Genomic DNA, 71,543 nt, shown 5'->3' on the forward strand with positions numbered 1-71,543 from the left:
CATCTCCCAGCAGCGCTGTGTGCGCGCCGTGCTTGGGTTCCGGTGATGGAGGAGCGTCTGTGGTAACCGGGAAATAAAGGAGCCAGATCAAGTCCTGGGTCATGAGGTTATTTACACCTCAGTAAACTGAGCAACAGCGGAGATCTGTGCCCAAAGTGGGCAGTGTTCTACTATCATGTTTTGAAAAAGAGGTTCCCTTGTCCTCCCGCTGTGGTTTACAATACACACCCAACACAGGTGCTTACATAATTCTGTTACACACATATATAATACTAAAACCTCCCTGCTGCCGCTTCCCTCACGGACCAGTTCTCACAGAAGGCTGGCTGTCCAGGGCCTGGGATGGCAGCAGTGCCGAGCTGTCATGCAGGAGGCGCACGTAAGGAGAGGAGGACCCTTCTGTGGGACAGCACCCCAGACGCTCCCGCAGAGCCCTCGGCAGGTGCCGCTCGGGCCCCGCCGCTCTGCCCCGCGGCCCGGCGCCGCCGGCAGCTCGGCCGTGCGGTCCCGGCGGCGCTCGGGGGGCAGGGCGGGCCGGCAGAGGTGGCCGCAGTCCCCGCCTCTCCCGCGGCTTGCTCGGCGAAGGCCGGGCCGGGAGGAGCCGCTCACCGGCGCCGCGGCCCGCCGGAGCCATGGGCTCCCACCGCAGCGAGAGCGACTGGCAGGGGCTGCTGAGCGAGGTGAGGCGGCGGGGGGGCCGCGGGCCGGGGCGCCGGGCAGCGAGGAGGAGCGGCGGGCGGGCCCGGCTGCTCCCCGCGCCTCGAGGAAGTGCCGGGGCCAGGGGCACAGCCGCCGGCAGGGGACCCGGCCCTTGGGCGGCTGCGGCAGCGGGCGGGGGACGCCGAGCTGTGCCGGGCACGGCTGCGCCCTGTGGCCACGTCTGGCGCCGGCCCTGCCCTGCTCGGGCTGCCGCCGCGGCCCGGCGCTGCTGCGGAGCGCTGCAGGAAGGGCCTGTGAGCCGCTCCGTGTGTTAACGTGCTGGGGCTGCGGAGAGCGGCTTCAGGGCGCTGCTGCTGCGGCTGTGGCTGGTTTGGAAGCGCCGAGGATTCCCTGAGCTGCGGGGGCGGCCGAGGCCTCGGGCCCGGAGGAGCGGCGCAGCCCAGCCCAGCTGCGGCACCGGCCTCGGTGACCGGGCTGCCCCTGTGCCTTGTGTGCTTACTTCACTTCAATCACATATGAAGGGGTTGTGAGACCCATGGTGACATTTATACTCTGGGAGAAAAGAATGTAATAGCACCTGTCCAATAGCCTCAACAGGTGGAGGATTTTCCAGTTACATGAATAGAAACTTTATTGTCCACCGCATCCCCAGCATCCCCATTAAAACATCCAGAGCTTTTTTAGGTACATATTTTCACATAGGGTAAGTTAGCAAACTCAAAGCAACTTGAGGTCAGTATAACTTAAAGGAGTATTATTGAAGACAAATCTGTTTATTTGCCAAACTCATGAAGCAGGCTGGCATGCTGATTTTTACATTGCATTACTGCAAAACCAGTAATTTTGTACTTACAGCTAGCAGATTAAACTTCTGTGCAAATGGCATTGGCCTGAGTAAACCTGACTGAGTCTACCGTCCTACAGTATGATGCACACAGGTGAATTCCCTTGTTTTCAGGAGGGCTTTGCCTCCATTATGCTAACTGAGTGTAAGGCCTAAAGCCCTGACCTGTCAAAAAGATAAATATTTGAGTTTAGGGTGTTGAACCTGTCACTGCTCTTGGTGCTTTTCAGTGGGAGTTTGTATGGACCCAGATCTGTGCTAGCACAGTACATCCAGAAATGGAGACTGTCTGTGAATACAGGACTTCTAAGAACACAAAATGATCCAGGAGAAAGTGAAAAGTGCACTTTTAGTAGTATTCTGGTTGTGCAGTGTTGAATCTGACATCTCACTTATCCAATGGAGTTTTATTTGGGATGGGGGTGATTTCAGATGGGAGGCAAATCATGAGGTGTGTTCAGAGAAAATGTTGCTGTTTCCTGCTTTAAAATGTCATTTAGAATTACTTTGGAACTTTTTTACTTTTTATGTAGTTAAACCTAAAAACTCTATCGTAAAATTGAACACCTACTTCAATTTAGGGGCTTCTTGATTTTAGTAAAGTTTAATGACTGTGCTAAGCTGCATTCTTGTAGATACTTAAACATACATATAATTTCTTTTTTTCAGGAAAATTTAGAGGCATTGTGACTTATATTCCACCTTTCCTTACTTTCTCTCTGTTTCCACAGCAGGCTTACAGCCTGTTGTTCTGGGTGATGTCAAGATTTTCTTCTTTTGCCTTCCTTTTTCTTTGGTTGTTGTAATTCACTCCATGTGTTTTACCCATTAACTCCAAATCCTAATAGGTCTGTGAGAAAGTGGCTCTGACTTCTGAAGTAACTTGTGATAAGTTTTTGAATTTACCATATCCCTCAGTGGTACAGATTTTCTCAAGGCTTCCTAGCTTCAGTGTCTGCTGGGTAATTTTTTTCCCCTGTGTATTTCATAAAAATCTTGAAATGCTTACAAAGTACAAGGTAACACAGGCAAGAAAAGACATAATAGCTCTAAACAAACACTCTCCCATTGCAGGTGGTATACAGTTAAAACATAAGATGGGGTTAAAAATCTTGGTGTAAAAGACCAGAAGCTGATGGATTCAGACCTGTGGTCACATACAAATGTTTTCATTTGCATAAGCTAAATCTTCCAGGTTTGAAAGGTAGGAATAATTGGAATACTTGTCAAAGTAACTGTAACTTTTAAAACTATGGTGCTACAGGTGTTAAGAAAAGTGGTAAGGATGCGTGTTTGGTCCTCATGCACAAACACTTGTACACACAGCATTTATTTTTGTAGGCTGCCTTTTCATTTTTCATTAGAAAAGAAAATAAGAAAAGTTTTTGTCTGTTTTAGTCTTTTTCTGTATTTACCCTTCTTTTTCCTTTTGACTGTAGTTCCATTTCAGTGCCTTTTGCTCTCTACCTTTTCACATATATTTTTCTAGTTTTATTATGCTCACCACTTACTTCTTGCTTGTTCTTTTGCCTCCATATTTATGTATTTTTCCACTTAATTTACAGCCACATGTATTTCAGGCCTAGTGTGCACCTGGTACCCTGAACAATCTTTGCACCACGTGTACCTTGAGCATTCTTTAATGAATAGGATGACGTGGGTAGGAATACTGGGACAAAGCCAACTTAGCAAACACTGAAGGAGCATAAAAGAGTCATTCTTTCCATTGGTAATCTCACAAACTGGATGCAGAAGAACTCACTTGAGGAGCCAGAATCCACATTTTACCTGTTCTCTAGCTTATTTCATGTATTGGTGATGGATGTATGGAGATATATATCTATATACATATATGAAAGATTAATTACTCTGTTGAGTTACCGTATGATTTTTCTGCTTGGGCTCTTGGTTTTTATCTAACATTTTTGTCACTCAGTGACCCACGTTTAGAGTATTTAAAAGCTGGTGTAAAGTTGTAGGGTGAAGACTTGATCAGTAACTGCTGGTTTGATGCAAGAGACTGAGCTGTAGCAGGAACTTTCCTGCTGGTGGCCCAAGTCCTCCATAAACCAGATCTTCATAAATATCAAATTACTATCCCAAGAGTACATTCCATTCCTCATCCCCATCCCTGGAGTTGTTCAAGGCCAGTTTGGATGGGATTCTGAGCAACCTGGACTAGTTGGAGGTGTCCCTGCCCATGGCAGCAGACAGCACTAGAATTAAATCCAATGTCAAAATGCTTCTCTTTCATTGTCACCTCCCACACATTAGAATGTTTAGTGTATGCTGTTTACAGCTACTCATGTGTGACTGTGCCTCCTACAGCTAGTTTGCAGAGATGTACTTTCTGTTTAATTTTTCATTCACAAGAGGCTGTTGCTTGGTTATTGACTGTGCATGGTCTTCAGCAGCACAGGAGGTGATATGCTTCTCTCTTGAGCTCCCTTGCCTAGTAATTTTGGATTTACCAAACTGTTGAGCAGATACCTAGCCTGCTTGTAATTGGCAGAGCACACCTTTCCCATTGGTTCCACAATTTTTTATGTGGGCAAGAGAGAAGAGGAAGGAAAACTCATGAGATTTTCATGTTTGTATTCTCTCAGTAACATTCTGTGATGTTTCCTTCTCAAACAAAGCATGAAATGTAATTTGCCAAATCTCTATGAGGTTTTGGTGCCACTAGTTTAACAGCTTTACTTAATGTGCACAAACACAGGGGCTGTAGGGAAGAACAAAGTGGAGCAGATACTCTAGGGTCTCTGCTTGGTTGGGTTGGCATTGTAATGCCTTTGACATTTGGAAAATGAAATGAAAATACTAAAAGAGCTTGCATTGTGATTTACTGTGCTCCAAAATTCTCTAGAGCTGTGGGAGGTGCTGTGAAGACCTACATGCTGGACTTTTGGGCAACAAAACAAGTGTTTGCTTTTCATGTGTCCATGTTTCAGGTTGGTCTAAGAGACCTGCAGGGATGTTGTGAAACTAACAGAGAGATTAATAATGTTTGATGCACAGCATACAAAACTTCTGAGGGCTGGGCCACATCACACAGTAGTGTTAACTGCTAAATTGTGGTATTCCTGAATGGCTGGTGAAGATGGTGTGGGGTAGCATTGCCATCAAGACAGAGATGGTGTTCTGAGGAGCTGCTTGTATCACTTGTGTCATCAGGAAATGATACCAGTCTGCATTGTGTTTCAGCAGCTGGGAGGCAGCCAGGCAAGCTAGAGCTGGGCAGCAGGAAAAGCAGAGTTGATACGATGGGATAAAACCAAGGTCACTGCATTATTTCAGGTTTTATCAGAGATAAATCGCATCAGGAAGTGAATGGCAATCAAATGGCCAGTAATTTCTCTAGGTCTGAGTGCTTGACTCTTTCAGATAAGCTAACAGTTTAATCTGAAGTCAAGGGGAACAACGTACAGAAACACAGTTAACAAACATCCCAAACAGTGAGATTGCAGTGCATTTTGGGACCCTTCGGTTTCTACAACAGAATTGTCTCCAAGACTACAGTCAGGAGAAATTTGATAAAACTTAGGGCAGTTTGGTAGCAGTTGGATCTCTTGTTAAAGGTGGTGAGTAGACTTTCTCAGAGAGCATGGTAGATTGTAGGCTTCAAGGCCCAATGTAATGTAGTAGCCTTGAGGACCCAAGGCCCTCAAGTGTCAAGAGAAGACAGAATATGATCCACAGTGATTCCAAAGCATAGGCTGGAGATAGTATCTCTGCTTCTACTCTCAGAAAATTAGATGTTTTCCATGACATTAATTGTCATTAAATACCAAAATATAGGCCAGTAATTTGTACAAATTTTTTTAAAAAGTCTGATAGAAATTCAATGTGTTTGTTGGTTTAAAAAAAGAAAGTCTAAAACCTTGACCGTGTCCCAGCTTCATCAGATTATTAGACCATGTCTACAGCGTCATTAATGAGATCTACCCAGATTTGTGACTAAAAATAGCCATGGACAAATAGTAAGTGTTCGATGTAGAGGGTCACCTTGCAGCAGTTACACTCTGCTGTAATGTCAGTCTCTTTTTACTCAATTTCACTAAAGTAGTCATCTGGCTGTAAAGCAGTTCAGGCAGTAATGTAGGATGTCATATATATCCCTTTAATTATTATGTTCTCCCTTGTAGCAATTATAATTTACTTTATTGCAGATAACAGCACATTGGTAGATAAAAGCCACTAGACAGATATGAAAAGTTGTACATTGTAACTTTTAGATTGAATGTATAGCAGCTGGTTCTCATTTAACTTGTTTTTTTAAATTCATAGATTATTTTCTACCAATAATTAAAAAGAAACAAAATACAGTAAGAATATTTCATAGTAAGTATGGTGCATAACAGAATTCACTTGTTTGTCTCACTGATAACACCTGAGATGTGGGCTTTCCTTCAGTTGCAGGGGAAGAAGTCTCTGCATGAGTAAATGCCAAAAGCCTCTACTGAATACTTTTTTTCAGACTTTTTGAGAAAATTTGCCTTATTGCTTTCATTGCTCCAAAACAACTTGTCACTCTCCTGTGTTCTTTTTGACAGCATATCAATTTTGTGGCATTTATTTGTCTATATAAGGGAAACTGCTGATGGGACTCAGTTATTTCCCTGACTAGAACCATTTCTGGTATACAGCTGTTAGGTCATTTTATGGCCATTATTGCTACACTGTTTTTTAACATTCAGAAAGAAATATATTGAATAACCTCTTTGACGTCCGTCTTTGTGAAATTTGGTTTTCCTTCAGTAATGGTAATGGCAACTGCAAACATAGCCCTGTTGAATAATCAGATTCTACAGAAATGCTCTGGCTTTATTGTTTCTTGTACCGTAAGCCCATGGAAGCAAATTATTATGTTATAACTGATTTTATTCTATTTATTTGAGAAAGTCCATATGTGTAAAAGGCAAAAATTACTTCAAAAAATATTTTATGTGGTCATTTTTGTTGTAAATTCCAAACAGTACATTGAGGAGAGATGCCAACATCATCAGTATGTAGTTCATCTAGTTAAAACAGATTTTAAACAAGGAGGCCATCTTTATTCCTTTTCATTCAGACCCTGAACATTACTGTCCCCACAATCTGTTTATGATTCATTATCCTCAGGCTAACAGGTAATGGGGAATTCCCCAGCCCCTGCCAGTGCTGCTGTAAAAGGTGAAGCCTTCTCGTATGCTCAGAGTGTGTCTTTTGTAGAGGGCTGTGACTCATGGCACAAGCAAGATGTGTTTGCTGCTAGGTCTGTATTTCCTGCTGGGTGAGCACTGGGTTTTACAGTGTAATCCACATGCTCTGGTTCACTCCTGACTCTCAGACATGGTTTCATCCAGCAGCACTTGAGGCAAGGCTTGCAGGCACCTGCAGGACTGGAGGTGTGTAAGGCAGTTTGGCTTCTTTCCGCTCACACTGCGTGCGTGGTATAGGGTGCTCCACTCCACACAGGTGTTGGCTGGATGGGCCAGTTTCATTCTTCATGGGATTCTTCCTGGTAAAGGAACAGGACAGGCTAGTTGGTTCAGGGATTTGGCTGTTGGGTTGGGGTTTTTTTAAGTGATTGTGAGGTTTGCTTTTACTCATTTTTGTTTGCAACTACTCTATCAGATTGTTAATATTTAAAAACAATTTAGCAAAGGCTTGCTTTAGAACTACTTAGACGGGATGAAAAGGGAAATAAAGAAGAGAGATTGACAAATATTTCACTGTAAGGGAAGGCATTACTTTATCAAGTTTGAAGCAGTTTACTATAATCACTTACTGACAATATTAAAGCTTAGCTTCTCATACCTTTCAGTCCTTTATCAGGGGATTTGACATTTGTGTAAGGTATCAGTAAGGACATAAGTACATAGGTACACTTGCCTTTGTTGATGCCAAGGCGTCATAATCCAGAAAATTTATGGCAGGATTTCAACTTCAGTATTGCCAGAAATAAAATTAATCCAAGGTGGAAGTGTCCTTTTTGAGAGTTCAAATCCTTCTTGGAATTGCTTTTCTCATTTCCTTCCCACTTTTTTGCAACTAAGCATTTACCATTTTTGGAAAAGGTTGTCTTTACTAGTATACCAAACTCACTTTTTCCTTTCTCATTGATGTGAAATTGAGGTTAACAAAGTTAATTCCAAGCAAGGAATACATACAATACCTACAAAGAATGATTTTTGTCCCGAAGAGCAGCACTGACTTGAACAGTATGGAAGTGCTGATGTTGTTGCTTTGTGCAAGAGCCCATAATGACAAAGTATTCTTGTCAGAGGATATAATGAATCTGTAAATTGTTTTCATGACTGCTATGGTATTTGGTCTCTTGCAGACCACATTCAGAAAGTAGAGCCAGGTCATATGTCAGTATCATCAGAAATGGAAATAGACACTTTGGCATGGGCAGTGACAAGTCATGGGTAATAAGAATCTGTTGATCAAACATCATGTTAAGTGAAAAAAGCTACCTGAAAGTTCTGACAGGTAACATTGAGGATGACATACATGTTACTCTTCCTTTCAATGTGGAAAGGCAATGAGGCAGATCAGACTAATGCAGAACAGCTAAGATTTGTGTATTCTGCTTTGCTTAGTACATGACCCCTTCACATGAGAAGTGATGGCTGCAGGGGAAGACTCATCTCTGCCTTCCCTCCCCTTTTAGGTGTTCTTGCATTCCTGCATTATTTCCCATTTTTTTGCCTCAAATGAACATGTGCCTGTAGTATCACAACATAATTAAGTTTCTTTACGTGTAGTGTTAGGGCACCTCACTGTAATTGTTTCATAGTCAAGGCAAATTTTGGTTCTCATTCCTGCAGCCCCTTCTGCTATAACATAGCTCCATTTCAGTGTCCAGCTGGGAGGCTGAGTACACTGCTGGTAGTGGGGAGAAGGATGGCAGTGGAAAGTGAAGCAGGAATGAGTGGTTGCTGCCTGGGGGCTGGATATTGTGAACACATGTAGAAAAGGGATTTTGCAAATGCTTCTTCCTTCTAGCAGCCTTGTTAGGGCTGCTGGGCAAATTGCAAGGTTCCTCATACTATTGCATATAAGAAAAAGAATGAGAAACTCAAATTGATAAATATTTCTAGTGGTCAGGTGAACATATAGCCTTACAGATGGATTTCAAGCTTTCTATCTGGGATATCTTCCCCATGATTGTCATTTATAAGTCAAGACAACTTGTGGCAGACTTTGATCTTGTGCAATCTTCCAGCTTTTCACAGAAGAACTTGAGCCTCTTGTATTCAGTACTGGCTTGGGTAGAAATGGCTTGTTACATGTATGGGTTTTTTCTCTTCTGCAGTACCTGGTGTGCAAAAGGAAACTTGAAAGTAAGAAGGAGGCATTGCTCATCCTTTCCAAAGAGCTGGACACCTGTCAGCAAGAAAGAGACCAGTACAAACTGATGGCCAACCAGCTGCGGGAGCGACACCAGTCTCTGAAAAAGAAGTATCGGGAGCTGATTGTAGGTTGTTCTTTATGAGGACTGTATAACTGGGGGACAAAGGTGAACCTCAAAAAAAAATTGGAAAGAAGTCCATAATGGCTGCTGTAAAAATGCTTAGGTACTTGTTTGCAGTAGTCCTGCAGTTGCACAGCCCCGATGGTATTATTACTCATTTGTTCTGCAGAGATGGGGCAGTGCTTGTTATATAGGACAGAGAAACGCAGTGCATGCTCTGAGGAAATTCGTTTCAGTGATAATTCCATTTAAAAATTGACTGTGGTATTATTATTCCACAGCAACTTAATGTACCAGTATGAAAATTAATGCGACACAAATTTGTAATGAACTGCTGTTCTAGAAATGTAAACAAATCTTCAACTTTAGAAATGTTTTTATGTTAAAGTTAGTATTGCTAGTATTAATCAGCAGTATTTTAAAAAAATTGATAACATTTTAGTTAAAATACATGTTCTACAATTAGATTTGCAGAATTAATATAGTTTCTGATTTCAGGAATAACCTGGCAAAAAAATATATCTGTTTATTTGTAGGATGGGGATCCATCGCTTCCACCTGAAAAGAGGAAACAGGTAGGAATTTATTTTCAACTGATGTTATTTATCTGCTACAAAAATATATTTGTAAAAAAATAGATATTAATTCAGAGATCTGGTTAAAAAGCAAGCATTTCTGAATATTGAAAAGCTCAGTCTTTAAATTATGGAATTCTGCTTTTGTCTACACATTTCACTGTGAAATACCTGAACTATAGAATGTATGGCTATTGCTTTTGTGTTCACCTGAGACTGAAATTGGTCAGTGTACAGAGACTTGAGGTTGTTCTCCTTTCTGTTTATTCCTCCATATTGAGTCCTAAAATGGATTTGTGACTGGACTTCTCATACTTAAAAGTAAGCTGGAAATGCATTGTCTGCTTTCCATAATTGTTAATTTATTGTTGTGAGGGCTGTTTTCCATTAAGTATTCTCCCAGGCCACTTGGCTCTATGAGTTAAAGTGGTAAAACAATGATAATTGCATTTTATTATTCCCCTGAAAAACTTTTTGCTTGCTTGCATGCATTTTTGTTCCTGGATATCTACATAGTGTGTCCCTGTTGCAGAATGTTGGTTGTCACATCTTAAAATTATCTTAATTTTTAGAGAAAAATGGCACCCAAAACTCAGTGCCTGGAGCAGGGAGATGAGGACAACCTAAAAGAACAAAATTGTTGCTGTAATTGCTAGTTTTGGAAGTCTTTTAACTATGTTTAAAACATGGTTATTGCATTCTTTTAATGGATCAGAAGTTTTACTCATAACCCTTTCCCTGAGAGTTTGCATGTAGTTCTTGCTATTTGCTTAAAATTTTACGGCTTAGGGTTTTGGTTGCTTTAAACTAAACTTCCAGAGGCAATATAATTACTCCTTCAGGCACTTAAACAAATAGCTGCCAAGAAGTCAGTGCCTCAGTGTAGAATCATTTAACTTCCTCATTATTTAGCATAATTTATTTGCAATTCTGTTATTTCAACAGAATTCTAATAAAACTTTATGACCAGATACAAGTTTGTGCATTCTGAGTGTTGCTGAGAAATATCCAGTTGAAAGAAAAAAACCAAAGCAGTGTATGGATCATTACAGAAGGATAAGTAGGAAGGGAGATTTGCCGTCCCATAGCTCTTCTAATTCATCTTTCATCTTTCAAAACAAATAAAACTGACACTTGTTTCTAAAATACTAGCCAAATTCAGTCTAAATTCAGAAGCTGTGATTGTATTAAGTTTTGGCAATTTGTCTTAAGTGCCTTGAAAACCTTTAATAGTCTACCTAGGAGTCATTTGATAGCAAAGAAAGAAAGAAAGAAAGAAAGAAAGAAAGAAAGAAAGAAAGAAAGAAAGAAAGAAAGAAAGAAAGAAAGAAAGTGTCGGAAGGAAGGAAGGAGGGAAGGAAGGAAAGGAAGGAAGGAAGGAAGGAAGGAAGGAAGGAAGGAAGGAAGGAAGGAAGGAAGGAAGGAAGGAAGGAAGGAAGGAAGGAAGGAAGGAAGGAAGGAAGGAAGGAAGGAAGGAAGGAAGGAAGGAAGGAAGGAAGGAAGTGTCGGAAGGAAGGAAGGAAGTGTCGGAAGGAAGTGTCGGAAGGAAGTGTCGGAAGGAAGGAAGTGTCGGAAGGAAGTGTCGGAAGGAAGTGTCGGAAGGAAGGAAGGAAGTGTCGGAAGGAAGGAAGTGTCGGAAGGAAGGAAGTGTCGGAAGGAAGGAAGTGTCGGAAGGAAGGAAGGAAGGAAGGAAGGAAGGAAGGAAGGAAGGAAGGAAGGAAGGAAGGAAGGAAGGAAGGAAGGAAGGAAGGAAGGAAGGAAGGAAGGAAGGAAGGAAGGAAGGAAGGAAGGAAGGAAGGAAGGAAGGAAGGAAGTGTCGGAAGGAAGGAAGGAAGTGTCGGAAGGAAGGAAGGAAGGAAGTGTCGGAAGGAAGTGTCGGAAGGAAGGAAGGAAGGAAGGAAGGAAGGAAGTGTCGGAAGGAAGTGTCGGAAGGAAGTGTCGGAAGGAAGGAAGGAAGGAAGGAAGGAAGGAAGGAAGGAAGGAAGGAAGGAAGGAAGGAAGGAAGGAAGGAAGGAAGGAAGGAAGGAAGGAAGGAAGGAAGGAAGGAAGGAAGGAAGGAAGGAAGGAAGGAAGGAAGGAAGGAAGGAAGGAAGGAAGGAAGGAAGGAAGGAAGGAAAGAAATGGGGTCATTGATAGGTTCCCCCCAGCACAATATACATTTTGGGTTGTGCAGTAGTAGACTGTTAGTGTATTTCTTGAGTTTTTATTTTCCTGAGAAATGTGTCTGTGGTATACAAGGTGGATAACCTAGAGTAGTTAGTGTAACCTTTCTGAAGAAGAGTATAGTTTTGCTTTGAGAAATGCATTAGAGAATAATAAAAGAAAGTTATGAATATTTTTCCATTATCACCATACAAACATTTCTTAGCATTTTTTTGTCTAAGAAGGAGGGAAGTTCTCTCTTGCTTTTGTACTTCTTCCATTCCCTTTTTTCCTGGAACCCTAGAAGCCTGCTGGGAGAAGTTTGTGACCTCAGTCACTTTATGAAAGGAGACCCTGATCCTCAAATGAATTCCACACAACACAAAAGTGCATACTGTTTTCATGGTCAGAAATAAGATGAAAACACTATATACTTAACAGTTTGCTATCTGTTGCATTGGTTTGCCACAACTGAGAAATTACTGTTTATTATTGAAATTCCAGTCTAGAACCTTAAATGTAATAGGTGGGTTGGAATTGCTACTGTCTTCTCCTTATCTTCATTTTTCCCCTTTATTATTGATTATGTTTGGTGACTGTTTAAAATGTTTTGTTTTCCACCATGCCTTCTCATCCTGTTTTCCAGCACAGAATTTTCATGGTTTTTATGGAAATATCATGTAACCAGGCATTTTCTGTCAGCAAGCAGCTAACTCAAAATCTGGTTTTGTAAAATTGTTATTTAAAGGTATCTTAACATGCAGTGTTCTGTAGTGTTTTCCTGCTCAAAGCTGTGTTTGCATCTCGGATCTATTCCAAATGAAACAATTCTATGATACTATGATGATTCTATCCAAAGATTGCTCTGTGTGTGTCACATTCTGCCAACCAGCAGAAGCAGAAAATGAGAAACAGTGCTAGGGAAATCTCTATTTCTACTGTAGATGTTTCACCATTAGTTGTTCACAGCTTGAGAGCTGTCAGTATTTTCCTGGCCCCTCATGCCTATGTGGTTGAAGGTAGTTTTATAATGTCTTATGGTGTCAGGTGTAGAGTAATTTTTGGATAAGTAACAGAGGGGTGAAATGTTTCAGGACAGTACTAATTAGGAAGAGTGTGTTTTATGTTAAAATTAGTTTAGACATGTTTGTAATGGTTTAATCCCAGCCAGCAGCCAAGGCCCATGCAGCCTCACCAGGGTGATCAAAAAGAGACTCAGAAGGGTAAAAGCTACAGAACTTGTGGGTCAAGATAAAGACAGTTTTATAGGAAAAGCTAAAAGCTGCTAACACAAGCAAAGCAAAACAAAACAAAGAATTCTTTCATGACTTCCATGGGCAGGCATGGTGTTCACCCAACCCTGGGAGAGCAGGGCCCTTTCAAGCATAATGAATACTTGGGAAGACAAATGCCATCACGCCAAACACCCCCCTCCATCCCCTTTCCTCTTTCTTCCCCCCACTTTATGCGCTGAGCGTGATGTCACATGGTGTGGCCATGGTCCCTTTGGTTGGTTTGGGTCACCTGTCCTGGCTGTGTCTCCTCCCAACCTCCCATGTACCCCCAGCTTCCTTGCCAGCACAGCAGTACAAAAAGCAGAAAAGGCCTTGGCTCTGTGTAAATCCTGCTCACCAAGAACAAAAGCATCTCCATAGTATCGGCCCTATGTTCAGCTCAAATCTAAAGCATAGCCCCATATCAGCCACTGTGAAGAAAATTAACTCTACTCCAGCTGAAGCCAGCACAATGGTGAACACTTCCCGTTTTGAAAGACATGTTAAAATATTTCTCTGTATACATAGCATCTGCTGAGCATCCTATATAAACAGAAATTCTACCATTCTGCAGTTCTGCAGTGATATGTATTTATATGCATTATCTGTGATACAGGACATTTTAATGGAAATTTACTAGGTATCTGTTGGCCAGTCTTGCTGCACTCTTTTTACAACTTAAAGAAAAAAATGTAGTTTGGATTTATAGCTTAGTATATACTGCTTGTTATTTTCAACTACATTGCTTAAATTTTCAGTATAGCTTCAGTTTGGGAGAAGCTTTGCCATTAAAATAACAAATCAGTGAATCCTTCAACCTTCTATATGAAATGGAAGTTCTTTTAATACAAATGAGATCCTTTGAATAAACAAAGATAAAGTAAAATGCATGGTTAGGAAAACAACTGTGTGGGGTCACAGTCCTAAATATGCTTTCCTTAATTTGGTCTCAGTGAGATCACTCAGTTGGATATAGTGGGTTTGCGCTGGGGCTGTGTGTCAAGAGTAAAGTTGCAATGCATATGTCACTGGGGAGGTCTTAGTGTATATTTTAAGTGTATAAGGAATCAAATTTTTTAAGTATATAAGGAATCAAATTCAATGGAACTGAACGCCGCGAGACCACAGAAGAGTTAAAGTGGGAAGACAGCTCTTGAGGTCAACCAGTCCAATCTTCTTGCTCAAACACGACCACCTAGAGCAGGTTGCCCATTTTCAGTATGGTTTCGATTCTCTGTGACTCCACAGCCTCTCCGGGCAATCTGTTCCAGTGTTTGAGCACTCTCACAGAAAAAAGGGTGAGGGGGCAAGACCCTTCCTCACCTTCTTGCTGTCCTTTCTAAGGAGCCTGTATCCCTTCATTACAGCACTCCAGTTGTGTGAGCTATGCCACTGATTCTCCATGATCCCAGAGTCTGTAACCTTGTAACTGCACACAGTGTTCAAACTCCTCTTCTTTATTCCCCCTGCTGCATGTGTTAGAGACCTTGGAGGGGCATCAGAGTGTGCTGGTTCTGTGGTACAGTCTTAGAGCTTTCCTACAGGTTTGTTCTATGGTAGTCTCCTTCTGTACATGCCTGTGGTCAAAGGAATTGCACTTCAGCTCAGTTGCTTTGTGAGTTGCTAAGTCCTTTCTCTTCCCATTATCCCAGTCTCTTGCCTTGCCCACCCTATCCTAAGCTTCCTTATTCCCTCCCACATAATTTCGAGAGTAAAGCTCTCCAGCCTACTGGCAAAGGTACTTTTGTCTCATGTAGTCAAATGGATCCTGCGTCTCCCAAGCAGCTGCTGAGCCTTAGAGAGGATCCCATGGTCATAGATAACCATATTTGAGGCTCCTAATACCGAGTCCCATAATGTAAGGGTGATGTATTCCTGGTACAGAACACAGCTTGATGGTTAATCTTCCTACCAGCCAAAAAGGCCCACCAGAGAACCTGAAGGTCACAGCTCTTAATGCTGTTACAGTTATCCATGGATATCCCAAGGTGATTCATTCAAACCAACATTCTGACTGCTTCAAGGGCCCTTGGTATCACAGCAGCATGGTACCCACTCACTGAGATGTTGGCCAGACAGCTTGTCTCCTGCTAATGAATGTGTCCGTGGGCATGACATTTTTGGGCAGGCATAACATCAGAAAGAGCAGAGGTTCCAGACAGGATTATGCTGTGACATACCACAAATGGACCCATTTTGATCCATTTCACTTCTGGCTTCTAGCTCAATGTACTCAGCTCTCACAATTCACTTCTGAAACAAACTTCAGGGATTACCTTATGACTGTTCATGACATGATCATAAATAATGGCTAATGTGGCTATTTCTTGTAAATTAATGAATTCACTAAGTTTTGGTAGCCTTGTGTTAAGGTGCAAACGCTGCGTTCAGAGTCCTATGAGATAAAATCTGGGGATAAAATACACTACAGGGTAAGGAATAATTTTGTATTTATCTCACAGTGGTGCTGTGAAGATTAATGTGATTTCTTCCTCTCTACAAGGTGCTTGAAGATGAAAAACATTATGCATGTGCCAAATGTGGACCGGTGCACTTTGCTTTGGTTTGTAGGTGCATGTGTTTGACTCCCCTAGCATGAGGTAGCAGTTGGAAAACAGTGACATTGTTTGTCCTTGCAACACACAGAAAACAATATTCCCATGGATTTCAAAATGTGCCAGCTCCAAGAGCATAGCCAGTTGATAGATTTTTGTTTCTGGACTCTGAGATCTTCTATTCCATTGGTCGGGGCAGGTGGTAGTATGTAAAACCTAGAACTTGTCAGCCACACTAGGAGTCATGCTTTGTGAAGTGACACCTTTGTTTCTTCAACAAATAGGTTTTGCACTAACACAGAATTATAGAATCATTTAGATTGCAAGAGATCTCTAAGATGATCGAGTCCAACCATTAACCCAATGCTGCCAAGGCCACCAGTGAAGTCTAGGAGAGAAGAAATGCTAATTCTAATAGATGTGGTAGTCCCTCAGGCCAGCAACTTCTCTGGTTGCTGTGTCTTACCTTAATGGAATAGAGAGACACTTCTGCACACCTCTGAACCTGAGTACTCTCAACAAATATTCTGTCAATTAATTACAACACCCAAATGTTTAAGGGATTTTGATTATTTTTATGCATTATCTCAAAGTTTAGGATATCTTCAGAAGTTCAAAATATTTAGGAGAGGATTTTCTTCTCATCTTCTATGTTAAGTGACTGCTTGACAAAGCTTTGATTTTTTATGTTGTTTTTCAGCATGAAAATATGACCCATATTAAGTGTATTCTGGTTTGTATACCCAGGATCTGTAATTTTAAAAGTCTTCTCTAGTTTTTCATCTTAAAGAGAAAAATACAATAATTTTGGGATTTTATTGCAAGGAAGCTAGTCCTAAGGGCAATCATCAGTTCCCATATCTTGGAGTGAACAGTGGTAGTTGGTAAGTAAAACAGGTTTTTCTGTATTAATTCAGCTATTGCAATCAGATTAATTCATTGGAGGAGAAACTGCACTTAAATTTGTGATCACACTCATCAAGTGTGCTGAATGTTTCATCAAACCTTTTTCTGTCAGACCTATAATTCAGTGTTCTTCTTTGTTTGTGGGTGTGGCAGGAACAAACGTAAAAGACTGTAAATTGCAGAATAGGAATGTTTGTATTTAAATACTTCTAAACTGTAAAGGTATGTTGGAAATTTCCCCTTCTTCCCCCTTCCCATATTACTTTTTCAGGGAGTACCCTAAAGGCAAAAAGTTAAATTTTTTTATTCCCTTTTTTAAGTGTTGGATAAGATTTATGTGCAAAAGAATTGAGAGCTGTATTAAAGAGTGTTACTATCCATCATTTTTAAAGTGCAGTGAAGAAAACTAACTCTGTGTGTATGTGTAGCTAGATTTGCCAAATGATTAAAGGAGCCAAACTCCAGTGCAGTGCATAATGTCAGGGATGACTATTTGGAGTTACGTGTTTTCTCATCAGGCCATTGGTCACTAATGAGCAGAGGTCAGTTGCTGCCGGACAGGTATTTACTGGCTTATGTTAATAAGTGTTTCTAGACATTTTTGTCAGTATTTTTTGACCCTCATCTGTAGCTAAAGTTCTTTTCCACCTTGTGTCCCCAAAAATGTTCTTGCAAATTTTAACAAAGCCTAAGTCGAAAATGAGGAGGTCTGTAGTCCCATCCCACCGAAGCATTGACTTTCTGGTCTGTTCTGATCTATCATGCTTTTTTTTTTTTTCTTTATGTAATAAAGGTACATGCTTCCCACTTGGCACTCTCAGAGCCATCTTATTCTCCTTTTTTCTTAGCTTCTGATGGGATTGTTGGCTGTGGTTGCATATGCATTTGGTCAGAGGAAAAGGAATATGGGGACAATGTATTATTAGCACTGCAGTGGGAATTTAGACAGTGCTCACATCATGCTCCACTGAGAAGGTGGTTGGGCACTTGAACAGGTTTCTCTGGGAAGTGGCCACAGCACCAGCCTGCCAGAGTTCAGGCAGCATCTGGCCAACACTCAAAGGATGTGCCTTCCTTCTGGGGCAGTCCTGTGAGGTACAGGCAGTTGGACTTGCTGATCTTTATCAATATGAATCCCTTCCAGCTATTCTTTGAGTCTGTGATACATGCAAGCTTCCCATAACAGATGCATATAAAACCAATAGCTTGTTGTGCTGCAGAGGCTCCAGAGAACCTGCCAGAAATGGAATGTGGCTGGAGCTCTGGAAGCTTGTCTGATACTGGCCAGCTACAGAGAGGGGGCTGAAGCAATACTTGTTATTTTGTATTAGAAACAGCTGCATTGAGAAGAGGGTAGGAGAAACAGTTTCCACTCCTGCAGAGGGAAGACAAAATGAGGCAGCAGAAAGATACCTCTGCATCTTTCCCTTCTTTATTCATGCCTCAGAAACCTCTCTTCATCAGTACTTTAGAGTTAGTTTTATGTAGTGTGAGTGAAAGAAGTACAGTCTTTCACAGTTTCAGGAGTCTTTTAAAGATTTCACCTGAAATCAAAAGAAACTCTTGAAGAAATTGACTTTAGAGAAGTTGAATTTGGCTAATTTACAGGGAGTTGTTCTCTGTTACATGGGTAAATGATATGAATTTTATTGTCTGTTGAAGTAACTAATCTTGGATTTCTGAGTGAATTCTGTGTTTGTTCTATGAATATTGAAAAGAAATTGCCAAATGGAAAAATGAATTGCCATCGCCTTTGCATAAATTTCTCCACTTTCCTCAAAAAATATGTGCTTGCAGGTACACTAAGGCAGTCCTCCATTGTTAGTTTTATCATCTTTCAAGCATATGGTATGTTTTTCTATTTATGCCAAAGAAATGGTACCAAGTCCAGGTTATCTATCAATATATCCTCTTGGCTGGCTGTTCTTAAGCCTAATAGAGCACTTTGAAAAATCAAATGTTTCTCCATCTATCCATATTTAACCAAGAGCTTTAATAAGGTCTTGCCAAAACCTTTGAAACTCGTAACAGTCTAAATTATACATTGTATGGAACCCCTTAGCCAGGGAAATGAGTAATTGCTGGAGACTACTTCTGTGACATAGCTTGGTTGTTTCAGTTTAATAGAAGTACAATACAAGGCTTGCAGGAGGGAGCAAATCTGTACTTAGCTCATTGTAATGCTCTTGGCATGGTCAAAAAAAGCTGGTTTATTTTGGTGTCTAAAAGTCTTTGTTTCAAGTTTCTTCCAAAACCTCTGTCGTGAGTATAAAGGTTTTTGTCACGTTAAGTCGTTTGTATGGCTGACAAATAAAATTCAGCATAGAATTGCAACCCCAGAGAAATGGTTTTAAAGGAAATAAATCTGAGCAGGAAGATTTAGTATAGGCATGGTAATGCCTTTCCTGCCGTTACTGTGAGCCAGGTTTTAACTACAGACTGCTGAAATCCTGGTGTTACAGTTGTAAACACTGATTAGTGAGATTGAGTTCTTTCCAGGTGTTGAAATTACATGTGCTATTGCAGTGTTAAGAGTTGTGCCAATTCATCATAAAAAGGAGCTTTATAAATAGAGGTATTTCAGAGAGGTTTGTGCAAATCATATTCCTTTTTACTAATGCAGGCTTTATTGAAAGTCAACTTTCTTTAAAAAAATAAAAAATTGCATCTAAGCAGTAGCCATAGATACTTCAGTTTAAATACAATTTCCTGCAAACATGGGTTCTTTGTTTTCTTTCTTTTAAACGGCCATTAAGAAGTACTTTTCAAAACCATTGATTGAATGTGTTCTGAAGCTCCTTGATTCATTCATCCTGTGAATGACTATTATCCAGTTTGTTTAAGAGGTAGGAAAAAGATCTGTCCACCAAAGCATACATGAGGAATCTTTTGTATTGCTTGAATGGTTGTTGTCTTGAAAATAAAATTAGAAGGAGCTTAATTTTAGTCCTGTATTGGCTATAAATTGGCTATTTATAGGGGTTCTTTTGCTATTACACTCTTTCCCAAAATTATTTATTGCAGTCCCAAGGTTTGTTAGTAGTTAAAAAATGCTTTAATTTCTTCCAAAATGGTGTGAAATTTTACTTTCTTCTGAACTTTTGGTCTCAAAGCATCAGAAGTACAGAAGCTAAAAGTAGCAGTGACTTTAGGCTTCTTGTTCATCAGGTAGGATGTTGTCAGTTTCTTGAGTTATTTTTTCTGTTTAAAAGTTTGAAGCTATTACTAATTTAGACCAATTGGAATTTGGAGTTATCTTCTTCAGTAGTAATATACAAAAGTTCTACTTGATGGTACCTTAATAGTCTAATCCTGCAAATGGTTGTATGAATGCACAGCTATGTTCCTTACTATTCACATTCATACATTCTTCTTAATAGTTCTCTTAAATGTAAAGCAGGATATGTAGAAATAGCAGTTGTTAGTGAACAAGGAGCAGGATTGCAGTAATGGCTATCAGATACCTTATTGATTTGACAGTGTATGAATTGTAAAGATAAAATTCATGAAAACATCCTATGAGACTCAAGTGGTAGTAGAATCACTGGGTAAAAGAGTCAGATTGAAAAAGAGAGATGTCAGAATAAAAAAATGGGGGAGTTGAAAGAAAAGCACAGCAGGTAGGGAATCTGGAACTAAACCTAAAATACCAAAAGAGAGCTAGGAACAGTCACTTGATGAATTACAGTCAGTTAATGCATTGGCCTCAAATGCAGGGAGTATGTGTAAGGGTGGCTCAGAGATACTGACTGATACATGAGGCTTTACTAAGTCATACTTAGAAGATCCAAAATTCTTTTTAAATTTCTTTTCATATTCTTGAGCTGTTTGGCAATGGATGACACACTGAGCTGTCCATAGGCAATGTCTTGAAATGTTGCACCTTAGCCACTATGATTCTAACTCTCTTAGAAAAGCTGTCACTGGTAGGCTTTTCCTGTGTTGAGTCAATGTTTGTGTATTTATGAGACATTTTTAGGGTAAAAATTGAATAAATTTACCTGTACTATTTGCTCATTTTCAGGGAGCATATATAGGAAAAGAGCAGATTGCATTTATTTTTTGGTTAGTGATCAAACTGCTGTAATTAAATTGTAAGATCATAAACCAGACAGCTTGCCCTGCTAACTTAGTAGGTTAATGTGAATGACTGCTTTTAACTTGGATTATTGGGTGGGGAGCAGTGGCTGGGTTTTAAACTCCAGCTTTCACCTCTCTTTTTCCAGAATCTAGGTGGTACCTAACAACAAAAATCAGGTCATATTTGAAGTTTTGCAGTAGTAGGTATCCATGGTATAGCTCCATACAGGGTCAGGGACTTTGGCTGACAGCCTCTTTACTGGCTGGAAATCTGCTCTAGATGCTATTAAGGACTTTCATTGTATCATAATTCTTTCTCAGCTGTGCCTTTTGTCTAATTATATGCAAGTTTAAAACTATTATTTTGGCAGCTTTGTATAAATATTGTCACAGTATTCTGAATTGAATTCTTCCCACCAGCCACGATACTGGAACCAGCATAGAGGTTTTCACTTCGTCTCATTTGGGGTTTGTGTGCTGTTCTGGGAGTCTGTATGCACTCATGCTGTATGTATTTTCTGCTATATAGAAAGATAAAGGAACCCAGGTGACTTTTCTTGTTATCTCTGTAATGAAGCATGAAGTCTGGGTACCACCAACAATAAAAGTAAAGATTGTTGGCGGATAAGGAGTAATTCAAGGGTTTCTTTTCAAGCACTACTTACACTTCTCTCCACAGACACTGACTTCTGACTGATGTTTATTCCTTTTCTAGGCAAATCTTGCTCAACTATTGAGTGAGGCTCAAGATCGAAATAAACATCTTGGAGAAGAGATTGGAGAGCTTCAGCAGAGACTGGGAGAAGTACAAGGGGACAATAAGGTATTACAAACTGCCAGTAAATGGCATGGAATGTGTTAACTGGGCTAGAGTTTTGCATTTACTTCTTAGGAAAACAAATAAAATAATGGGTTACAGAACTTCTAGAATACTTTTATAATACAAGAGAGCTTAGATCAGTGTAACTACAGAAGCTGTAAAGGATACCAGTGAGTGCATCTTACTATGTATTTTTGTATGTTGCTTTTGCTCTGTTGTCCTTAACACAATGTATTTTGTATTTAGCCTTGCTTTAATGCTTTCTATGTTCCTTTCTTTTTTGGAAAAAAAAAACCCTGTATTTTATTATTGGTCTTTCCTCTTACAAATAAGTACAGATAAGCATGAGTTCTACGTGTGATAATTTCCAGGTTTTTGTACTGAACTGCAAAATTTTAGTAGATGCCGAAGGAGCGTAATTTTTCTCTTAAAAAAATCTGGAGTAGTTGATCAGAAACATGTATAGTGAGCTTTCTATTAAGCCCTCATCCCATTACCCTTACATAACCAATTTATTTCATTGCTAAATTTAGCAAGTTATATGGAACATTGCTCAAAATCTGCCATTTGGTATTAATCAAACTCCTGTTGTCTCCATTAATTGAAATATTTAAAGTCAAGCCAAATGTGTGTAACATTCACAGCTGGAGCTTTATGCAAAAGTACATTCAGAGATCAAACTAGTGAGAAGTTGAATTGGAGAGTCAAGGTGGTTAACAAAGTAAAAAATTGAAACAAATAATGATAGCTTCCCTCCCTCAACTACCATTTTAAAATTATGGCATTTTAAAATTTAAATAAAAATTACGGCTTTTAATTATTCAGATGGGATTTGTCTTTTCTCATTTAAGTTTATTTTATTTATTTTCTTTTAAACATAAGTATATTGTGATAATGCAAGTTTTTTCACTGTTTGTCACAAAGACCTCCCTTCAAGGTCTTCATAGAGCGGGGAAAGGTTCAAGTGAAACCTGATTTTGTAGTATACATAGCAGTCAGCAAAACTTGCTCAACTCTTCAAAGACCAGATTTTTGACTGTTTATTTTCATTTGCATGTTACTGTTTTAGAAGTCAGTGCCTTTCAGTTCTCCAGTACCAATATTATGCCCCACAGCCTTTCCCAAGCCAGTCCTGAACAGATAGCAAGGGCTTGTAAGTACAAACAGAAAACAAAGGTAGGAAAACTGCAACACATTTAAATATCAAGGTTATGTACCTCTTGTAGTTCCTTGTGACAATATATGATCTTGGTAACACAGAGCCTCCTTCTTTGTGCCTGAACTGGCACTGTTTAGATTCACCTTTGTGGGTTAACATGGTATTAGCTAGTTATGTTCGTGACATCTGTATTCTCAGCTTGAATTTAAATTCATGATCCTCAAAATGAATGGAAAAGTACAAAAGGGGTTATTCTGCCCAGTGTGCCTTTCTCTGAAAGGCACAAAATAGTGCATCACTAAATACAGAGTGGGAGGAAAGAGCTGCATCAGACACAGATTAATTTAGACTAGGATTTTCATTTTTGGAGCACATTCTTCACTCTCCGAGTAAATGAGAAATAGAGCTTATTTTAGTGTCAGGTTGCTGGTTTTCAAAGTGCCTAAAAAAGCATTGCCATCTCTCTGAGGGATTTAACACTCTCCTCCTGTGTCAGATTTCTCTCCCTACAAGCTTCAGTGATAAAGTTCTAGGCTTGTTCACAAAGCCATTCTCTTCTGCTCATCAGTTCTTCTGTACTGGCAGCTGGGCTACCTCTGGCACTGGAGTCCAGATAATGCATGGTATATACAAAAACAACAAAAAAACCCATAATAATTTGCTTGTTCTTACATTTTTTCCCCTGCATTCTTCTCACTGCTTTTTCCAAAGTGAGGGAGGGCATCCTGCCCAGCTGGTCTACGTCAGCCTTACTTCTGGCAAGAGATGAACAAACAGCTGCTTTTGCAGCAAGTGAAGCTGCTTATGGATGAACAATTCTGCCTGTGTCTGAGCAGGGGTGACTCATGCAGGCTTTGTCACTGAGTGGCAAGAGCTTTGCAGGACTAAAAAAGAAAAAAAAACCCTCTTTAAATATCACACATTAGTTCTATTGATAAAGAAATGTTTTGATGGCTTGGCTTGTTTTTCACCACTTTAATGTTTCCTACAAGTAGGATACAGTCACTTGGATTAGCTGGAAAACCTTGAGCCGGAGATCTTTTACTTGTTGAAATCATGTTAAACACGTCATCAGGCAATAACAAATTACTTGCATTTGGTTTAACTGGAATAATTTTTTCCTCTCATTTCAAGTAGAATTTTGTTGGCGCAAATAATAAAACTTGTTCAGACTGTCTCTGGAAGGATTTGTTGCTGCAGTTTGAAAAATACAGCAATAGTTAGACTGCAGCATTCTAGTGACAGATATCTAAGGCTATTTATTTTTATGATTGATCACAATCTCACAAGTTCTGACACATGAAAACTCTTCTATCTTTATGGTAGTTATTTGTAAATCTTTTTCCTTCCTAATGCTGTGGCAGCAATGCTCGGAAACAATTACTAAAACATATAAGGAAATAGTTAAAATATTTCATTCTCTCATGTGAAGGAGTAAAAATGGAAAGCTTAAGAGAAACTGGAGACTTCTGCAAGACAAGATGACTCAGTTGCCTTTACCTGAATGCCTACCCACGCAAAGAATTGCTGTTGTAAGCTGCCAGGAGCAATGCTGAGCGAGAGCAAGGTGCTTGGGAACAATGGCTGCGGTGTTACTGTCAGCTCCTTATTGCCAGGCAGACAATCCTTCATGCAGCAACAGGGAGAAGTGTTAAATGGGGTGTGTGTGTTTGGGCACAGCTGGGACTTCAGGTAGCACATTTGCAAGTTCTGGTCCACATTTTAAGATTTTGTAAGATAACGTGGTGAAGACAATTGCTGTGACTGTGGCTAAACACAATGGTTTCTGCCTTCCATGGAGAATTGGTTGTGCTTGTTTCCCTTTTCTTTCTGCATGTTTTATTGATAATCAGGAGTGTCCAGCTTTGGTGCAGGCATTGTTTATGGACTCCTACCCTGCACAGCGCCTATCCCAGTGATGCTGTTTTTAGGCGTTGTGGGGCTGATATAGTGTTGCTATTTTGTAAATAATTATTGTAGCTGAAAGTGATGCAAAAAGAAGCTGTGATATTAAAATAAAAAGAGTGCTTGCAGCAGTGGACTGTTTTAGTTAAGAATTTATAGGTTCTTGACAAACAGGAGTTTTCTCTGAGAAGGTGCCATTAATTTAAATCTGTTCAGCTGTGAATACTGTTTGCTGAATCCTGAGGGGTAGTGTTAACCTAAATGAAGTTGAGTGGTCTTTTCCTCAGTGATTTCTGAATGACAGAAACAAAAATACTAGCAGCTAGAGGGCAGGTGTATAAAGTTTATAACAAAGCATTAATATATAAAATAAACCCTTAAACCTCTGGCATAATAGTGTCTCTTTGGGTCACAGCATTTTCAGGGAAGAATTTTATAGCAGGTGGTGCTGCCTCATGAGACATTCGCAATGCAGAATTAAATGACTTGGCCTGTTCTGCCCTGTCAACTCTCTGATTGGCCAACTGTCTGGAAGAAGCACTCTGTTGTTTTATGGATTGATGTTTTACTGTATTTTGTGTATGTTAATAATACTGCTTTTACGGGATCTGTTTGGAATTTTGAAGCATTCTTTTTATAAGACTTCATGGTTTTGGGTTTTTTTGCCTCAAAATTGGTAGTAAATAAAGAGTTCTCCTTTTATTGATAGTGTGTTTGACCTTGCAGGTTCTAATTGCTTGCAGTTTTATTTTATGCCTCACCCCCTGCTGGGCTGGAGGAGAGTTGGTCATAGTGCATGAGTGACAGCTTTGGTCCAGTTCCCAGCCTGGTGCCAAGTGTTAGGCAGAAGTTTTGCTCTGCTGCAGGCTTTGGAGACATTAATAAAGTGTGATTCCTCTATTTGTTTCCAGGTTTTTTGAACAAGATTGAAACCTCAAAATGTTATTACATTTGTTTTTTGTGGTCTTTATCACCAGAGAGAAATTCTAGAAATTAAATTAATTTATCTGAATTAAATGACATAACATGACCACACCTTTTGTTCATCAGCACTTTAGCTTTTAAAAAAATCCAATAGCTATGAAGCCATTCTAGGGTTTGCTAGTTGCCTTTTTGACTTGTTTTGATAAAGAAATTAATAGGAGTTATATCTCTTAGTATCCACTCAGCCTTACTATCTCTGCAGTAGTTTGCACTTCACCTGTGGGGATAGTGAAGCATAGTTTGCCAAAACCAGTTACTTTGCAGCCACAACTTCCTCTGAACAAATGAACTTCTTATCAGCACACATTGTACTAGCTTCAGTGACTTGCACTGAACTGGAGCTGAAATAAGCAGGGAGGATGATTTTGGTAGTCTGTCTTGCATCAGCAGGATTTTAATTGGCACATTGTAGCTATGGTGACTGGCATCCCATAAATACCAAAGATAGATTTTAATGTACAATCTTCTACTTCAGAAGATTGATTTTTTTTCCTAACTCTGCAATATAATGGTGTGCATTAATTCCTTGGTGCAGTCAAAGATGCAGGGAAAGACAGACTGGTTATTGTGGTGGGTTTCCCTGGTCTCTGTGGAGCTCCTAAAGATGAGGCCTAGTTGTACTGAGTATAAACAACTCTAAATGCTGAATGCTGTGTAGATTGGTATTTAATACTCCATGGTCCTTGAAAGGTCGTTGCTTTTTGCTTTGGATATTAAATGTAAATGTGTATTAATTCAAGTCAGACTGTTTTCAGCAGTCACAAGCTCAGAAGTTCATTAGCTGCTTGAGCATTTTGGCCAAGTCTCTTTGTTGTTGGCCCATTTTTTTGCTTTTGACATGAATTAGCTTTTGTGAGTTGACTAAAAAATAATGCATAAGTGAATGTATTAGCAGCTGTTAATACAGATTCTGCAGTGATGTAGCACAGGAGGGGTTTTAAGTAGTGTCAGTAAAATGAAGCTGGACAAGCCACTTTGTTCCTTTTTATTAACTGGAAAGACTTCTCTGCTGCAGAGAATTTTAATATGTACATATTTACTAAGAGGCTTTCTCATAATTCTCTAGTTCTAGTCTGAGTGGAATTAATTCCTGTCACTCCTAAAAACATTGACCACATTCTTGGTCCTTCATAATTTGTAAACTCTGGTGACTGTTGTTGCGGGGTCCGATTGAATTCCTGTGGATGCTTTGACTGTTCAACTGGATTTTTTCACTAAAAACTGGATTTGACCCTCAGCTCAGAAGCCTCCCTCTGATTTAAATAATAGCAGCTGTTTGGCCTGGAAGAGCTGAAATCTAAAGCTGGCAGCTTTACTCTTTCTAATACAGATATACTCTGTGGCTGCAGCCTATGTTTTCTTGCTTACCAGATTCTGTTTTTGTCCTGGCAGCTCCTTCGAATGACCATAGCAAAGCAGAGGCTGGGGGATGATGAAGTTGGGGCTCGCCACTTTGCGGCACATGAGCGGGAGGACCTCGTTCAGCAGCTGGAGAAGGCTCGAGAGCAGGTAGCAATTAAATGGACATACAGTGTCATGTTTTCCAGAGCTATTGGAGTAGTAACTAAATCATTTCTGTTCTGTATGAAGGGCTGTGAGCTGATTGATGCTGGAAGTAGTGGTTAGAGTGAATTCCTAATCTCTGGAATTTTTTCTCTAGACTATTGATTCTCCTTTTTTTTTTTTTTTTAATGTCCAGCAACAATTTGTGACAATTGGATATTGTCAATGAATGTCAATAAAAGGTACCCTTTAGTGAAGGCTCTTACAAATATTCAACACAGTGTACAGTGGCTGATGTACCTCCTAAAGATACCCTCTGAACCAAATTTTCTGTTAAAGTGTTGTTAGTGAACTCTTCCTCCTGCCTCCAAGCTATTTCTTCTTGTTTTCTGCAGAATTCTCAATCAGACCTATTTCCCTTCCTCAAGTCTGTATGAATACTCTTTACCATGCAGCATCAGACTTTTTCCCTAACACTGATACATACATTTCTGGACAATTTTGCAGCTCTGCATTATCAGTTTTTCCCACACTTATTCCTACCAGTGTCAGTTCCAACTTGAATTAGCCATTCTGTGATCAGGAATTTCTAGTTTTTCAGTCTTCCTTCAATTCCACTGTACCTTACTGGAAAGGCTGTTGGTCTTCTTCCAGTGTGATCCTCCCTGCTAACTCTCTTACCAAGCTTGTGTTCTTTCTGTTCATCACCCAGCCTCTTTTAAATGGTGGTCTGTTGTCCTTTCTGGCTTATCTATGTTTTCTAGGATGTGCATGGAGACTTCTGTCCCTGCAGGCTTTTCTCACACTCAGTTTTGCCTCCTTGGAAGTTTGAAGCTCTTTGTCCTTGAATATCTTTCACACTGGACTTCACTCTTTTGCTTAATAGCACAGCTCATCCTGTTGCCTCCATGATTGCTTATTTTTGTACTTTTTCAGTTCTTACTTTATGGAACCTCATTGCTCAAGTCCCATGATTAGTGCAAATTCCCATTTGCAGGCTTTTTGACAAGGCTTGTTGACTTAATTCCTGGAGTCCTGGAAATTATATGATAAAACCACCTTAATATGTTTGTAGAGCAGAATTACAGTAGAGATTGAGATTTCTTTTGCTTTGTAGAGCAGAATTACAGTAGAGATTGAGATTTCTTATATATTTATTGTTTTCTAGAATTTTTTTCAAACTAATCTATCTGGTAAAGTTACTTAACTCCAAGTTAATGAAATTGAGGAAAAATACCTGGTGTTATGAGCTTTGAAAATACTTTTGACTGTCCAAAATCAATACTGTTCAAACATGTGCTTGTTGCTGTTTTCAGGCTGGGTCCTATGTTAGCTGTTGTTTAAACTCTTACTGATACAGCTCTCCTTTCTTCTCAGATTGAGACCCTGAGATATGATCTTCAGGCTGCGCTGGATGAGCTACAGGATGTGAAAGAGGAACGCTCTGTTTACCAAGACAAGTCTGACAGACTGAACCAAGAGCTGAATCATGTCTTAGGAGGACATGAAAACAGGATCATTGACATAGATGCTCTCTGCATGGAGAACAGGTGAGTGCATTACTGTTTCCCTAGAAAAACAGTGTGCTGTTGTAATAGGAGTATCAGGAAGTCAGTCACAACAAAACTTTAAAGAAAATATATCTAAGTATGAAAGTTAAGAGATTTTGGAAATTTGTTTTGCCTGTTTTGTTTATACTGTAACTAAGCATTAAATAATATTGAGAAATCTAGGCTACAGGAAATTACCAATGTTGTATTTGGCTACAGAGATGCTAGTGATGTTCCCAAATAAAGCTAAACAAGGAAAAAGAAGACCTTTTTATTCCCATCACTGTATGGCACCAAAACCAAGAATATTAAAATTTCTGTATTCAGAAACTCCCAGTGAGCTGTAGTGGACTAATCTTGAATTGGAAACAGGGACTTTGAGTACCCTCAGTTACAGCTACAGACATAATTTTCTCCACAGGGAGAGGTTGTCAGCATGGAATGATTTGCCAACAAAAGTTGCTGGTGAAATCACCCATGTAGATTTTCTTGCTGGTTTCTTGGGAAAAGAATGTGGTTTATGGTCTCTGTTAGGGATGACAGGGAGGAGTCACTGACAGAGCCATAGCAGGTATCTCCCTTAATGTCAACAATTACCTTAAAGTGGAATAGAACTTGTAAGACAGCTTCCATTTTACAAAATTTATGCTTTAGGCAAGAAAGTGTAGTACCAAAGGCATTACTTCTTCTCTGCAACTTCAGGGGTTTTTCTCTGTTTTGTGTGGCCTACAGAGTTCTGTATCAATTTAAGCCACCTGCTCCCCTGATAGTGATGTGAGTTTTTTCCTGTGAAATAATTAAATTGTCATAAACCCTAATACAGCTGCAGTTGTAGTACATGAAAGAAAATGCTATATAAACCCTTTATTCATAAAAAAGACATTTTCCTACTTGGAAATAACTGTCTCATCCAAGTGCATAAACTCTAATAGGAAGAACTGCGCTGTTTCATTTAACTGTGTACCATTTTTCAGCTATATTGTTAAATTTTCTACTTTGTGATTGCTAATGAGAAGTGCCAAGTAAGTGATGGATATTGCAATGCAGAAGTTCTGCATAGCTGAGTCTTGTGCTGACATATATACAAATCTTCATGTGTCCATCTCACACACCTTCGAGTACAGAGGGCACGCATAAATGCTTCCTGACTATTTCCTCTAGACATAAATATATTCTTTTAGCTTTCTTCCCCAGAAACCTGACGACCAATACAAAATAGTTGTGCAGCATGCTTGACAAATCTAACAGAAGGGCAGCTCCTGCTCTGATGCAATTTGTTTCCCTGCTTTAAGTTTTATGGGGTCAAGAACAGTAAGATTTTGTTATTTCATCCCTCAGAGAACTGCAGAGGGAAAAGAACTCTCACTAGTTCAAAGAGAGGACATGCCAAATAGTAAAGAAGACTGCTTGAGGCAGTATTTGAAGGTTCCATGAAGTAAAGGATTACATTTCTTTTTCAGGTATCTTCAAGAGAGATTAAAACAACTTCAAGAGGAAGTCAACCTTCTGAAGTCTAGTATTACTAAATATAAGGTAAGATCTTTTCAGTGTATCATTTAAACTGTACTTCTTTGTTAATTGAAGTTATTCTTCATTTTCATGTTAAATGTGTTTGAAGAACAAATTTGTTCTTGAAAGAAAAGTCCACCATTGACATTCTGACAATATTAGCATGTATACATATTACATGCTCACTCTTCCTTGTAGGCTTCTTAGCTGAGGGTAGTACAAAGGGATTCCTGTTAGGAGTATTTTGAAAAATTAATGAAATACCTGTTTTTTAAGTTCTGTGGGGGAGCCATCAGTCTGCTGGGGGGCAGATGATCAGCCTTCCAGCCAGCTGCTAGGCGAAAAGTAGCAGATCATGCAGTGGTGAATAACTGCAGCCATGTTGGTGTCACAAAAAGATCATGTCTCCCTGTTCTGTGGTGGCTGTGCTCTCTCTTCATGTAGCTTAATGGTAACTAAGCTTTCATTGTTCTTCTTCTCCTGAGTTAAAGTATATGCTGTTTTACATAAAACCCTCAGGACTGATTTTTGCCCTTCCCAGAAGCTGTGCACTCTTCTTTCCTTCTGCAAGTCATTTTGGGGAGTGGGAGGGGAGGGCTGCTTGTCAGGCCATGAGAAGGGTAATCTTAGGATTGTCAATAGGACTTCTTCATTTAGGTCACTATAAAGTAGTTTGTGCACACTATAAAGTATGCACAAAAACACAGCTTTGCTTATGTTTTTTGTGCATAAGCAAAGCTCCTCAAAGTACCAACTTCATTTCAGTGTCTGTTCCTGCTTGCAGCTTGGGTCTCTTGGAATGTGAGTTTATTGGTGAGAACTGAGCATCTTGGTGGTCCAGTGGGTTTCACAGAACTGTAATTGAAAGGTCTGGACTTCTGTAGCAGGACCATTCTGCTTCTAATTGCTGAAAGTCAGTATTTGGTGCTAAAAGGCCTTATAGAAACTCTGATAGAAGAATTGGAACTTTCCCTTTGAAACCTATCTAAAGAAATGCTGGGAAAAGTTTGATTTTGTTTCCAGTTGATGTTGTCTACAGCATACTGCAGTATCTTCACTGGCATTGAGCTGATTATTAAAAAATAGGCAAGTCTTAACTATACATTGGGGGGAGTGGGTGGGAGAGACTGCAGTAAAGTGATTATGATGAGACACATGAGTCTTTGTAACATTCCAAAGACTTTAGGCTAGAGAATAATAATCTGAGAGAGTTACACCCCCATAGTTTATTATAGGTCTAAGGTCTAGGCCTTGCAGAGCTGCTCTGAGACCAAAACCCAAAGTTCCAGAGCCTTTCTTCCTAATGACAGGATTTGTTGGCTACTGTTTTTCTAAATAAGATATTTGTTGTTTCCCTAGAATGCACTAGAGAGACGAAAAAATTCAAAGGCTCATAGTAGATCCAGTAGCAGTGCTCTGACTGGAGTCCTTTCTGCAAAGCAAGGTATTGCATAAATGCAGCATGGTGTTGCATATCTCCCTGAATTCCTTTCATCTCACCTCTTTATTTTCTAACCCTTTCCTTACCAACCAAACCAAAAGCTCTCTTCTCTGTTTATAACTATGTGCTAATTCTGTCCTCTTCTCAGTTGACTTTACAATATAAAATTTGCCTCTGGATTACTGCTTCTTCTTTTGTTAATTCTTTTGCCATTCATTCTCTCCCCCATTAGTTTTATCAAATATTTCTTTACTCTCTAGACCCTGACAAATCACTTCTTTATTCATCTCTTTGCTCTGCTAACAATGGCAGTCACAATTCGCATTCCAATGAAGAGTAACTGGGTGGTGGAGGAGGGGCACTAAGTCAGGTTTTCTGCTGCTATTCTTGGAAGCTTTTACATTCAGATGTTTTACAAGAAATCTTTGTGTCCCATGTTTCTTCATGGGGAGCAAAATAATCTCTTTTCCCTGTTTCAAAGAAAATTCCAAGATTAGGAAAGAAAGCGAATGAGAAAATTCTTTGAAGCAAACAGTGTATCCTGCCACCCTATTGTTTAAATGTAGGTATATTCATACACACACATGAGATCAGTAGTAAGTGTCATGCTAAGTTGAAACTAATTTTTCTGGTTTTGACTTCTCTTTTCTCCTCTTCTCCATGTACTTGCATTCATATATATATATGTAAAGAAGCAGAGCCAGATTCTAGTTACAGGTTTTAATGATACTAGTGAACTTCGTGATTTGGCTTGAAGGTACAGACTCTGTGTTGCAGAGGAAGAGTTCATGGGTGACTGTATTTTCACACCAGTCTTAAATAACCTGAAAGATGTAATTGTTCTAAAAACTAGTATAAAATATTCTTTGGAGGTTTAAGTTTTAATGACCAGTTGTTACCAATTAGTAGGCCTGTAAAATAATTATTTTGTATATTTCTGAACACAAAGAATTTTCCAAAAGCAGAATCAAGTTAATGTAAGATGTGTCTGCCTATACTTGTTCTGGCTATTGCTGTGAATAACAATCAACTTGGAAAGCCATCATACTTATGCCAGCTAGAAATTACAGTTGTGATCTTTTGGCTTTGTTTTTTAATTGAAAGAAAAATATATGTATTCACTTAAGTAATTGGAATAGTTCCTTGATGCTAAGTAAATGTTTGTGTTGCGTTTCTGTGCATGAGAAACCAAAACTCATTTGTGTTTTTAACATTATAGTCCAAGAGTTGTTGTCGGAGGATCATGGATGTAGCCTACCAGCCACACCACAATCCATTTCAGATCTCAAATCACTGGCCACTGCATTACTGGAAACCATCCATGAAAAAAACATGGTCATACAACACCAAAGACAAACTAACAAGTAGGTGGCATGACTTCTAAGTAAAATATCAAGCTGTGGGAAAGTTAGTTTGGGGAAATATTAAGGGAAATGGGAAGGAAGATTCATTTTCGCAGAAAATTCATCATCATGGTTGAGTGGTGGATTCTTTAGTTTTTAAGACCAGATTTGTGATTTGAGAAAAATTACATTTTCATCTTAAATTCTAGGGTTGACCTAGAGAGACCTGTCTGCCTCTGCTAGGCAATGATTGGTTTGCTGTTTAGGTTATTACAAACTGTAATAACTCAAAGCAGACTTCTGGCAGGAAGGTCTGTAGGAACAGCTAAAGAAAAGCTTCTGGGAGGAAGGACACCCTTGAACTGGAGAGAAGATAGGTGGTAATTGTTTGTCAGTGTAGGAAATTTCTAATATGCTCTGTTGGGTTTTTAAGTGTGGCTCCCAGAAAAGAGTCTGAAAGGGTTGATGCAACATTTGACAAATGCTCAGTGGCCTATATCATACACATGATACCTGTTGCTCCTATAGTTACTTTGCTAAAAGTTGAAGGAGATAAACACAGTTTGATTGCTACTAAATGGGGTTTTTTAAAAATCTGAACTGAACTTTAAAGGAGAATTTGTTTACTCTTAGCTGTTCTGCTCATCAGTAGAATTCTTTGTGGCTTGTACAGTTCCTATCATGGCATACTATAAAAAAATTTGACACATTTTGTGACATTCTGATATTATTGTCCTTATGCAGCGTATAAAAATCAGAGCTAGGAAGTGTTCCTTGATTTTGTGCTCAATTTCACCCCCTCTTTTTTGTTGGTGAGTTTTTTGTTTTGTTTTCCTAATTTTTTTAACCCTGAGTCACTGCTGGTAATCAGAGGTTATTCAGGCTTCTCAAAAGCACATCAGGACCAGATGCCAGCAACAGCCAGACATCTTTCCTGAGAAGTAGTACTGAAGTAAACTGTATTACACTAGAATGGATTATTCACTTTGATAACTTTGATACTAGGCAGACTCCATTGCATAATTCTGAGTGATGTGGCAACAGAAGTGGAGGAGCAGTTAATAGCCACTTTTAATATTTCTGACACATCAAATGGCTAATCAGCTAAAAGGAGACTAAAGTGGTGAAAATGCAGCCCAGATGTAACTGATGGCAGCTCAGTCAATTCCTGTCCTGTGATACAAGAGGAGTTGCTGCACAGAGCAGTGCTAAGGAAGGGCTAACAGCTGCTTACTCCCTTCTTACTGCTAATGTAGCATCAGAAGGAAGACATCCAGAGAACAACTTTTGTTGTTCCAGGTGTAACCAACCCTTGCCTCTTACATCCTGATACTGTATCAGTGTAATACCCAGTGGTTTATTTTGCATAATTTTTCTTTTTTTGCAAACTTCTTAGTTTTGTATTCCTCTTTGGTGATATGCAGGGTCTTGCATCTCTCAAATATTATTGCAATGATTGTTTTCTGATACTCCTCTTTCTGCTTTCAACTACTGAGTATGGGTTGTCTTGAGATAATCCCCAGAAGGAGATATGATCCCTATGTCTGTGTGCCCCACTGGTCACATAAAGCCATCAGGGTATAGACTGGATAAATGCCAACTACTGTTCTATGGCCAACAGAAGATCAGCTCTTAGAGAGAAGTGACAGTCCATATCAGTCCAGGGTCAGGAGTGTTCTCAGAATTAAAGTGTTATATTCCATTCAGGATGGTTCAGGGAAAAAAAAAAAAACAGATAAATCATGATCAGATTGAGTGAAGAGCCTCAAAAACATTCCTTTGTGGTATTCTCATGCTTTTTGTCACTTTTGACTTTAGGTGGATTAAAGAAAATGTTAAGGAGCTAGGAGGAATGGGAGCCACTACAAGTGGAAACACCTAAGACGTAAAAATGTAATGTGAAAAAGGGAAATGCAGGTAGGACATAAAGGAAGAACATCCTTTTTTGAGATGCAAATAAATGAGGGCACTTATTTGCCATATATAAAGTTAAAAATCTGCTGACTTGTGAGAATGGGAAAGAAACTGCCCACCTGTTGGAGAAAGTTAGATGTGAGTGCATGATCAGTGTACAAGTTAAACAGACAGGGTTGTAAACTGGTACCAGTAGAAGATGCATTCTTTTGTTGAAGACATTTCTCCATTCAAAATAGGAAGTTGAGAAGGATGTGAGGCTAGAGAGAATTGTAGTGATAAAAAGTTTTACATAAATCACAAGGCAGCGGTCTTTCCCTGTGCAAGGAGCATATTTGGAGGACACATTTACTGTTTCAGATTGTTGTTTGAAGAAAGTGAGATTTATTGGGTAAAGAACATGAGATTTTGGGGTGGTTGTTTCTTTTCATGGAGAAAATTGTGCATTTGATATTTGATGGGTGAATGACCTGGTAGTGATTGTCTCACTATCAGTAAATGAGATTTTTCAGACCACATGACCTTACCTTCCCCCATACAGTTAACCTACTCTCAGGTCTAGACCTCTTTGGTAGCTTGCAGTCTGAGAGTTGGCTATATAAGTTTACAATAGCAGAATGGTGGGTTTGCTTTCTGAATAACTGAAGCAATAACAAGACAGCAGATTTTTTAGTGTAGATTGGAATTTGAATGTTCTGCTGAAGTTTACTTTCTGTTCTTCCACTGTTGTTAAAAAATCCATTGCCACTTGTTCTTGGAGAAGACACACTACTGTTATTGCCACTCTTCTAAAGAAGTGGCGTGATAGAAGGAACTGTGGGAGGTTGTGCCTAGGGACAAGCAGGCTAAATCTAGCCTTTATTTTTTATCCCCAGTTTTCAGAAAGAAAGAAGTTGTTGTGGAAAAAAACAGATTGTTTTTCCAAGGTGGTTGGTAGCTACTAATGCTAAGTTCAAGTAACGTCCTGTGTTTTTCTTCACAAGCCCATTAGCTTAATTTGAAAAGACAGTTGTAAATTAATTCTCTACGCAGTAGTGTGCTGCGAGATTAAACAGTTCCATAAATGCAAAACCAAATTGTCCTAACTCTGCTTAGCAAATGGATAAACATCCTTTTTTATTCTACCAGTGATAAACCATTTATTAGCTGTTCTTTTTAGTGCAATTTGTTCCTGAAATTGCCAGCACTTGTGCAAGCTGGATCAGCGTAAAAGCTGCTGTGGTGGTTAGATATATTGCACTAATTTTAACATTTCTAACTTGGGCAAGTTCAGTCATGTCCAAAATTACAAAAAGGATTGTGTCAGCCTGTAACTTGAGCACATGTTTCCATGAGAGGTGCAGAGCCAGATATGGGACTGTGACAGTCCTATTTACAGGCATTTAGTGATGGTATTTGTATGAGGGTGTATGTCTTCTACAGCAAGAGCTAAATTAAAGCCAGGTGAAGGGAGCAGGTGAGACCATTGCTACTGTTGCACAAACAACAGATTTCTGTAAAACCTTATCCTGGAGGGAGGTTTATGCTAACTCCCTTGTTGCATTAGGCACAGGACCAGAGAACAACGGAAATAGCTATCACCTGTGTCTGTGACATAATCCTTGTGTTTTAGTTGAAGGATCTGGTTCATTGTGTCTAGAGATAAAAAAAGAGATTAGGGAATTAGGTGCTACCAGCCCATGCAGTCCCTTTAAAAATACCCACCAGGTAGGCCTGCCCAGGCCACCACAGCTCTGTCTTCCCACAGCATCTATGGAGGTGGCAAATTAACTGGACATCTCAGGGGAAAGGAAGGAATGTGATAAACCACATTGTGTTCAGAATAGCTTACACATTTATCTTTCAAAAATTTATTGCTATAAGAACTTGCAGCTTTTTTTAGGTTTTATTTCTCCCCTACCTGTCTTAGGATAATGGGTTTTTTTAAGCAAGCTAGAATGATACTCATCTCTGAATGTATTTTGGTCTCTTCCTGAATGAAAGGAGTGGGGTTAAATATTGTCCTCTACTGTTGCCAAGCATTGTTCTGAGAGACAAAATGATCCTTCTATATGAGAACCTGCAACAAAAGTTAAAAAAATCTTTTCAGTGCCTTTTCAGAGGATTTGGTAGGTATTATCAGGATATATTCTCTCCAAAACCATTAGAACTAATGTAGTACAGCTGATAAATAAATAAATTATAAATAATTACAATTATTTATATAATTATAAAAATAATTGGAATTAATTATATTTACAAATATAGTTATAAAATTATAATTATATTATAATATACAATATATTAATTATAATATATAATATATAATATTATACAGTATTAAATTATAACTATATCATATAGAAAATAATTTAAATATTATATAATTATATAATGTATTATATATTATGTAATATATAATGTATTAATTATAATACATAATATATTATAATTATAAATAAATTATAAAATTTGAGAGAATCAAGAGAAAAGTGACTTTGCTGTTGTTACCTGAATAACAAGAGCAGTAACAATAACTTCTTACAGAGGGCTGAGATACAGGTGGTATGGCTAGCTGGCAGGAAGGGCAGCATCCTCCCCATTTTCTGCCCTGGAACTTGTGGTGAACTACTTATGAAAATAATAAGGATTAGATGTGTTAAACTTCTGACTCTTTTGTGGTGACAATCTTTAGCCAAATCAACATTGTTTTGTCAGCTCCCTGCCAGAACTGACATGATGTGGAAGAAGTCTTACATCAAGTCTCTCTGTTCCCCTCTCAGCCTGGGGAACTCCGTGTTCTTTAGCTGACCCTTGGTGAGGCCTTAGGCAGGAAGGTGGGAAGGGGCTCCGAGTGTGCAAGGCAGAATTTCCTGAAAGCTGCTCCAGTGCCTTTTGCTGTCAGCTGGTGTGTTGTACTGCAGAGCCCAACTGCAGTATGGGGTTATGAAACTGCAGTATGGGGTTTCAGGGTTATGAAAATAGTGTTATTAAGGCTGAGTTTCTCTTACCGGATGGAAGCATTCTGAAAGTGAAATCTAGACCTGAATAATTTTGCTTTTAATTGAAGAAGACAGCAGTAAATCTATCATATAACCTTTTTAACCTACTGAAATACTGAGTTTCAATGGGGAAATAAACATAACTGCTTTGTATTTTCTCCTCTGCTTTTGAATGTGATGAAATGTTCTTTTTAGTTGACACACACCCTTGTACCTCTCAGTGCTTTCTTTGATGTTTATTATAAGCTTTCTCTTTCTGTTTTACATTCTGTCTCTCATCTTGATATTTCTGTAATCTTTAAAATACTTACAGGTTTTTATTGTGTCATTGCAAAGCCCTCGCAGTAGAGATTTCAAAAATGCTTAGTCCTTGTTAATCAATTTTCCTGGCCTCCGTGATATTTGCTGTGTGTGCTGTTCTTCACGTCCTTCCCAGAATCTGCCATCTTGTCAGCACTGACATTCCCAGTGTGCTCAAATGTCTGCACAGAAAGCCCTTGCTGAGGAGCTCTCAGTGCAGTATTACACAGCTCTGGGATGCACAGCAAGATACTATTGCCTTGCTGGGCTGGGATATGCTGCTTCTCAGCATTCAGTTCAAATTTAACTGATTTATCCTGTTGCTGTAATTTGATGAGTAAAACTTGCCGTCCATAATCTCTGCTGTCATGTTTAGAATTGCTGCCTTGTCTACGTTTCTCAGTCTAGTGAGTATTGTTTGGGATTTATTTAAAGATTTTGCAGACTTGCTGTGCCTGTGAAACACTTGCAAAAATTCATTGGAGAAACAAGCCTTCTTTTCAAGATAGAAATCTCTCATTTGATCTGGGGAGAGAATTAAGACTAAAAGTTAAATCCTGCAGGAGAGCTAACTGCAAATAGTATTTGTGTATGAAGTCAGATACAAAAGAAGACATGACCCGAGAAATACAGTGAATACTGAGTGGGTGATAAAGGCACTAAAGAGCTTGAAGCTTTTTAGTAAAGTAGAAAGCAGTTCAATGCTAAAAAAGAAAAATAAATAATTTGTAATAGAAAAAATTTTCCTTACCATTTTAAGCAATCTTAGTGATAGAAAATATCCCCTGAATAAAGGACTATCAAAAATGTGTGTCTTGGAACTTCAGAGTTAATCTGGATGCTCTGTCTTGAGTTTCCTATATTTTGTCTGTGTAGCTTTTACCTTCTGGTTTTAGCTATAAAGAAAATAAAGTGATACTTGCAGGCAAGAAGATAGAAATATTGTGAGTAGCATTTCTTTTTCTTTACTGCAAAGATTGAATGTCCAGTACGTCCTAGGCCTTTTGCTTTTTTAAAAGCATGGTATAGATTAGACAAATATATTTAATATTCTTTTAACTCTGGGAGAGGTTGTCCATTGCTGTTAGTGAAAAGAGATGACTGTATACAGGTTTACTGCATACTGTATACAGATTTACGAGTTAAGTGGCAGTTTAAAAATTCAACTGTAGTCATATAAGTAATTGGGCTTTGGTTGCCTTGGTATAACAACTATTCTTTTTCCAAAGAATTCTAGGTAATCGAGTGGCAGAACTAGAAAAGAAATTAAGAACTTTGGAAATTGCTGGCTTGTGGAGTCTTCCAGGTTAGTAAAATTTCAAGCAAATAGCTTGCATTATTTAGTTTTCAAGGGGATGTTTGCATTTAAGAGAAGTTTGGCTGTGATTTTTTTTATGACAGTTACCTGGTGAATGTTCTATTCAGCACATTTGCAAAATTAGAAATGTCTAATTAATGTTAAGTGGAAAGCAAAGATCACTAGACTTTGAAAACTCTTAAGTCAAATATGTATTGAAATAACATGAAAAGTGCTAAAAAACCAGTTTAAATATTGAAGTAATCAAATTATTTCCATAGACAGCAGGCAAAAAAAAAGTGAACTTTTTTTTATTTAAACATTGCATAAAATGATGCACAGGTCATTGGTTATTATGTTTTTCAGCCAATTTTATTAATTAATTTTGTACTTCTTTTAACCATGGATTTTGTTTTTTACTGTTTTTAAATGCTTTTCTGTAGAATCATAAACTCCAAGAAATTGGAAATGTAAATGGTTCTAAATTTTCTAGTCCATCTCTCCAGAACAGGCTTATTCCCTATAGTCCCTTAAGTATTGTATTTGGTTTTAAATTACTCAAGTAATGGGAGATTAATCTGCTTCCTAATAGACATCGTTGTTAGGAAAATGTGCAATATTTAATTTACATTTACTTTTTTGCTTCTTTTCTTCCCATTGCACCTAATTGTGTCTTCTGTAACCACTGTAAATTATGCTACTTTGTAGGTGGTGTTTGCATCATTAGGCTTTGTTGTTTACAGATTCCTGTCAGTGCTAGTAAGAGGGGGAAAGAGTGGTTTAGGCTTCTGGTTTTTTGGCTCTGGTTTTTCCACCTAACCTGTACATCTAGAAGGAAACACTTGACAGAGCTGAAGAGCCCTTGTAACAAACTTTTGCTGTTCGGCTGTTTGGGCTGATGTGGTGTGTTTCTGCTTCAGCTTGCCTGTTTGGGCTTTCTCAGTCCTGCTTGACTGTTTCCAGAACTGGATGGATTTCTCCACAGTTAGTCACTAACATGTGTAGTGTGCTTAGTGCAGTTGTGCCTCCCCACATTCTCCAAGAGATGAAGGTGAAATGTTTGTCTAAGACTTTGCTAATGCAGTTTAGTACATTACTACAAACATGTCTTTCAAACTCACTGGTTCAAGGCACTGTAGGGGTTTGTTTGTTTAGTTTTGTTTTTCAAGACTAGTGTGCCATAAAAATTTTACACTAATAAATGCAGCACTTCTCATGTTTGCAAAATGTATTTTAAAAAATGGAAGTGGGAACTTCTTGCACCGTATTGATCTATGTAGGTAAAGCATCAAATTAATGTTTATACAATAACAACTGTCTCTTTCCTTCCTTTCTTTTGCTGCCTGAAGGCCTGAGCTACAATGTCTCAGTGGGATTTGGGAGTAGGTTCTGCTTAACGTATTTATTTAGTAACTGATCCTAGCAGTACGTTAAATATTGTCATTGCATGTAAATAAATGGAAATGTTATCTGAACATTTTTATATCCAGCAGATTTAGATGTTCAGTCAATTGAGTTAGATGACCACAGGAGAAACAGAGGCTGCTCTACATGAAAGTTCATTTGCGTTATGAAAAATAGTAAGAGGGGATGATCTTAAATATTTTTAAAGGACTTTTACACTGGATTGTGAGTTCTGTTGAGCCCTGACGTTTTCTTGATTTTTTGCTTGCCTTTTAAATCAGGAGTGCACTTTTGTTTCCAAGTGCACTCTAATCCTGGGGTGGTCAAAAAGGGCATTGCAACACCTGGTGGGTCACCAGTTTTCTTTTCAGACCATGTAAAGCTTCCACTCCATAAAACAGCAGTGTGTAACAATTAGTGTGGGAATACCACAGTGGATTCTGCAGCTGAATATTGGCTTGGGTGAGGAGCAGAACATGGAGAGTATCTCATCTAGTCAGTCTTAAATCCAGAGTGAAAAAATGTTATTTGATTGTGAGTGGAATTTTTTGTCACTGGGGAAGAAAAGCAAATAAAAACTGATGTTCATTCAAGTGCTGAAATAAATGCACATTACAAATTGCAGGATTTTAATCTGAAGTTAATGTTCCTACTTAGTCATCATTGTTTGTATAACATTTATAACATACACTGTCACCGTGATAATAATATCTTCCAAGTGCTGCTTATATACTTGATCCTATTGAAGAAAGATCTTGAATGCCTCTGTTTTTTTGTTAGGTGACATATTTGTCATCTGCTTTTTGAGAAAGCCATGAATGAACTATGGGGAAGCTAATCAATAGGAAGTGCATATTTAGTTTTTGAGAAGGTAAAATTTCATTCCCTCTGAAAGTTCTGCCTACCAGACTTTATATTGCCCTGCTTAGAAAATGGGCTTTAGTTAAGTGAATCTCTTGTGAGGTTTGATTTCATTGCTGAAAAGAAAGCAAGTTTGGGCATAGATTTGCCTTTGATTTTCTTTTTATAATCCTGTTTCCCTAAAGAAGGAAGCAGAGAATGTGATGTTCACAGAAGCATTTAATTCTTTGCTTTGTCTTGGCTACATTGTGGTTGAAATATGCACACAAATAAGTTAAATGTATTCAATGACAGTACATAATAAACTCCATTTAATTCTTTTCGCAGTCTGATGTCACTAGACATTCAGATGGGTAATTCTGTATTTTTTAAAAATCTGTCATTTCCTGAAAATTCCAGATTTCCACTGAAAAAAAAGTGTAAGAGCCAACCATGACTCAGCCTTCTTCTGTGTGGGATGATAAGAGAGTTTCAATGCTGCCTCTTGCCCTGCAGTAATCAGCACAGAGCCGAGGCAGGGTAGAATTAAAGGGCTCTGCAGCTGCTCTGGCTGTAGCCAGTTACAGTGCATAGGGTGCAGCAGAGGTTATAAGAAAATACCCAACCCTGGAGGAGAAAATGAAAAATTTATTATTACTGAAAACTTATATGTATTTTGAGATCTGTATACTTTCACTATAGTCCTTGAAAAATTCATTAGAGGAACATGAAGCTATAGAAGTTATGAAATTGAGCTTACACAGCAGCTAGTTGAAATTCTTTTTGTGTAATCCAGCTTCAGATCATGATTCACAGAATGCAGTGTAGCAGTCCCCCTATGTGCCTCCTTCATGAATGGATGTGAATCACTGTTAATAAATAAATATTCATCAGACTCTTTGGGTCACATCTATTGTTAAGATGTGTGGATACTGAGCTTAGCTTTATTTTCTGTAACCAGGCTGGTTTTCAAAGAAAAATGGGAAAGTAAATGTGTTTACTTTGTAAATGCTGGCTGGAAAGTCAAGAAGTATCTTTTGTGAAGCTTGTCTTGCAATCTTCAGGGACTTCAGCTCAGGCTTTACTTTTTTTATTAAGTAAATTTTAAAGTTTCTGCTTTCTACTTTCGTATTAAAACCGCCACCCATTTTTTTTATTCATCATCTTTTTACTTCTTCCATTGGATTCTTTTGTATTTTTTTTGGATATGTGGCTGCTTCTGACTGTGTGAATATCTGTTGAGTATTTTCATACCACAAGTTCCCTGTATAATTTGGTTCTTACAACACAAAATTCCTTCACTTTTACAAAAAGCACGTTCATCTAGGAGCTTTTGCATTTTGAAATATTGGTTGGATTTGTTTTGCATTTTTTATGTTTTTAATTAATTATGTCTTACAGTGGGAGGGTTGTCCTCTTTGCTGTTAGTTAATGCTGGTGAAGGCAGAATTCTGATGCATACTTGATGGGGGATCAAATTTCCACAAGATCCATGCTTCAAAAGCATTAATTGCATTCATACAGCTGCAGTGTATTGCCCAACATGGCGAGGGTATAAAAGACCATTGCTACCTTCAGGATCAAGGTATTTGCAGCCAGTGCCCGTAAAAGGAATGAGGGATTGGAGTGGTCCAGTTAGACTCCATGGGAACAGCTTGACTTTCATTATTCCTTAGTATGCACCAGAACTTTCTCAGGGCTGGATTTATTCCAGGTATCTCCTGACCTGGTGTTCTCCTGAAAGTCTTTGTCTTGGATGGGTGATTAGATTTAGGATGTTGCCTTAAGGTGAAACGTACTAACAGATTTAGAGGGGCGAAGTGGCTGTTACATAAATGTCGTTCTCATGGAGATAAATAGAGCAGTGTCTTGCTGCCTCCCCAGCCATTACTTATCAGTTGGCACTTGTTCTGGAGGCCACACAAACACCACGCTTAGCTGATCTTGCACATTTCCTGCCGTTTCCCCTCGAGGTTTAAGGTAGTGTCAGTCACTAAAAACATGAGCATCCTGAATAGTGGAGGACTTCCTAAAGGATCTGCAGGTGTTGCTTTCTGCATTGCTAAAATACGTAAACACTAAGCATCTACAGCAGAGTCCTCAGATGAAGGGTTTCTTGTATTATTTTCTCTGCAAAAGAGCTGGAAAATTGCCTTTTTCCATTTGGTTTAAAACTAAAATGCTCAGAAATGTTTTGAGAATTTTCAGATTAAAATCCCTCCTGTTTCCCAGCAATGTGTACTTGTTTACTCCCTCAGTTCTTAATTATGTGAAGTTTATAGGATTTTTTTTAAGGAAGCATTGCAGGATAATATGTAAATCTGAAGCATAAAGCTACATAATGATGAACCTGCCTGTATCACATGAAACAGAATAATAGAGAGTAAAGAGTCAGTGCTGAACATTTGCTGGTAATAGCATGCAAGTGATCCATTACTTTGGTATGATCTGATTATTACTATTTTTAATTGAATTCTAATTGCTGATTCAATTTGCTGCATACAGCACCTGGTCTTTCAAAATCTGGCCTTTACTCAGTACTGCAGATAAAAACATGCAGCTTTTCTGCCTTTGCCTTGCATATTGTGGCTCCAGTACAGAGTATTTTTTTTTTTCATGCTGTGAAAGGATAATTTGAGATGCTTTTCCTGTTCTGTACTTTCCAATATCATTGTTAAAAATTTGTGGGGAACATGACTGATGCACAGTGGTTGTAATCGGTGAGCCGGCAGCTCTAACAGTGTGGTTGTTGCAGGTGGGAAGGACACGATAACATTCAGTGACCCAGCCCTGCCTGTGATACAGCGCTCCAGGTCACCCTTGTCAGCCTTTGCTGAAAAGCCTCAGAGAACTGAAGGACAAGGTGAGCACCTGGGACGTGAGAACATGATGAGAGCTGAGCACTCATTTCTTTCCAAATAAAATGTAATAAATTTTCATGCTGGGATAGCAGAAGGCAAAGTTTCAGTGATCACAGAGATTGAATACATCATCCACAGGTAAAACAGATAGTTGGTCCCAGTACAAATAGCAAAGAAATGACTGAAAAGTTACTATTGAATGGATTGCTAAGGCTAGGGATCAGGCCTTACACTGCAGAGAATTTTCCTGCCCGGTAACATGACACTGTGGGAAGTTATTCATGCCATCTGTGTTGCAGTTAACTGATTCCTGCATTTTTCCCCTCAGTTAAAATGCACAGTAGGAAGCAGTCTGTGGAACTGGTTTAGCACTTTCCTGCATTATAGGTGATGTCTAGATGAATGGCTTCCTGATTGCACATGGTAAATTGAAATACCCAACTCATTTTCCCAGAGAAATTCACTGCTTTTTTCATAGTCTTACATGTGTTTTGTTAAAAATCCTTCTTCAGTTGCAAGCTTTAATATCTCTCCAAAGTCAAGCTTAGCTGTATTTGGCAGTTGCTGATGACCTTGATTTGTTTTTCCTTAGTTTTTCATAATGGATGGGAGATGGATTATTTTATTTGCTTATTGGCATTTGGATCAAGTCTTTAATGGGCATAACATTATGATGTGCCCAGATCTTTCTCAGCTAACCATGAAGCTTCATAAACAATTTATTTGTTAGTCCTGAAACTAAATAGATTCTGGCTTAATTTTGACTTTATAGCCCATGTCATTATCTGATAAAATGTGGCAGCAAGGCTGATCTTTTTTTATAATCTTGACCAGCTGATATTTTTGCTAAAAATAAGAAGTGAAACTGTAATGAATGGTTCTCTGGTGAGTAATAATAACTCATAAATATTCATTCTTTTACCTACTTAAATGTTGATTTTTAATTAAATTGGCAGTTATTGAAAGTATTTACTTGGTGGCATTATGTTCTTTTCTTTCCATATTTGTCCTAGGTGAGGCTGACATTACAGTTGTGATTACAGGCTGGTCAGACAGGGAGTCTGATCTGTCTGTCACATCTCATCAGACCCTCTTGCTGTTGCTTTGTAGCACTGCCAAACCTTAACTCTGGGCTGAAGCTTTCCATGTTGTGTTTTCTACACCAGCTATTTTTTTTCAGATAGCCAAAAAATTTATTTTTGTGTGTGTGTGTTAAATACTGATGACCATGATGACCATGTGGGGTTTTTGATGGGATTTTTTTTGTCTTTTGTACATTTGAATTTGGGTTGGTTTTTTTCCAATATGCAAGCATTTCCTGTATCTACAATTATAGGAATTTGAAATCTAGGGAAAAGGTTTCCAGCCTGAGGAAGCAGTCTGGAGTTTCCACCTCATTCTACATGATTCACTTACAAATCTCATCTGCTAAAAATGAACAAGTTATTTTGTTGAGCTTAATTTGTGCCACCAGTGCTGGTAAAACTCTGTATGCACCATTCCTTTGAGATAAAGTAAACTTAGAGGGAAAAAATCCTGGAGCAAAGTGGGAAGAAAGGCCAAGATCAGGACTTGAGTAGATGGGGCTTGGCAAAGTCCATGGAAGTCTGAGTGAGGAGGGGCTTGCATGTGGCTGAGCAGAGGTCAGAGCACAGGAGGGAGAAGTCAGAACATTGGCAGTGAAAGCAGGATGTGATTAAAAATATATCAAAGGTGGATGAGAAATGGGCATAGTAGGCATAGAGACTGGATAAACAAGGGGATATGGAGCAGGAACAGAAAGATAAGCATGGGAGGAGAAGAGCAGAAGTAAACAGCCTTGGCTAGGAAAGGACAGACCAGGATTAGACCTGTGGCAATCTAAGGGAGAATCAGATCCCAGTAGGTCATCTCCTTCTTTTCTCCTCTCCATCCCATGACCATAATGAGAAACAAGCTTAATCATAGAAATTCTGTCATCATACTGGAGCAGGTTAAGAAATTACTGTTCTGCCTACACTAACAGCTTGGGTTTCCCCTTACCTATGTCCCAGTATAGCTGATAATGTGCAGTGAGAACTGAGACAAAAGTTACCCCTGTGATAATTAAATCGGGCCAACTTTTTGATGGCATAAATGAGCACATATCTACAACCAGCTGTGCAGGGGACACCATAGTTTCTAGCAGTAGGTGACACAACACCTGCTGCTCCAGATGTTCCAGATGCTTTTTCTGAAGGATGTTTGGGGCTGCCATTTTCCCTTCAAAGCCTGTGTTTTCAGCTGTAGGGCATATCCCTTGCTTGAAGTCACACAACTCCTCTGCAGTCAGTATCTGTGTGGGAATGGTACCCAGGTATGTTTTGTACCACTCTGCACAGAGAATGACTGCTCTTGAGGTTTAGGAACTTGGTGCATATTGCAATTTTTCATCTATACCATGTACCTCCAAAATCTGGGGGACCATGACAACTGGGAAGAAAACAGGAGTGTGTTCATCCACCATCATTCATCAAACTCTTGGTTAAAGTATTACTGAAATAAAAACAAAACCACTGTTATTTTTCTATTAATTGAATGATCAGTTGAGTGAAAACAGTTGATAACCACAATAACAATGAAATTCTTACTTATTGTTATGTATTAGATCTCATGTCACATTGGTCAGTTATAGCCTTTTAAAGAATAGCATTTGGTGTCTGTTTGACTCAAGAAATCTTCTTAGCTTTTGAACAAACACTCTTCATCAGAACTTTTTATAATGCATCAAGTGTTGCTCTAGCTAGATCTGTAGATAATCAGAGGGCTTTTGCAGGCTTTTTTTATCCAGTCTATCTGCTTACCCTGGTCTCATCAAAGCCTCCTTTAATCTGCACTTGTTATCATTGTTTCAGTTAAGCTGGGAGGTGGATGTCTGTAGGATCTACTGTGCAGTTCCTGTGTGAACATGCATAATGACAGAGTGGAATCATATGAATGAAAGCCTGTCTTGTGCCACGAAATCTCCCTTTATCCACTGCACAGGATGGATGGTGTCATGGGATGGATTGTACCTGAGCATCTCAGCTGCTAATGAAAAGCTGCTCAGGGATTTTCCCTCCATTGTTGAATGCCTTGTCCCTGCTGTGCTGCCTGGGTGCTGTTCCAGGCATTCCCTGAAGAAAGCAGTGCTGTTCTTCTATGAACTTTTCTCTGGGGATTTAGTGCTTTGAGACAATGTGTCTTCAGAAGATTGCAGCAAGGTGATAGCTTGGTGGTTTTCTACTGTAAGAGGGAGGAAACTGAGGCATGCAAAGAGGAAGGCAGAGTCCCTGCTAATTTGGAGTGCTAGTTGGAGGTACATATATTTTGGCTCATTTGGAGCACTTTGATGTACAGCACAAGCAGAGCAGTACTGCACATCAAGCTCCTAGTTTTCCAGCTGACTTCTCAGATAATGAGGCTTAGATCCAGTGGGTGATCACCTTTTGAAAGTTAATTTATCCCTTTTCCACAGACTTAAATTCCAGCTCTTCAGAGTTCATTCCTAGCCTTGTTGATGGCAGTGTCTGTTCCCCTGGTGCCAACCCTGGTCTCATTCACGCAGTAGCTCCCAAATTCTAAGTGAGGCAGATATGATAGAGACAGTAGGCTGGTCCTCGGCAGCCAGGCAGTCCCATTCTTGTGTGAAGCAGGATTCCTGTGAGAGAAATGGAGTAAATTCTTAAATACTCAAATGTAATGCGTCTGCACAACAAGAGTAATTTTAAGCTCTCAAGGCAGACTTATTTTTGGCATTTCCTAATTTTTCTCACTTTAATTTGCAAGTTTATTTTTAATGAGGCTTTCTGTCCTTTAATGGACACATTAAAGGACACTTTTCACAAACCCTTGTGTTTGTTTTCACATTGATTTTTTTCTCTATTTTGACTCTTTTTTCAGTGTTTGCATTTTAGTATCATGTTATACTTAAAATTCTTGTGCTGCTGCTTCATTTTATGCTGTTACCCTAATCAAAATAATCTTTTATGTTTGGAGGAATGTTAGAGGATCAATAACAAAACTTCATTATTGGATGAAAACCTGTGAAAAGCTCCAAAGAAATGGAGCTCATGTTAACCCCTGAAACTGGTAGTGAGGGGGGGATTGATGGTAAGCTGTGCCAAAAATTTCCATAGCTAAGTGCCTTGTTTGGAGTTGATATTCCTCTAGGAAAGTTTTCCTGACTGTTGAAAGCGAAGGGAGACGACCCATCTTGTTGTTGATCAGCATCGACTCCGATTTATTGATCAAATCAGTCACCTTTTATAATCGTGTTAATTAACTTCGTGCATATTGCAAAATCCAAGCTCACGATAGGTTACAGAGAAAACTCTAACCCCTCCTTTTGTTTACAATACCCGTGGTTGTTTATTGAAACCAAAATTAGTGTTCTCACTGTGATATGAAAAGTTCTCAAAACCTTCATATCTGTTCCCAGAGCAGCTATCTGTTCCCAGAGAGCCCAAGGACAGAATGTTTTGCCTGTTATGAGAAGACTGTCTGAGAATCCTGCTGTTTATAGAAAAGGTGTCTGAGAACCTAGTTATTTACAAAATCCAGCCTGGGAACTGCTGCTTTGCAGCTACCTTTTACTTTCCCATCAGCTGTATACCTTCATGGCCTCTTTAAGCCATGCTTGAACCAGGCTCTCCACACCTGACCTTGCTGTTCTACAGTATGGTACTGTCTGACTTTCAGAATTGTTGGTATTAGGGAAAGAGAGGTTCCAAAACAGGGCCAGGTCCAACAAGAAACTTAGTGTTGATTGTTTATTGTCTAAGAAATATGCCTGGGAGGGATGGGGAAGCACTCTTAAAAATTCCTTACTGAGATAAACATTTCTGTGGTCCAGCACTGGTAGTAATATTCTTCAGATCAGATATATAACAAATGCCTCCAAATGATTTGAGTATCCTGCTGTTCCATTTCTCTTTCAGCAGAACAGAAGGGAGAACATGATGAAACTTACACTGTTGCAAGTGAATCTCTGTCTCCAGAGGGAACAAACTTAAATAACAGAATCCAAAATAAACATTTTTACCCTTCATTACCCCAGCTACCTTCTGAGGAAGAAGACATAAACAAGCTTGGAAGTCAGATAATTAAACTGACAGTTGCAGAACTGGAAGGGAAAAGAGGAGGCGCTCCTGTGGGGGAGCAGAACGTGGGAGTTGAAGCAGAGCTTAATGATTCATCAGAGGCAGAGTTCCCACTTTCCAGCCCTGATCCATCTGACCCCACAGATCCCTCAAACTCTGAGAATGAACGAACTGGTGAAACTGAGGCCCTGAAAGACAATGACAAAACCTTAGAGAGGGATTGTGAAATTCCAAATGAAAGAGAGGATCAAAACAGCAGCACCATGGATGTGGTGCATGGTGAGGATGCTGGAAGGCATGGAGGGCTCAGTGTTCAAACTGCAGACACAAATAACAGCTTTGAGGAGCTCTCTGAATCTGAAAACAAGAAACCATCTGATGCTGCTGAAAACCGTGAATATTTGGATAACAGTTTGGCTTGAGGTATGAAATCCAGGCCCTCGAGCATCTCACTGTAATCCTTGTGCAGTGTCTGTGCTGCTGCAGATATGATCAGTAAAATATTGTGCTGTAGAGTTGATTATTTTATACTGAACTGTTAATAATTCTTTTAAAAATGTTTTTCTGTTAGTTCTGGCTGTAATGTACCAAAACCATAAATTACCTACGGGAAAGAATTAGTGATGAGGTTTAGTCATGTTGACTTTCTGTAATGATTTGAAGTTTCTATATAGATTGATGTAATTTACATTAGTGTAGGAAAGAGGCCAGTGATAATGATTTATCTTGTTATCACTAGGCTCCTGAAACATGTATGGTCCTAGTGCTGGACTGTATATTAATGTGGAGAAATGTCTCTCAAGGATGAAAAATTTGGAGTGATAAATTGAGAAGCATCTTAAGGCTGCGAGCTTTTGCTTCTTTCTCAGACTGTGTTCTGCTTCTCTTTACATATAGTGACTGTCAGTACAGCCATAGCATAAGATCACTGTTCCCTTACAGGAAGGTTCTGAAAACCATCTATGTATGGTTTATATAGTGTATATAATTCTCTCATTTCAAACCTTTGTATATATGGTTTATATGGTGTATATAGTTCTCTCATTACAAACCTTTGTACCTTTGTATTTTCTCAGCTGTACAAAATTTTTCCTTTCTTCTCCCAGCTCATCTCGTGAAAATGAAGCAAGTTATTTCACCAGATACTGAGAGCCCAATTTAATGAAGCTCTGAAGGAAACATCATCAGAGAAGCCAGAAGTCTTACTGTAAGAAACAGCAATGCTGTTCTAAAGCAGAGAAAAAGCAAGAGGAGAAGCAGTGATGTCCTGTCCAGCTTACTTGGCTGTCAGTTTCTGGAACTGCATTCCTCTACTCACAGGAGCTGGAATGGGCCCATGGGCTTGGTTAATGGGTGATAGGTTTCAGCCTACTCCATATGTGCTCTCCTTTCTAAAGGAATTTTGTGTCTTTTTCATTTTCTTATTACTTGGAATTAAGGGTAACTCTTCCTTTCCTCCTCATTTCACCAGTCTGTGGTGTGATAGAAGGATTATTTGCATTGTTGCCACTTTTTAAAACTTCTCTTGAAGAGGTTTAGTCATAGAAAAACATTCCTATAATAACTGGGGGAAAAGGGAGCTGCTGTGTCATTCCCTAGCTTGGCCCTGATGCTGGAGTTGTGCCACTCTGCTTCTAGGAGAGCAGCAACGAGGGAATGCTTAACACTGAAGTTAGCAGCTGTTGGGGAAGGGGAGGCAGGTCTTTCCTCTCCTGTTTGTAGCATAAGGAACTGTCTCTGCAGCTGTGGAACTTCTCAGGGCCAGCAGCCATCAAGGCAGTTTTTCTGCTGGCTTGGGACCTAATTGTCTGTAAATGTTCATTTCTCACTCCTAGAACTTGAAACCAATCAGAGAGAATTAAAGCAAATTTAATAAAATACTACTAATAAAAAGGGAAATCCCTCCCAGACTGAGTACTTCCTTGACAAATAACTGCCAGCTGCAAGTTTTTACAGCCCACTTGTCAGCTACTGCATAAGAGAGTTTATATTAGCAGTACTGACAAACTCTTCTATATGTGTAAGATGAGGTAGCAGGTGCTGCCATAATCAAGGTGTCAGAGCCCATGAACGGTTTGTATTCAGCAGGAGAAAGGCTGTATGTAAATTGTTACATACAAATATAAGGAGTGATAGTTGGAAGGTGAAAAATGTGGCTTGTCTCTGTTCTCATGTGTTTTCCCCAGCAGGTGCATTTGTGTAACCCTTTTAGTGTCTGTCTGCAGGATGCAAAGCCATACTTAGAGTGCTCTTCAAATATGTGTACTTTGTCTTTAAGGGTGATTGGACATTGCAGCATTCCACTGATGTTAAGCAGCAGTCCTTAGGAACAAAAGTTATATAAACAGTTAAGCGAATTAGGGACATGAAACAGTAAAATGTTTTTATTTTGTTATCTTGCTCCCCATTAAAATTCCTCATTACCTGAAAAAACCCCAAGAGTTTAAATATTTGAAGGAGTGTTAAGATGTTCCCAGTAATTCTAACTGACTACATTACTGACTCATTTTTGTAACAGTCAGAAGAAAAATAGCTGTAGAAACTAAAATCTCCAGTAGAATGTGCAGGATTTTTTCCTGTAATGCCTGAATGTCCCATGAAGTAGCATTTTGTTTGAGATGTATTTTTTCCCCTTCACAGACTGAACCTGCACAGAGCTAAATACCAATGCATTCAGAACTGAGGCAAGCAAAGCAGAAGGTCGAGATTCCATGTGTTGAGCTCAGAAACATTGAGGGTCTTTTACTATTTCCCTGCCCTGTGTCTTTCCTGACCCAGAGATGTGAGAATGAGTATTTTGCTCACAGTCCCTTAACAGCCAGTTAATGCTGTTAGTTAATTAAGAGCTTGGTGTAAGGTTGAAGCAGTGCTGGATCAACAGCTTGTTAGTGCCTCATGCTGATTCTTTTCAATTATGTTTTTTCTGTGAAACCATACTGATGTACAACCCAGCAATTAGGGAATCTTGGTACATGTCCTCACACCATTCTCCCTCTTAGATGTAAATTTTGTATTCACTAAATGTAATCACTAAATTCCAGTAAGATACGTAGATCTCTGAAAACCTCATTTCCAGTGTGATGCCACTGCTACAATACTGGCCCTCTCCTTTCTCTTCTAGCAAATGTGTATTCCAGCTACATTTTTACCTTTCTCCCAGGAACACAAGACTTCAAAGCAAGGAGGCTTGTACAAGTAAGACATTGTTGCTGCACTAGGTGATAAGTAATTAAATATTCTTGTCAGTATCTTCCTCGGATATTGCTTTAATTGATGTCATTGTGCTAATATAACAATGGGTTTTTTTCCCAGTAAATTTAACTTGTGGTTTTTCGTGGACTCAACTCTACCTTAGATTTGGTGGGGTTGGTTTTGTTTTTTGTTTTTTAAGACCTGTGTTCCCTTTTTCTCCTACTTTAGAAGTGCAGAAATCACAACCAGACATGTAAGCCTTCTTGGTGTTGGGCTTTGGGGAAGCAAACTAGGGAGGGAATTTTGTAGCAGGAGTATGGAGAAGCTGCATTTCACAAACTCATTTTAAGGAGGTTGTTGTACCTAAAGGTCAAGTCATGCATTATGCGTGAGAAGGATTTCATTTGAAAGTAGGATAATGCGGTTATTGAAAAAATAATGTTAACTGAATTTGTAAAATAAGTGTGTGAAAATGACAGATTAAGAAGCATCTTTTAGAATGCTGCTTCTTTTCTAAGTGAGACTATTTTTAAGCATATGGGAATTTGTATAATAAAGACAGTGGAATTTCTTTAATCCCTATGAGCTCAGGAATGTATTTCAAAATCTTAGTTAAGATTAAGTTGAAAATCTGCTGCATTTCTAAAAGATAGCATTTTGTTTACCAGCTTCTGTTTTGTAGTTTGCTTTCTAAATTATGCAGTTTAATTTATTTGCAAACTAGTCTTTTGTTGCTGCTTGGATTAATAGCACAATGTGGTTAAACTATATTAATAAATTTTGTCATCTTTAATAAAAATATTTACTGATACACTTGTTCTACCTGCTTGTTTCCTTTTCTCTTCTTAGTATTAGATGAATGATAGCCATGGGGTGGTGTTTTAATATTCTGAGTTGTATTAAATTTAAGAAGTAAAGCCTTATTGAGTGATAGTTTTAAATATGAAAATTATCTTACTTAAATCTTTTCACTTTCATTTCTCCCAGCCCAAACTGACTTTGTTCCTACAGTTTTGTATGAAGTAAAATACTCAGTATTTTTTTGCTTTGAAAATAATATTTCTCCCTGATCTGCTAACTTTATCATCATTACCTAAGCAGCTTTATAACTTCTGTATATAACTTTGGTACTAACAGGCACAGACTGGAGACTTACAGAAGCAGAACAACATGATGGATCTCAAGTTCAACACAGAAATTTCTGTACTTTCCCTTATTTCTAGGGGAAGTCACTACCAAGGTCCTGCAACACAACACCCAACACTGTTAACAGCGTGGAGACCTTTCTGCTTTCAAGTTGGCATCTAACTACAGAAGAGTGTCGAATGAGAGGCAAATTCTTACTTTTTTCCTTTAGTATCTAACAATCCCTTAAAAGGCCCCTGCAGTGCACAGGTTCTTTAGCCCACACACCCTATCCATCTGTACTCTTCTTACATGCATTCAGCTTCCACACTGCACAAAAGGGAATCTTTGCTCCTTCAAGAAAACACTCACAATGTTGAGCTGATGCTGGTTTTATTGATGGCTTACATAAAGGAAGCTCTACAAAAGTGATATACATTTCATAGAGGAGCAAGCAAATAGGGATCCTTTAGCCGTATATCTTGGTGGGCAACAGCACAGGCTGAGTTACTTTGTGCTGTCCAGGCTGTAGCTGGCACTTTGGACTTCACCTAAGCCTGGCTATATGTTCTTCTGTTGAGCCCTCTCTTCTTCTTGTCCATAACCTCAGGCAGCTTCTCTTCCCACAAGTTCTTGTTGCTTATCCCAATCACACAGCAAGCCAGACGTTTCCCAGCATTTCCATTTTCCAAACTGGCCTTATTATTGCCCTTGCCCATGTCATCTTCCTGCTCGTGGATCACAACAGATCTGCCTATGATGGAATATGGACCAAAGACTGTGGCAGAGAGGTTTGTTTTGTATTTTCTGATTTTGCCTTCTTTAGGAAGGAAGTTGCCAAAATCTCCTGGGTGCCGAGGGTGGTTCACTCTGAAAGGGTTATAGTGTCCCCCTGTAGAATCACAGCCATTGCTGAGGTCTCCAAGCTCATGGATGTGTATAGCTCTGCTGGATTGGTTGTTATCCAGTGGAAACCCATCCAAGTAAAATAAGGCTTCCAGTCTTCCATATGAGTAACTCTGCCTGAATAAGACTTGTCCAGTCACTTGTGGCTTGTCAGCATCTATTTTGGAGCTGGGCTTCATTTCACAAGTGGCGTAAATCATCCCATTGGTGTCATTGCCGCGTGTTACCGGATAGAGCAAATTCTGCCAGAGGTCGTTCACTTGTTTCTGTATTTCATACAGTGACTCCTGGCGTGGGTCAGTTTCCTTGTCTGTCATGACACCAGAGGCAGACAGGGTGAGCCCAGTGACCAGAGAAAGAATCAGAAACATCTTGGCAATTTCGAGCCTGCAAAAGATACAGGGAGATACAAAGAATTCACACACAGCCAGCGGGGAGCTGAGTGAAACAGCTGGAGCAGGGTCCCAGGGGACTGCTGCTTGCTAAACCTGTCCAATGTGATGAACTGAAACTCAATCAGAATGCATACATGTATTTAAACACACAAATGGCACCCATGCCTAAAAGAAATTCTAGTGATTACATATTTTAAATTAGATCTTGATCTCAAACACTACATCTGTTTCCCTGCAGGAAGCAAGCAAGCCAAAATGTTTTAAAATCTATTTCTGACTTTGTATTTTTGTGTTGTAGAAAAATAGGCTTTTCTACTTCAACAAATTCCAGCAAGGCAGTTTGCCAGGAGTTTTTTCTTGGTCCATCTACTTAACCATTATTCAGGCATTACAAACAAAAAGCAAAAATCCAACAAGTTGATTACCTTGCAGAACCCCTCAGCTGTAGCTCTTCACCTCTGCTCCCCTAAACCAAGATGTGACCGGACACAAGGCCAGAGCTGCGTGGAGGTGATGCTGCCAGAAAGTGCGTGTTTGTGTGGAAATTAGGTAACGCTGGCCCAGGGGAGGCGCGGGAGATGTGGGAGGGGAGGGAGGCGGGACGGGGGGAAGAAGGAAGGGAGGGGAGAAAGTTCTAGGCATTTTTGCTTTGGTCAGGGTGAGTGTTTTATCCTTTCCTGGTGAGTTTGTTGGTCTGACTCTCACGCCTCACAGGCATTAAAAAAAAAGAAGAAAAGCCACAAAACTTTGAAATTAATCTGTCTTTTGGTGACTTCATGCACTCATCTAAAACAAGTGAATTTAAGCAGGCAGCGAGGGGAGAGGGAGAAGCTTTATTAAGGCACAATTGGGCGGTTTGCTCACTTGTGTGCTGGTTGTCTGGAAGTAGCTTGCATTTTTATTTCTTCATTAATCAAAATGGAAACTGGTGCTTTAGCAACATAAGCTGTTGGATGAATACAAAAGTTTTTGTGGATTTAGAAATAGTTTAAAGTGTAATTGTTGAGGTGCTTGTCAATGATGCCTCTGAAGTTTTGGGGTTAGTTAGCATCTGCTCTTCTATGTCTGCTCTGCTGAAGCCCTTCTGCTTTTTTTTTCCTTTTTCTTTAAAGGAGCAGTGATTTCTTTCCTAAGAGAGAAGTAAGCAGTGCTGAGGCAGTGCAACATCAGACTGGGGTGCAGAGAAATTGCTCAGAAGCTGGCTGGAGCATGGAGAGTTCATGTGTGTTTCATCATCCCATGAACTAAGAAATGCTCTCCTCTCTGGGCATTGCCCTGCCCACAGCACTTCCTACTGATGTAGCTGAAATGTGGATTTGGCTGTCTCAAGATCAGTTTAACAGGGTGAGATTTCTGTGGAGAGAAAAGAATAGCTGTTACTACTCTGGAACAATTCTCAATGCAAGAAAATTGCAAAGAAAATCCTTTTTCCCAGTTCACATCTTCTGCCAGCTGGGTAAGGAATGGGACTGTCAGCTTCTGCAATGGTAAAATTGTGGGTGTTAATCTTACCAGTATCATACACTACGTCAGATCCAAGATAGTTATGTGAGAGAGACAATTTTTTCTCTTTATGTATGAGGGAAAGTAGAGCTAAAGGAATGCCAACTGCTTGGATCATTAGGCAGGGAAATACAGAATTAACTAACTTCATTTTTGAATATTGGGATATTGAATGTGTTACTTTAGCTCTGGGCTTCATTGAAACAGGACAACTGGTATTTCTTCAGGGTATTTACAAGTTTTTCAGATCACTGTGCTCCTGGGCGCTGTGCAGTGTTCAGAGGGAGCTGAGCCCTCAGAGAAGCCAGGATTGTCCATCACCCCAAGCCTAACACCACCTGCAGCTCTTCCCACCTTCATTCACTGGCAGTCTCTCAGCTGGGAAAAGCCATACTTGTACTTGCAGTGTGGTAATACAATGGAATTGCTTGGGTTTAAAGCATTTGAAAGTTTTATAATGAAGTTTTATAAATAGACACAAAAATGTTCAGCTAAGACGAGCCAAATGCCAAGGTTTAAGTTTGTAAAACACAGGAAGCAAACATCCAGGTGCTATTAGAAAAATTACTTCTTAGCATCATAAACCATTTTTTAAGGGGTCACAACAAATGGAAGGAGGAAAAGAGCATCATTCATTGTTTACTCTTTGAGTCACAAAGTAGTGAACTGCAATTGAGGTTAATACTTTCACAAGGAAATTCCTGAGGCAGCAGTCACTACTCAAAAAAGAGAATTGTAACACTTTTATTGAATTTTAAGGCATTTTGAGATACATACTAAGGACAGAATTTTAGCTGGCTTTAATACAGCAATGTTTCTGACTGCAGTGGCATTTGTGCTGTCTACCCCAGCTGGGATGATGTCCCTGGCAAAGCCTACTTGCTGCTCTCTTTTGATGTACTGCACATGAGGGAGGGAAGCAGAAATGCAGGTGTAAAGGAGATGATCAAGGGGACAGAAAGGACTGCAGCAAAGTGAAATGATGTATTTGTAGTGCTCTGCACTTCAGAGAATGAAAAGGAAATAGTGGCTGTGGGCCGCTGTCAGAAAGATGTTTTCTGAAAAGGAGAAGGGATGATAACTACAAGGAATGCAATAGCCAGGGTGATTTGGCATTCATTTTGAGCCTGAAAGATGGTCACTAAGCACTAACCAGGTGTATCATTAAAGTCTGTTGTTACCCACTGCCTGTGTTTTAATTTTCTGGTTACAAAGAGGTGTGAATAATGGGCTTGACAGCCTTTAAAGCAGACAGCAGTTACTGGGAAGAAAGCCCACAGTGACCTGACCATGCACTTGTGTTACAATCACTGCTCAAAAAAAATAGACCTCTGCTTTTGTTCCAGTTCTAGGAGATCTTTTGTATCCCGAGTTTCAAACTATGTCCTAAAGATTCCTGGGCTATACAAGACAGACAAGTCAAAACAACTTCTGCAAGGCTCTCTGGACTGCATAGGAAGAATTTTGTTCTACAGTGAGCTTTGTAGCAGACTGCTCACAAGCTCTCAGTCCATGCTGTGACCTTCAGGGTTGGTTGGTGGGCTTGTTTTGCAGTGACCATTGCTATTGCATTACTCTGCTGACATCCTGTTGTTTGATTTGTCCAGCAAAGAGTTAAACATGATGAGGAAAACACTGCATAGGGGAGAATCCTTTTATAGCAAGCTGTAGCCTCCTTTCTTGTGTCTCCAGCAGTTGGATCTGCTCTCACTAGTTTTTTGATAGAATGGTTTTCCATGAAAACACCACCCAGACAAGGAAACTTTTATGTCTTTGGGAGTAAGTGATGGAGCTGACTGCTTTTCTCCACATATGGCAGCAGCTGGAGCAGCTGAAAGAAGGGACATTTGTAGTCTGAGGGAAACATCAAGTGCCCAAGATCCTTGGGCACCTGATGTGCCCCTTTGGTTTTGGGCACTTTCTGCCATTTCTGAGTCCCAGGAGCAGCTGTGCTGGTGGCTCATCAGGCAGCAGCAGGGGCACACAGCATTTGTGTGGAGTTAGAGACTGCAAGGCAGCCAAACTTCCACGTCCTGAGTTTGGTGAGGTGTGGTGTGTGCCGAGTGCCCCTGCCCCGTGTGACATCCTGAGGGTCCTGGAACCTGCACCAGGGTCTGCAGCCAGAGCCTGTGGGGCTGCTCCCATCTGTGGTGCTGCAGGCAGGGCAGCCAGGGGGACAGGCAGGACACAGAGAGCAGCAGTGCAGCCATTGGGGTGGCAGTGGAGGCACTGTGGCCTTGGCCATTCACTGCCTGTGACCTCTCTCTCTCTCTCTCTGGAGCTCTGGTGCTGCCCAGGGGGCTCTGCCCAGAGCTGAGCTGTTTTCTCCTTTGCACCTGCATGGGGAAGGAAGGCAGGGCTGGCCCTGGGCTGTGGGCAGCACCACATCCCACAGGAATTATGATAGAGCAACTGGTTTGCAGTTCCTATGAAGAAGAAAAAGAAAATATAATTAAATGAAACATTTTCCTGTAGCAAATGGAAGATCTGTTGCTGGTCATGAGTTATTCTTCCTGTTTAATCCTGTTCCTTGACTTGGTATTTCTATTTAAAGAAATAAAAATATTTATTGCCTGAGATAAGCATCCATTTATAATATTCTTACAAAAGCATTTCCAACTTTTCAGGGCATTACCCATAACAAAACTGAAATAAATAAACAAAAGGGAAACAGCACTGTTCTCTCTGGGGAATAATTTCTCTTGCAAATAGAAGTTCATGCAATTGTCAAACTACTCTGCGTCAGCCAATTTGAAAAATTTTTGAAATTCTTCCTCTTTAATAGCTTGTGAAGAAATCATTTCATGAGAGTGAGGGAGAGATGATCTTTAAGTAAGCTTTCAGAACAAGCTGCATTCAGAAACTCATTCTAAGTCTGTCAGCCTAATACAACAGAATTTCATCTTCACATGTGAATATAAAATATAAATATGTAATGTAAAAAGTAGGGATGGAGCCCAGCTATCAGATAATTTAGGTTATTATTTGTGTTTGCATTTATTCCCTGTTCTTTTATAAAATGTTTATCCTTTCCTCTTTGTAGCATTAATCTGATGAGGGGTTTGCTGTTTGAGATGAGACAAGAAATAAACACGAGACCTTTTTCAAGCTCAGTGCCTAGTGGCCATGAATGAAAATGAAAACATCTTGGGGTTTTTCAATTTCCAAGTGCACATTGCATACATTGTCCATACTTGCACAACTTCAGCTCTCTGTGTAGCTTCAAGCTGCAGCTCGGGAGCCATAGGAATGATGGACCATTAGGTCACATGTATGAGCTACAAATAACTAAATAAAAATAAATTTCTCTTTTTGTGGCACTTAATAGCAGCTGTCTCAGTAGTCTAATGAACATCACGGATTAACTAAGCATGATTTTCAGATATTTCTATACTTTCTATCCTTTCTATTTAGTGTACAAAAAAGACACAGCCATTGACAACAGACCATACTCTGCCCTCTGTTTGTGTCACCACCCTTGGTTTGTATCTGTGCTGTGGTCTGAAAGGGATTTAGAGACACCAGACCAAACCTTACCAATCAAGACTTAGTAAATCAATACTTAGGCTTCTGTATCCTGTTTTTAAAAGTCATCATTGCTGAAGAATCTGCCATCAACTTGTGTCCTGTCTCTTTCAAGTTTTCCAGCTCTGTAGCCTGGTTCTCACTGCAGATTGGAACTCCTGCTTTGATTGTACCCACTACAGACATGGGCAACAGATTATTTTCTTCTTTACAACAGCCTCAGTCAGACTTGAGAGTTTAGCTCTGTACCAATGGCACTTCCATCTTTCAGCTAAATATTTCCCATTCTTTTAACCTTTACTCCTAAATTGTGTGGGCTCCAGTTTTAAGCAGACCACCTTTTCCTACGGACTGTGCACCTCTGGCAGAAAAGTCACAATAACTCCAGTGTGCCAGACAAGCAGCCAGAACTACCACCATGCTTGTCATGCAGACTATATCATTCTCTACATCATAATGTGATCTTTGACTGACCCTTTCCTGCAGATCTGCTGCTTATGCAGTTATTTCCATTTTATATTTCAGTAGCTGCTATTTCTGCCATGTTTGGGATTTTACAATTGTCTTAATAGAGTTACCTCCTATATTTTTACTTTCCCCACCTCTTATTTCTCCAGCTTGTCATAAACATTTTTAATTCTAATCCTTCCTCACAGTGTATTTACAGCTCCCCCAGACTGGTGTCAGCTGTGAATTTAATCAGTTTACTTGTTGTTCCGTCATTAACAGGAAGGCTGATAAAGCAGAATAGACAAACTCCTGCACCCGAGGCAGGTTGCTCTCCCTGTTGGGAACTGACTGGTTTCTAAACTGGTACCAATTTCCCACCATCCCCATACCTGCTTTATAGGAGCGTGATCAAGAGTGGTATTTTCCCCAGCTCATGTGTAAGAATGTGAGATTGTAGTTAAGATATTGAGCAAAATTCGTTCAGATAATCACCTACTTCTTCTCTATATGCAAGGCAGATTATTCTGCTGTAGAAAGGAAATAAAAAGTTCCTGATGTCTTTTATCCATTTCCCTTTCTGACATTCTGTCCATTCCCTTTCAGGTGAATGCAAGAAGTTTGCCTCTTTTAGAGGTTTTTTTGTGTCTGTGACTCCTGGATTAAGCCACACTTATCATTACAGAATTTTCAGTCCTCATAGGAACCAAAATCATTTACTGACCCTATCTCAAAGAATCTTCATTACTGTTATTACACTGGGAGAAGCAAAATGTCTTTGAAGAGCTGCCTGGCACCAAGTGGTGTCTGAAACCTTAAGCATACAAAAACTAACAAAAATGCCACTATTTAAGTGCACATTCCCACATTGCTTTCTCCCTTCTGACTAAATAGCCAATAGAAGCAAGGATTAGGTTAATTCATTCCAATAGTTAGACTAAATAAATTTCCAGAGCTTCCTATTTCTGACCCTCTTATTTCTTGCAAGCAGCACCTGTTTGTGAAAGTCTCCCAGTTCACCCATGTTCCCCACCTCTGCATTGCAGTTGCCAATACTGAAGGCACACCTTACCAAAACCAGGAAAATCAAACCCATTCTTAAGTTTGCATTTAAATGTAGAATCATTGGTGCTTGTCAAGTCACTAAATAAAGTGAAATACCTTGATGCTTTATTTACAAATTCAGGAGGATCTTGGTGCTCCTCTATCAGAGACCCCATTAGTGTGTAAATCCTTGGTGGCCCCTGCAGGCTCTGGGGGCTCTGTTCTGCACTGGAGCTCAGCAGGAGCTGAGGGCAGTTGTGTTCCAGGAGGACAAAAGCCCAGCTGGTTTTCACTCCAGGAGCAGCTCCTGCTCTGGTGAGAGCCCAGCAAAGGGCAGGGGCTGTTCCCTGCAGCCCTGGGTGGAGACAGCCCTGGACTCCTGCTGGAGTCAGCACTCAGCAGAATCCAGGAGGATCCTCATCCCTGAACACAGCAAGGGGCAGCAGAGCCCTTGAGCTCCTGGAGGTTTTCTCAGAGCAGCTATTTCACCTCAGATGGTGTGATGTAGAATAATATAATTTTAAAAAGGTATGGCTTATCTATGTTGGATACCCACCTCCACTGAAAATTGTGTGTAGCTCAGTGTAGGGAGATAGATCATAAGTAAATAAAGGTAGTATAGAAAGTAACCTTACCCCCTAAAGAGTTGCAGCTGAGCCAATTATTAAGGATTAGGAGCAGGCCTGACTTTACCAGGCCACAGCTGTAGCCAACAAGCAGAGTGTTATAAAAGAGTGGGTTGGTTGGCTGGGGGGAACTGGAGTCAATGGCTGCTGTGAGAGGAGGAAAGAGGCAGGGCTAGAGGAGCTGGCTGTGAGAAACATCAAGGAGGTACAAAACTGTAGCAATACAGAACTCTTGCAATGTAATGACAACAGTTCAGGACCTGAGCCTCTGACTACTTTTCAAAGAGGTTTGTTGTAAATCCTTTGAATTTGTATCTTTCAGAACTGCAGAAATTATAAAATTTGAAAAATGCAACCTTTTACAGAGTAAAAATAGTTTTTATGATAAAGTGGCTCCCCACCTTTTCAGCCATATTTATCCCAGTGGTTGACTTTTGTAAGAGTAACTGAAACCCTGAGAGACTAATGAAGTTTAACAATGTGTGTTCATTATATCCAATTTTGTTCTCTCAGTAAAAACGCAGACTCCTAAATCCTATTTAGACTCTGAAATTTCAGAAGTTTCAGCCCTCATCTGACCTTAACACCTCTTAGTTTTGTGCAGCTTTTGTAAGCCTGTGCACGTGTTTAAATTCTCCCATGGCAAATGGTTTTGGAGATCAGATGTTCAGGATTAAGAGCACAACCAATTTTTGCCTAGTTTAAAATAATTTTGACATTTTAGTGGAAATCATTAAGATTGTTTTCTTGTACTCTCAAATGGGCCACAGTGTGAGTGAGCCATTTTTAGGAAAATTACATAAAAAGATTTGAATTGCTAAATTACTCACCTTGAGAATGTTAGCACAAATATTTTGAAAACTCTGAAGGTTTTATCTGGGGTAAATATTTGTACCTGAATTCCTCCCCTGGGAAGATTAATTCACAAATAAATAAATTATTAAAGTCAGGGGCCCTTCTGAGTAAAAGCATGTAGGAATAGTCACTTCTGGCTGAAGATGTTCTTCGTATTGTTTATATTTACTTTTTTTTTCTTTCTTTCTCTTAACTGTGGAATGGAATAAAAACCTCCCCAAATGGTGCCAGGTTGAAGGATCTCCACACAGGTGCAGCATGGTTCTGTGGGTTCTGATTTCCAGCCAGGAGAATCTCACTTGCTCCAGCCCAGCAGCACAAAGGGTTTGAGCATCTCTGAAACTGGGTGTTTGGCTCTAGAGAAACACAGGCTGGACAGGAGGCAGACACATGAAGGCACTCTGTTTTTATCTGCTCCAGTGTCTGCATTAACAGGCAAGGCTGAGAATGCCACCTCCTTACCAAGAGGCTTTCAGCTCATAGGGCATGGAGTTCCTAATAGTATTCCATTAGATATAATGAGGTGTGCTGGTGCAGATTTCCCCCCTGAAGTTTGCACGCATTTGTACAAAATAAGGCTCCTGCTGGGGTGTTTTATGAATGTGGAGTCTTTCAGTTCCAGTTAAATAGGATAACCAGCTGTTTTCCAGGGCACAGGAAGAAATCTTTGGATTGGTTGTTGTTGCTGCTCTTAGCATTAGCATGCCTGCAAAAAATGAATAAAAACACAGAAATAGTTTACTGTAGCCTTCTTGAAAGGAAGACAAGCCTTTGAATGCATCAGAAATTGTTGTCATAGATGCAGGGGGAGAAAAGGATAAAAATCTACTTTCTTTTTCCCTTCATTTTGTTACAAACCTTCTTTGCATCTTCAGCCTCCAGGTCTCCCTCCCAAGAGTTGTCATCTGTGTTGTCACTTGCAAGACTTTATTCCCCAAACCCGCAGATGTTATTAAATTTGAGGATTATAAGGTTATGTAGGACATGGTAGAAGCCAGATATGGGCTGGATGTTTTTATTAGAGGATTACCAAATTTTGTTAACAGGAGTATGCCTGAGTAATTCTACTGGAATCTCTGCTGTGCTTGTTATGAAACATCTGATCCTGAAGCAGATATAGAGTGCACTGTGGCAAGGCCCAGGTTTCTTACCGTGCTAAGGACAGTCATGTTCATGATGTGTAAAGCTGGATCACTGCAAAGGATGTATAATGATTTCACTGGAAGAAGTGTAATGGTCGTGGCAGAGGTATCTCACCATAAAATCCCAAATATCCCAATGACTTGTTCACTTCAGAATCCTTTTCCACTGCTGGCACTTATTGTAGGCAACAAAATAAAATCAATATACAAGGTGTGTACTTCAATGTTAGTTCCAAATACAGTGAAAATATGTAATGCTGTTTGTAGGGTTTTGTAACTTGAACATTCCTAGTATATGACACCAAGATATTAAGCAAACTTGTTGCTCCTAAGGCATGAGATTATGAGGACATTAACTCTATAAATGTCACTATACTCGTGTATTTGTGAGTGTATTTGTATTTTGCCAACTCAAGCTAGTGAGCTTAGAGCAAGAAATCAGATGAGAATGTTGATGAAGAATAAATAAATAATCTGACCCCAGAGACACCATTTTCTCACAGTGATGAACTTGCCCAACTAAGGTCACCCAAAGGCTACTGAGGAAACTTCTCTTCTTCCAAGAGGAAGGTGAGTCAGGAAATTTCCAGAAGCTATGAACAGTTTGCATAACAACTTGTACCCTGCTGTGGTGTGTGCCCTGGTAGGAAGCTCCCACCCATGCGGCCATTTGCTCCCTTCCAGCAGGAGGAGAAAGATAATTGGAAGGGCAAAAGCAGGAAAACCCATGGGATGAGATAAAGCCAGTTTAAGTGGAGATGGGAAACAGGAGCAAGGACAAGCTGTGATGAAGATGCAGTCACTGCTCACCAGCACTGCCTGGAGCAGCATCTTTGGAAGTGCTTTAGTCCTCCCTTTATTGATGAGCATGATGCCACAGGGTGTGGAATATCCCTTGAGGTCAGCTGTGTCTCCCCCCAGCCTCCTTTTGCAGGTAGGGTGGGATGGGGCAGAAAAGATCTTAACCCTGTTGTAAGCACTGCTGAGCAGTGGCTAAAACATCTCTGTGTTATCAGCAGTGTTTTGGCCAGAAATGCAAACAAAAGCACCATACAAGCAATTTTAAGGAAAATTGGCTCCATCTCAGCCAGACCCAATGCCCTTGGCAAGGCTGGATGCTGGCATAGCCCTGTCCATGGAAGGAAAAGAGAAAACAATGTTTGAGTCACAGCTAATGGGGTTTGCAATTCCAAGAGAAAAGTGAAGAGAATTGAGGAAGGAATTTGTGTTGTACTTCCAGTTACACCTTTCCTTCTGCTAACAGGGCTGAATTGCTGGGATAATAAAGTCCACTTGATTTATATGAGCAGACTCCTAATCACTTAATAAAACACTCGAAAAGTTATTTGGTAGAGTGGAAAATTATTAACTGGCTGAAGATCCAGCAAACAGCAGCTGTTTCATAGTAAAAACTTGACTGTGAGGACTGGCCCGAGAATGCCCATGGTCAGTGCCAGAAAAAATATTTTTTCTAGTTCTGGAGTTATTCCCCACTTGGACCTACAAGGAAAGGGAAAATTCAGGTTCCTGTATATAATTTGAAATTGTAATTCACAGCATAAATGAACATTTGCTGTTTATACTGTATTTATGTATTTCTTAGCTGTGAATTAGTCTAAATCCTATTCTGCTCAGAATCCCATCATCAGTTTGAGCTTCCCATAGACTCGTAGAACAACCTGTGTTGGAAGGGAGTCACAAGGATTGCCAAAGTCCAAGCCCTGCACTCCAAGAATCCCACCATGTGCCTGAGAGCATTGTCCAAATGCTTTTGGAACCCTGTCAGGCTGGGTGCTGTGACCATTGCCCTGGGGAGCCTGTTTCAGTGCCCAGCCATCCTCAGGGTGAGGAACCTTTTCCTGATATCCAACCTAAACCTCCTGTGAGACAGCTGTGAAATCTCCCCTGAGTGTGGCTATTCAGTTTATTAAAAACCACTTGTCTGTTTCTGCAGGAAGGATGAGTATCTTTTGCCTTGGCTGTGGGTATTTACTCATGTTTTTGGCTGGATCCAAGATGTCACAGTAGGATTTTTAGGTTTTTTTTTTTTATTTAGTGGGTAATTGTTTACATCAAGATTGCTCTCGCAATATCCAGCTGGGTGAGGATTTTAAAATCAACTTTGGGAGAGTTCAACTAGAATTCCATTATGAAATGTAGATTTTAAGATATTTCACAATAAAAGGTGAATCTCTCTACAAGGTAGAATAGAGCATGCATACCGTATGTAATCACAGAGTTACATAATTCCTCATTATAGCCCTACAGTCTCATTTTTCAGCCAGCAGAAGAGAATCTCCGTGTTCTGAACACTTCTGGTGTGGTGTGACTACATAGTTTGATAATTGCTGTATGTAGCTTCATCAGAGAATATTGTCACATCACAAAAGGAAGTATGGTCCTGAGATTAAAAGACAGTTTCAGATTCTGGAAGCATTTTAGTCTCTTTCTCTTGACATGGAATAAGGAGTCTAGCCTCCTCTTACCTCCAATTTGCCCTTCTTCAAAATGTTGATAATGATGACTCACTTCCTCATGGGGGTACTTTGAAGCTTAGATGAAGTCTGAGTTGTTTCTGACACTGAGAAAATTGATGTCAGAAACTGCAATATTGGAATACTAATCTTTCAAGGCTTAAATAAATAATTGTCCCCAAATGAAAAGCTATTTTCTCTGCAATTTTTTTGCCCTCTCTATAATATTCTTTGAGTTAATAGAGTCCACACTTAATACAGACAACAGAGGAGACAGTGGACACTGCTTGCTTAAGTAAACAGCAGGCAGAGCCCAAATTATTAGTAAATATCAAGTCTTCATTTAGGTTGAATAACGCTGCAATCCAACAAATAAATGAGCCATCAAGTTTGAATTTATGTAGCATACGAAACACATTAAAGCCATCTGACCATGACAAAGGCCTTTTCTGCTGTGAATAATGAGGCCAACACATTAGAATATCCTTTAGATGAAACATTAAACCCAAGGTCCTTTCTGTTTGTCTTTGGTGGCTCTTCAGGTGGAAGTTAAAGACTCCATGGCATTTCACTGAAACCATAGAAAATCTTTGGTATTGCTTTCCTAGTAAAGAAATAAATTAAATTTAAAAATTAAAATAGCCAAGGCTGTGTATGAGTTGAATATCATCAAGGAAAATGCCAGTTTTCCTCTCCATGAGGAGAGTGAGGAAAGTTCTCTTGTTTCATGGAGAGGAAGGTGAGTGTGCCTGGTGTAAATATAGGTCTTTAAAAGTCCTTTGGGATTTTGGGAGTGTAGAACACAGAAAAATGGTTTGTACTCATCATTAACAAAAAGTGTAGTAAAGGAGAACAAATCCAAGTCACATATTATATGTTTGCATGTGTCTATGCTTACATAACTAGACATGCACTTTTACATGTGTAATTTCCAAGAAGTGGCTTGGAGACAACCAGAAAATATGCCAGGAATAATTCTTTACTTCAGCCTGTACATGTATGATTCACTTTATGAAGTCCATCTCGATTTTCAGCTTCTTTTGTGTAATTCCAATGATTTTGTATCACTTGAGATAGTTTAGCTGTGCCTTTAGTCTGAGTCTCAGTTAGTGTTTATCTACTTAGTGAAAACCAGGCTCTTGTTCCCTTGGCCTGCATCTTAGTTGTGTAGTTTCACACCAGTTTCTTAGCATTAGACATTAGAGGCATAAAAGATCATATAAAAGGTAAATTTCAGACTCCTCTCACAGAGGCAGATGTACTGTTTTATTGTTATCAAGCTGACTGGATAAATTTGAATTTAAAAGAATTATAGAGAGAACAATCCTCTTGAAAGAAACACAAGAATTAGGTTAAAGCTTAACCCCCTTAGCAGCAGAGATAATGAAGCCTTTCATGAAGAACTGACTGATGAATCTGGGCATCATTCAATATTCTGAATAATGAGCCACTTCTTCTGTCTTGCTGAGAAACATATGGGATGTGAGGAAACCAGCTATAAACCCAGCCCTGTGGGTCCCATCCAGCACCCTCCCTGCTGGAGGCAGGGAAGAGCTGCCTGATGAGCAAAGGTGGTTTAAGGGAAACCTTGGTATTCAGTAAAACCTTGGTATTCAGTAAAGCAAGCTCAGTCTTTGTGAATCTTACCTGACTTGAGGCCCCTGTTCTATCAACAGGGATGCCACAGAGAGCTGTGGTGCTTGTCCAACAGGGATTAATGCTGGCTGGCTTAGGGAATCCAGTGTGTTCTTAGTGTGTGACTACCTGAAACTTCTGACACAATGGAACTGTCCCACAGGTTGTGCTTTACAACAGAAAAGAGAGTAGTAACAGGAGAGCAGTGTAAATATCTAACACTGGCACTTCTTCACATTCATTTCATTGGCTTTCATTTCATTCATCCCCACATTAGGGATAGGAAGTCTAATAATGAGGACTGGAAGCATATGCTGCCTTTTCTAACTAGTCTGACAGAAGGGATGCATGCACCTTATGAATATATCAAATGGATTTTTAAGCCATGCCATTTCTTTCATGACAATAATTAAAGATGCCACTCTAATCTAAAGGGTCAGATCCAGCCTGTGCTTTGTGATGGCCACTTTGCACAAGGTAACTACAAATCTTGTAAATAGCTTGTATGGTGTTCAAAGCAACAAATGAAGTTTTCTTTTTTTTTGAGGATTTCTTCTAGACCTAGATGAACACAGAATAGAATTTTCAAATCTAGCTCACTAACTTCTAAAAAAGTTCTACTTTAGTGAGTTGAAAGTTTTGTCTAGCCTTCCATTTTATCTGCTTTGGATGATTATGGACCCTTCCAGGCATAACCTATAGCGCTTTACTCCATGCCTTAAAATATTTAATATTTTCAACATGCAGTATCCAACTTTAAAGGTTTATTTTAAAAGTTGCTGATTCCTAACCTTCGTTTACTTTGTCTCTTTAACTGTTGTCCAAAAAACAGGAGGCAGAGTGCTCCCAACATAGAGTCTGTGATATATGAATGGATTGTTTGGACTCCATTCAGAGGAAGGTGATGATAGACATCTGCCCAAAAAGCAATTAACTGCAATGTATTTAGAGAGACAAAATAATTCAGTGGGGATTTACCACCTCCAGAAAGGGTTTGTCTTAGAAACAGTGTTGTTATTTGTTGTGGATTTTTTTCAGATGTTTTAGTCCCAATTTTCAAGAACTAAGAAAAAGAAAAGTCACAAATTATTTTACCATATAACACAGACAACAATATGTAGAAATAATTAATAGGGACATTTGAAGGGAAAACAGGGTCGCACCATTAGCCCCTAATAAAATGTATCAGAGTTGATGAATTATTTTAATGGGACAGAATGACAAAAAGGGACTGTTTCACCTAAGCAGGGACAGCTGGTCCCTCTGACAAGGATACATTGCTGTCTTGTGGAGTCTGCCAGCCAGCAAGGCTGAAATAATAGCACTGAGAGAGGTGTGGATGCTCCTCGTTCACCTAAGTGGAGAGGTAATACCGAGTCTAATTAGGAACACTTGGTGTTAACTGCTTCGTGTCTGAAGGCACACAGCAGATCAGCTGCCCTCCATCGTGGCCAGAGAAGGTCTGCTTGGATTTTACAGATGGCTGCTCATCCCTGTGCCACCACACCAGCTGTGCCAAACAACATCCGGCTGACAACTGGCCCTAACAGAGGGGTTTGATCCCTATTTCTGTTCCTAGGTGAGAGGAATGGCGGATTTGTCTTTACAAACAAGCTGTGGGTCTGCTGGTAGATAAAAGAAACAGTGGGAAGGATTCCACTGATTGATGAATGGACAAAGATATTTGCTTTTACAAATAAACTTTAGGATTCCTGATAAATTAAATAAGACATTGAGAGATGAAAGAAAAAATGGGGAAGAAAAACCCCTAAATTCCGCAAGAATTAAAAATTAAAAGGGAGGGTTATACATCAGAGGGAAATCTTTGAGAAATCTTTGGTATCAGGCTTGTCAGGGAGTCTGTACCTCCCAAGTACCTCAGCCAATGGGGAAAGAGAGAAGGGAAATGTGGCCGGGAAATTGGGGTAAAAAGGAGGCTGCGTCCTCCAAAAATTCCAGAGATCCCAGGGGAATGCCCCATGGCCTCTCCCTTTATTCAAATACAGCCAGAAAGGACTCCTCTGTCTCCTTTTTGGACATAAACCTCTGGTGTTTGTGGATTAATTTTCCTAACATAGGCAGTGGGAGCTTGGGACAAAATTTCCACCTGGGGACCAAACTGGGTGTTTCTCAAAAGCAGAACTGCTCTCTTGCCCTAGCTGGCAGTGCCAGGCAACAGCTCTGGGAGGGCTTTAGGGGCTGAAGATTTCTGTGCCTGCAGAAATCCACCCTTGCTGCCAAGCCCATGGTGCAGGGCAGCCCTGGGGCTCATCCTGCTGCCCATGGTGCCCTCACTCTGCTGCCAGGGACAGGGACAGGGCCAGCTCTGGGAGTGGGGCCCATGGTGTCCTCACCCTGCTGCCAGGGACAGGGACAGGGCCAGCCTTGGGAACGGGGCCCATGGTGTCCTCACCCTGCTGCCAGGGACAGGGCCAGCCCTGGGAGTGGGGCCCATGGTGCCCTCACTCTGCTGCCAGGGACAGGGACAGGGCCAGCCTTGGGAACGGGGCCCATGGTGTCCTCACCCTGCTGCCAGGGACAGGGACAGGGCCAGCCCTGGGAGTGGGGCCCATGGTGTCCTCACCCTGCTGCCAGGGACAGGGACAGGGCCAGCCCTGGGAGTGGGGCCCATGGTGCCCTCGCCCTGCTGCCAGGGACAGGGCCAGCCCTGGGAGTGGGGCCCATGGTGCCCTCACCCTGCTGCCAGGGACAGGCCAGCCCTGGGAGTGGGGCCCATGGTGCCTTCACCCTGCTGCCAGGGACAGGCCAGCCCTGGGAGTGGGGCCCATGGTGCCCTCACCCTGCTGCCAGGGACAGGGCCAGCCCTGGGAGCGGGGCTGGAGGGGCAGGCACAGCCCGCAGCCAGAGCCATCTGCCAGCGTGCCAAGCACCACAGGTGCAGTACAGCATCTCGGTGACTAATTGCAGAATTCACTTTCATACAACATGTTTGTGGGGGGGGAGAGAGGTGGATTAACTTAACTGACAGACATTGTTCCAATTATCTGAAAGGTGGTTGTAAAATGCCTATTTTATCTTGCATCTCATCCGCATCTGAGAACCAAAGTGCTTAGATTTAAAAATATTATCTGGATAGGGATGGGATGGCCCAGGGGACTGAGACTGAGGCAGCTGAGGTTTCATTTTTAAGTCACACAACCAAGGCTAGAGAGGAATTCAAGGCACTGACCCCTTGCTGGCTTTTGTGCACTGGAAATCAGAGTTCCATTCCAAAAGAATTAAGGACCTGATCCTGCTTTCACTTA

General features: G+C 40.0%; 2 protein-coding genes across 4 annotated transcripts; one reads left to right on the plus strand and one right to left on the minus strand.

Moving 5' to 3' along the window:
- The first annotated feature begins 454 nt into the window (after positions 1-454).
- On the plus strand, positions 455-53,411 carry CCDC149 (coiled-coil domain containing 149). Of its 3 annotated transcripts, XM_059470192.1 has the most exons (14): positions 455-680; positions 8,808-8,969; positions 9,503-9,541; positions 21,214-21,321; positions 26,759-26,875; positions 28,247-28,419; positions 29,880-29,952; positions 31,288-31,372; positions 32,589-32,733; positions 39,137-39,213; positions 40,554-40,586; positions 44,204-44,311; positions 49,247-49,831; positions 50,485-53,411. In XM_059470192.1, exons 1-13 carry the CDS (start codon positions 633-635, stop codon positions 49,828-49,830), a joined length of 1,752 nt encoding a protein of 583 aa, XP_059326175.1. In that variant the 5' UTR covers positions 455-632; the 3' UTR covers position 49,831; positions 50,485-53,411. The 3 variants fall into 3 exon arrangements, with proteins under 3 accessions (XP_059326175.1, XP_059326176.1, XP_059326177.1); XM_059470193.1 differs by lacking the exon at positions 40,554-40,586 and having other exon boundaries at positions 50,515-53,411; XM_059470194.1 differs by lacking the exon at positions 40,554-40,586 and having other exon boundaries at positions 49,250-49,831; positions 50,515-53,411.
- A 690-nt stretch (positions 53,412-54,101) lies between these two features.
- Positions 54,102-55,597, minus strand: SOD3 (superoxide dismutase 3). The gene is made up of 2 exons (XM_059471285.1): positions 55,452-55,597; positions 54,102-55,018 (listed from the first exon to the last, which is right to left on the minus strand). The coding sequence occupies exon 2, from the start codon at positions 55,000-55,002 to the stop codon at positions 54,277-54,279; it is 726 nt and encodes a 241-aa protein (XP_059327268.1). The 5' UTR covers positions 55,003-55,018; positions 55,452-55,597; the 3' UTR covers positions 54,102-54,276.
- Positions 55,598-71,543: the final 15,946 nt, after the last annotated feature.

Source organism: Ammospiza nelsoni, chromosome 4 (assembly GCF_027579445.1).
Source record: "Ammospiza nelsoni isolate bAmmNel1 chromosome 4, bAmmNel1.pri, whole genome shotgun sequence".
NCBI classification, from domain to species: Eukaryota; Metazoa; Chordata; class Aves; order Passeriformes; family Passerellidae; genus Ammospiza; species Ammospiza nelsoni.

Bases quoted from the DNA above. Each gene is read 5' to 3' on its own strand.
- CCDC149 (XM_059470192.1), top strand. From the start codon at position 633: ATGGGCTCCCACCGCAGCGAGAGCGACTGGCAGGGGCTGCTGAGCGAG. The intron at 39,214-40,553 runs GTTAGTAAAATT...TGCTGCCTGAAG, and splicing joins TGGCTTGTGGAGTCTTCCAG to GCCTGAGCTACAATGTCTCA. The intron at 40,587-44,203 runs GTAGGTTCTGCT...TGGTTGTTGCAG, and splicing joins TGTCTCAGTGGGATTTGGGA to GTGGGAAGGACACGATAACA.
- SOD3 (XM_059471285.1), bottom strand. From the start codon at position 55,002: ATGTTTCTGATTCTTTCTCTGGTCACTGGGCTCACCCTGTCTGCCTCT.